Genomic DNA, 53,141 nt, shown 5'->3' with positions numbered 1-53,141 from the left:
CTATAAAGACTAAAAATAGTTTTATGGAATAGCTCTATTTTTGACACTCTAAAGGTTCAGGAACACACAGCTGTACAAGTATAATTTTTCAATAGAATATATTGTCAGTTTTACATGTTCATGGAATCACAGAATGGCTTGGGTTGGAAGAGACCTCAAAGGTCATCTGCTTCCAGCCTCCTGCTATGGGCAAGTTTGTCAATCACTAAATCAGACACTAGATTGGGTTGGCCAGGGCTTCATCCATCCTGGTCTTGAGTATCTCCAGGGACAGGGCATCCACAAATTCTCTGTGCAGCCTGTGCCAGTGCCTCACCACCCTCTCAGTGAAAAATTTCCCTATTTCACTCTCTCAGTAAAAAATATTATCATCCAAATATAATTTGGTCCAGTACTGTGAGAAATTGTTGTTACATACGTTACAAATAATAGCCTTCTATGAAAAACAGTCCTTCTAGTGCTCAGTCTCATTGGCATCAAAAATTAGTGAATCAAGCACAGATAACAGTTTTCCTTGCATGTGGCCAGGGCAACAACTAGGCTCAGGTAGAGAAGACTGCAAGAGTTATGTCTCATTGTAGCAACATAAAATCTCAACAGTACAGGAGACCTCAAGGCCAAAACACTGAACACTTCACACAAAGGGCAAATGTATATTAAACACATATGTAACTACATTCTAATTGCTGTCTGCAGATCATAGAATGGTGAAATCATAGAATGGCTGAGGCTAGCAGGGACTTCTGGGTCCATCTGCTCCAACCCCTGCTCAAGCAAGGCCAGCCAGAACAGGGTGCCCATGAGCATGTCCAAACTGAATTATCTCCAAAAAGGGAATTTCCACAACCTCTCTGGGCACGCTAAGTCAGTGTTCAGTCACCACACTTTTATCATAGTTTGTAATGACAGGAGCTAGATATCATGCCTTGGAAGTCACCAGGATCTTCACCACTGACATCAAGAAGTCATCAAAGTCAAAGCTCATTCCTGACTCTTACATTTCATGTGCCAAGAAGACACTTATGTTCCTTTAAAACATAAGACGGTCAGCACTGAATTCTCAGATTCTGAGCTGATGTATAGGAATCAGGAGATTATGTATGCATACCCTGAAAATTTCACTGTGTTTATTTCTAACAGTATTCTTAAATTGATTTCTAGTTGACCACAATCTTTTGGTAGCTGTTCATCCACTAGATGTCATAATGACTCTATTAAAAAATGAAAGCAAGTTGGTTTCCTGATTCACTTATTCAGTGGTACCAAGAACAGGGAAGCGCAGAGCAGAAGTTAAAGGGCATTAAATCTCTAAGCGAAAGTTCTAATTCTGCAACAAATTTATTTTTTTGCTGTGTAGTTTAACCTTTGAGCATCCAAAGTTTTGTGAGCTTTTTATAGAGATATAAGAGATTTTTACACAGGGCACACTTTCTTTTCATTATCCCAGATTGCCTGGTGTAGTTTCTATGTATCCAAGACAATATGAAATATAAAAATGCCAATTTAGATACTTACTAAATTGTGTGTGTTGTAAAAGAATACCACAATTCTACAACTGTGATAACAGATAGACAGTTAATAATCTTTAGGAACAGGTCCTGGTACTGAATATGATCTAAATAGACAGTAATAAAATACAACATTAAATGTTTTACAGTTGTGGTGAGGTGAATAATCAATGCATGAACACTTGAAAATATAATAAATCAGAGAAAAGCTGTTTTGTTTCCCACTGACTTTTTAATGTCATGTTGAAAAAATATCTAGACATATTTCATATATGGTCTTCCTACTCCAATAGCCATCCATACGTCTGAAATTCCACACTCAATAAAAATCTACAATGTACAATAAAAGGATGTGGTAGCATTAGACATTCTGCAACTACTTTTCACTTTTCAGGTTCATCTCTATAGTTAACTGAAGCTTAAAACCAGGACTTCTCTGACTGTAAAAAAAAATTATCTGTATTTAAGAAGCTAAAAAGATAAAATTTCCCAAGGATATATGCATTAAAACATGCTTTGTTCATACATTCCTGCACTCAGACGACATTTCATTCTGACCTTTACATCTCAGGGTATTCTCTGTCACAACAAAGTATAACCAGGAATACGATCAAAGCAGGGAGAAAGAAGGGGGATACTGACAATTATAAAATTGCAGCAAGTCTCTATCAGTAGCTTAAATGAATGCTATCAATGTACAAAATAATAACAACAGTCGCAGCACGGTCTATCATGCTTGATAGATCTAAAATACTACTACTTATAAGAATTTAAATATATGTAGCAGCTTTCAAAACAAAATTACTTTCTAATAACTCTATAAAATAATTTCCTCTTTTGTGAGTTTCACTTTTATGTATAAATATATTACATATATACTGGTCTATCAGTATGTATACATTCTCCTTAACACTGCATTTCCAAAAAATGCTGTATTCACATTAGTCTCAAAAGAGCCTTTATGGAAGCATCCCTACTAAGGAAAGAATACATTTCATGTTATGAGTAATACTATTGAAACAAAAAGGAACACATGGTGGATAAAGTGAAGAAAACCACATTATACTTTCCAGCCAAATAGCACAGAAGGCATTTATGTTTGATCAACCGCATTAGAAAGATAAAGTAAATCTGCAGAATATTCAGCCATTCAGAATCAAAACATTGAGTAATACGTACAAGCATATATAGGAAGAGCATAGGTAGATTCTGTTTCCTATGACGTGCAAAATTCTGTACTCTGCCTGAAATGATTCATTTACAGAACTCTCAAACCTCAGCAAACTTCCCTCAGCCCCTAGACCTGCTCCATCCATTTACCTTATCATTACTCAACTGAGTGTCTGAAAGAAGTGGGGAAAAAATGCAGACAGATGTCCAGACCGCAAAGTAATGAACCTACTGATAGCAAAAAGAGAATCATACACTGATGGTTCAACTTGAAGTACCAGCATTTTCTTGGGCTGACCATTCACCCAGCATTAGCTGAGTCTGAGGACTTGAATGTCACAGGCATATGGTACCTCACGTGTTTCCAGAACTTAGAATTGGATGACTGTGGGTGCACAGTATGCTCCTCTTTCCATTTGACAGTACCTTGCTGCTTGATGATGTACCTAAGAGATTCCTGAAGATTCTCATAAGTCCCCATCTTCTCCATTTCCAGTAGGATCACCTTTGTATCATTTTGAATGAGGGCATTGTATAAAGCAATATGTTGATCGTATGCAAGTTCTTGACAATTAATCAGCTGCTGTGTGAGAAGGATGATCAGTCGTCTGCTCTTCTGTATCCTCTTCTCAACTGCATTCGCTTTATCTAGCAATGCACACACAAAAAAACAAGACTGAAATTTCCTTCATAGACTCTTTTGTATAGGTACTTCATTTCTTTTATTTTTTAATCAGAAATAACCTTTTTATCACTTCAGTCAGGTACAGTTTATTCATTTAAAAAAAAAAAAAAGCTTAAAATCTCATAGTAATCAAAGTTTCCTTTCAGGTGTTTTCTTTAGTTGAAGTCTTAATATTTGCACTTAAGAGTGCTCTTAAGAATTGTGCGGAACTTCTAATTCAACAGGTCAAGTTCAGTAGATCTGGCTTGCACCGTATTTGTGCTTGAACAATAATTTCCATTTAAGAAAGTATATTCTTTAAGTTTAGTGCCTTACAGATTGATCCTGCAATACTTACCCATGAAAACTAGTCTTTTGGAGACATTTAGGTGACTTACTTCTAAGAAGTTTATTTTCCTGTAGAGGGAGTGCTAATACCCCTAAGCTATAGCATGTTGATATATATGCAAGCTTTTGCACTGGGCTGGCATCCACTCAAGATTTGTACATCAGCATGACTAAAGACGTTTTTCTTTCCCTCTGCAATGTTAGGGGCAGCTGATCAACCACAATTAGAACCATGGTGCTGAGGTGTTGTTCTTAGAAACCTCAAGAGCTGGCATGCTGTGGGAGAAAGTTCTGGATAAGGAAGGGTAAGGAAGATAACCCCTTGAATGACTTCTCTGACCTATTTGTTGATGATAAGAGCATTCTCTGCAAACAATTTGCCCTTCTGTGAGATTCACTGTTTCTAATTCCTTTGATTTTCTTCTTTTTTCATTAGATTTCTCTAATATTAGATCCCTCATAATAGGTCATTTGGAAGATGGAAAAAACTCAGATCAGCAGCTATTTTTATATCTTTAGTTTCCATAACTGCAAGGCTTTAAAAAAATAATATTGTTTTTGAGGTGCAGTCTACTGAGCTCAAGACTGAAAGATGCAGGTACTAGGGGAGGTATTTAGTTCTGCATTTGGATTTCTGATGCCACACTTAGGGTAATGTTGAGCATGGGACTGCATGCTGCAAATACTTCAACTGTGGAAATCTTTTTTACCTATTTTGTGAATGTCAGAAGTTCATATGAATTCAGAAAGTGGCAAAAAGCAGCATGAAATTAAGAAAAGAAAAACAATTACAAATGTTTCTATTACAAATAGAAATTTCAGCATTTTATGTCCACAGACTGCTGGGAAAGTACTAGGCAAAGTATCATATAAACCTGCCCTGTTCTTAGGGTCTTTTCCAGTCATTTGCCAATGGTCATTGCTGATGATGAGACACTTGGCTGCACAAAACATTCATCCAGTAAAGTATGATCATTCTCATGTATTTTCTCATGTTTCTGTCTGTTAGCGATACAGCATCTCTGGCAGTGTTTAGTTAGATTCTGTAGCAAGGAAATTGGCTGACAAGACAATGAGACCATGAAAAAAAATGGAGATAATGTTGGTGAAACCTCTTGGTTTTCTGCAAACTTGTGTTTGTACTTCCCTGGTCAACTGTTGAGTTGTAGAAAATTCCCCTAATCTGTAAGACTAGGAAACAAAAATAAGGTAAATTAAGGAAAGCCAGTGGGAGTCCAACAGCTATACAGCACTTTTTATCACTTGAATCATTCAGTTGTATTGGTCTTTATTAGTGGAACAGCACAAAAGTAGAGCTTTCCTCTGGAACCAAGAGTCATAAACAATTCTTGAAACAATAATTCCATTTTATATCCTCACTGTATTTTTTTTCTGGAAAGACAAATAGTTTTACTGGGAAAAATATGATTTACTAAATGGTATGATACATTTTCAGGAAGGATCACAGTAACTCCAAGTGGCATTTGCTGTAAATACTCCTGATTTACTCTGTGATTAGCATATTTTAATTATAAGGTTTGTGATTTGGAAATCTGGTAACAAAAGGCTCAAGATCAGAAGGTAAGCAAGAGCGGGGAGTATCTGGTAACGTACACCTGTCTGAAATCAGAGAACTTTTAAGTGCTCTCCATGGCGGACTGATTCTGAACAGCTTTTCCACACAACTGGAAACATTTTGAGGGATGAAAGTGGACAAGAAAGGCATCTGCAGAAGGCAGAGAATGTCAGCATGAAAAGGATAATGAGCAGTGCCAGCCAGGGAGGGATGCTCATGTCTGCCGCCTTGATGGCTGTGAGTGAACTTGGTCTGGCAGTTGGCACCAGCAATGCTCTCCCTCATTAAGTCAAGAAGAGCAAGATCTGCCTTGGCCCAGAGCTTACATGTTGATAGCCAGAAGCACCAGGTCCCCTATCTGCCAGTACCTAGGATTGAAGAGAAGCAAGGGAGATCTCTGTGATGCCAGACATCAGCGCCCCTCGGGCTTGTGCTGGGATATCTATGCATTTGTACTTAATAATGTAAAAAAATAAAAATCATTCATCCTTTTCATTGTTGTCAAAATTAGGTTCATTGGTATATTTGAAACTAACTTTATGGTAGTTGTAATTCTGTAATTGTTAAGAAATTTTAAATTTCAAAATAAGTAGAACAAAGATTAAGGTGTAAATTAGAAAATGCAGGAGAATTGAATACTTTGTGTGACATGCAGCCTTTGAAAGGCTGAGAGACCTGGGAGTGTTCAGCCTGGAGAAAAGACTGAGGGGGGATCTTATCCATGACTGTAAGTACCTAAATGCAGGTGTCAAGAGAATGGGGCCAGGCTCTTGTTGGTAGTGCCCAGTGACAGAACAAGAGGTAACAGGCACAAACTGAAACAAAGAAAGTTCCATCTGAATATGAGAAGGAACTTCTTTACCATGAGGGTGACAGAGCACTGGAATAGGCTGCTCAGAGAGGTCTCCTTCTTTTAAGATTTTCAAACCCGCCTGGATACTTTCCTGTTCATCCAAATCTAGGGAACCTGCTTTAGCTGGGGGTTGAATTGGATGATTTCCAGTGGTCCCTTCCCACTCCTGTGATTCTGTGATTTTTAGAGTTCTGATAAAATCAAATGGGAAAAAAAAAAAAGTTACTTATTGTCCAAGGCTGGCTTGGTGAGTCTTCATTACGCTTGGGTTACAAGCATCCATTCATGCATTTGCAGAGTGAAAAATGTCTTGATTTTCAGCCAACATATTAGAGCCCCTGTTAGTCCCACAGTTTGTACTTCATTTGCATACAATGCTCTTTTTTCTCCAGAAAGGTTTGAGAGTAGTGTCCCATAAGAAAATATTGCCCTGTAATCACCTGAACAGATGGCATATTGTTTTGCCACTGACATCTTTGTGAGTTTCATTGTTCTGGATCAGGTGGGCTAGGTATAGTCTGCCTCAGCAGCTCTTGCAGCTGTCTGCATTCTTGTTGCAGTGGCTTTTCTCAAGGCCAGGCAGAGCTTTTGTCACTCTCCAGAAAAGAAAAACATCAGTGATCTTGGCTCTAGGCAGATGAGTCACACCTGGCCCAGTGCAGATGGTTTTGGATATGTGTAACTCAAAATGAGCTACCTTTGGCGTCATGCTTCTTTTCTGATAAAAAGAGAACATCTGGTCTATAGAACACCAGAGCATAAGACAGACAAGTCAGCTCTGGTGGAAAGTAGATAGTAACTAGATTACAGCTAATAAGAAAGATAGCATAGAGATGTCCGCATGAAAATTAACACTGATAAATTAACAAGATTCCATTTCAGAAAACAAGGAACTGGAAATAAAGAACACAGAATGTCTCTTGAATTAGCACTGGGAATTGTATGAAATGAAAGTAGGTCATCTTGGTATACAGAAACTGAACTTCCTGTAACTTCAGCACCATTGCCACAGGTTGAAAAACCATGAGTGATAATAGCAAGGTTAATTCCTCAACTTAATTTGTGGTTTTCTTTTCCTCAGTGTCTTGTAGACCTACTCATGCATGCTTTGTCCAGATAGTGGCAACTTGTGCCATCCAAAGAGCAGGTGTACATCTGAAAAAGTCACTCTCTGGGTCACATTTCCTGCATCACACAAGAATGTGATAAACAACTCATGCCCCACCCTATAGCTTGTTTTTCTTAGAACTTCAACAAGCACAAAGTGCCCTTGAGTCACCCTGCTTGACACATCAGATACACAGCTGCTGCTGAGATGAGCAGCCCACTCAGGAATGTAAAGGGACCTCCTGTCTCCCACCCAGAAAGGTGGAGAGAAACACAGTTTGCTCCAACACAATAAATAATGAAGTGGATTATCTAATTTGAAATTTACCTTCTCCAGGATATGTATCTCTGCCGTAAATGCATAATTTATAGCCACATTTATTTTCCAGAATATCTGGCATAATTTGGTAAACAAAATATTCTACAAAATTAGCTTCATTGGTGTGGCTTCTGGGGTAAATAACATATGCATCATATATCTTCCCATCTGCAAGGCAAAACAAGAGGAAAGTACATTAATTTAACATGAATTAAAGCTGTCTATTGCAAAAGCTAGAAAAGAAAGAAGAAGGAGGAGGAGGAGAAGGAGAAGAAGAACATCTTTGAAATAGATCTAAGTAGGTCTTCCTGCTAATCATAATGAGGTACATCATTGAATACATCTTTGGAAGTTAGAGACTGTACACATTTTTCCTTGCTCAACTGTTATGTCCTATGCACTCGCCACTTTGGAGAATCTGACCTTGTATTGTAAAAGATGTATCTCAAAGCATGTAGAGTAAGGATTCAATGAAGTAGAGATGAGTCTCATCATTCATTATTTCAGTGGTATAACAGGCTCCTAAATCAGATTTTTGTGTTTCATGGCAAACAGTTTTGTGTGTATTTGTTTGCTTTTGAAAGTGAAAACAATATTGAATTCCTTGTGTATGTAGTACATCACTACAGAACCGAGGCAAAAGGTGAATGCAAAGCACTACCAGAGCTGTTTTTCCCCTTATATAATGGTTGCAGAAGTCATGAAAAAGGAAAGGACTGGGCTCAATTGGCATGTGAGCTAGTAAATAGCTATCAGATTTATCTGTTTCCATATGATTTGTCTTCTTCTTTTATTTAAACTACCTTGTGCAATGCTTACTCACCATCCTTGACTGAATAGGCCCGAAACAAGTCCCGATACAACAGGACGATATCAACTCGGAAGGACTGATACAGTACAACAGAGACTGCTACTGACACTAGCAGAACTAGAAATCCAGCAATCATGAGGACGTTAGGACCTGCTGAAAAAAAAAACAACAGAGAAACGAAGTGTTAGCTGCAGCCTTAGCTTCTCTTATTTTCTGCTGTGGCTTTAAGGAGCTCACCCTGATAAAACTTCTTCCTTCCCCAGCTGGTGTATCCAGGACAGAGGCCTGTTGCAACTCTAAAGCATAAGCATACTATGCCATACATACTTAATATCCACGTGTGTTGAACCGAAGCGCAATAAATACCACAGCTGTCAGTGATGTTTGTATTTTTGTAACATGACCAGCAACAACATTGAAGCATTTTGCAAGGCAGCTGAGCCCAAGCCTGATAATAGGAAGTGTCCACACAGGGACAAGCAGAGGCTTGAGTGTAGTTGCACAAACAGGGTACAAAGAAACATGTGCAAATAATAAAATCTGCAAGATAAGATCAAAGTATGCAAAACAAGAAGGAAAATGGAACATATCTGGTCATAAAAATAAGATAAACTACACCAGAAGCAGAGGAAGCTCCTTTGAGGGTCCAGCAGCATAAAATATCAATGACAAGTAAGGAAAACTGGGAAGAACTGAGTCACCCACGGCGGTTCCAGCTTCCTTCATGGAAGAGCTCTTGAATCTGATCACCTCAGCCCCAGAGATGAAGACTATCAGGGACAGCCATCATCAGCTCTGTGCTATCATATGCTTACAGTTTAGGATAAGATTGTGATTATCACTCTTTGGGGAAGAGCTACATTTCTATAGCAGCCCAGAGAGCTATGTTCCTGTATTAGCCCATTTCTCCTCTTGTTCTGTGGTACACGTAGCAGAAGTCAACCTAGATATGCACAATCTCTAGGTACCATCTAGTTCTGCTGCAGCAAGAGATGATGGGAGGCAGAAGCAAGGTCATTTTGTACTCTCTCCAGCCTAGAAAATAGAAAGCTGTAATAATCCACTGCTTATTACAGCCACAGAGCTGAAGAAATTTTTGACAAATGTCTTGGACATATTGAAATCACCCAGATTCAGTATTGAAAACACTATGAATTCTAGATACCCAAGTTTGAAATCAGTACGTCAAAGAATTTATATAGCAGTTACACATACAAGATGCATTATTCCTTTGAATGGAAGATTAAAGTTAATTGCTTCACAGAAGAAATCTACCCCAAAGCAAATGAAAGATACCTAATTTGATTCCTCTTGATTTTAACATGTAAATTCAGAGCAGTTCCATGCACAGTTTTTCTCTGACAGATAAAGCAGGGAAGAGAATTCCATTTGTAGTCCGCCTTATTTATCTACTTATTCCTGTCCATCATGACAATTCATCATCTTATAGTTGCAGTAATGAAATTGCTCTGGGGACTTGTCTGTTATTCAGATTGGTGGATTGGTTTGGATTAAAAAAGTATGTGTCCTCAGAAGAGTCAGAGTGGGAGATGGAGTTTAATCCCAAAGAAAGGCACATGAAAAAGAACAGGTTGTGCATCACATCTGCATAAAGGGGCCCACCTGTATATTTATTTTAGTACAGTATAGCAAACATAGCAACTGCCTGATGCAGTACCCTGCTTCTGAGTATTACTAGAACCATGTATCCCTTAAGCATTACAGTGGAGTTTTAGACATGCTTCACAACAGCTCAGCCAATGGAGGTTGCTTACATGTACTGGTAGCCACTCAACCCAGGTCTTTGCCTCTCTCTGTCTGGAAAACACAAAAAAGCACACATGGCTACAGTAGCAGCAGTCCATTCACTGGCAGCTGAGGAGCTGCATGTCACAGAAGTCTCAAGAGCCAGTCTATTTCCTCTACAAAAAAGGCAGCAAGATGGACTGGAACTGTTGGCAGACCGTGTGCAGCCAGCAAGCTGCCAGGGGAAGGCACTGAGCACTACAACCAAGAAGCAGTTCTAGAGCTTCTCTTGGACTTTTCCTCAGTGAATGAAGTAAGATAAAATATTTGACAGTGAAGAGCCTCTTGCATTGATGTATACAGGTTCCTGAGTTTTGCAAGAGATCATAGAATCATCAAGGTTGGGAAAGGTCTCTACGATCATCTTGTCCAACCATCCACCTTACACCAATACTGTCCACTTAAGCATGTCCCTAAGTACCACATCTACTCGTTTCTTGAACATTTCCTGGGACAATGATGAATAAGACAGTGCATTGAGGAGGAGATAACCTTAAAGCAATAGACCCTGAGAAATGCCACTGAAAAGCTAGATAAATAAAAGTCTCACAAGAATATTTACCACTTTACCTGGTAGGAAATGAGATGACTCCAACAGTGTTTTCACACTCTTCTATTTCTGTCTTTCCCATTTAAAGGGAGAATGAAACATCCAGCCATGAGTCATCTATCTGATGAAGAACACTCTCATCAGAACTAAGAGATCAGGAAAAAAGACGTTCCAATAAGACCAAAGTAGGCAAGAAACCCAACCAGTTTCCTTCATAGCAAAGTTGGCTATTTTGCAATTGTGACTGCATCACGTGATGCCTACAAAGGAACACTGTCCATGTTCAAATTTATGACTTGATCCATAAAATCAGAAAACCCCTTTCATACCCAGTGAGAATTATCCAAGGGACAGAGATGGCCATTTTTTTCTTATTGTTTCAGCTGTTGACACTGTGGGCTTGCCACAGCCTTACAAATACTGTTCTAGTATGTCAAGTGTTTAGAAAGCAAACAGGTTCCAACAACAACTTCTGTAATAATGAACCTAAAAGGAGCTGTTTGCATTTGGCTTTGCACTGATTAGACCAATTCTGAAAAAAAAAAAAAAAAAAAAAAAAAAACCTGATAAATTTCCTGTGCTTATAAAACTTGTAAAGCTTCAGATCAGAACCCCCACAGGGGTCTTCCTGGAAGAGCAGGTTCAGTTCCCAGAACGGCTGACTCAGTCTCTCATTTTTGTGGAATATATCAGATAAATTCAGCACAATGGGGGCAATGGCCAGAAGCAACTTTTGGAGGCCTTGAACAAGGCTGACCAGATCGTTCTGTTCCGTTTAATTTCACTGCAATGCTTAATGGCAGAGAGTTCACGAGCTGACTGTCATTTAGTACTGTTTATTTAAATTCAAGTGCAATGAGAACACAGAACTACCAGCTCACAGGAAACAATATTTGAGAAGCTGGAGAAAACAACCCAGAAAACAACATTTGAAAGCTTCTCCTGAGAGACACGGGGAGAACTGCTCCTTTTTGTAAGTTCTTTGGCTTCTAAAGGGGACACACTTCCAGATAGTAAAGGTGTAGATCGGGGTCTGGAATTCCTGCCCACACCTGTCTACTGAAGATAAGCTATAACATACAGCAATAAATAACTTTGAGGAAGAAGAGATCTGGTGTGCTGGGCTGAACTGGATTAGAATAACTGGAATATGGGGCATTCTACAGAGCAGAGTGTTCACTCCAGAAGGATTTGTTGTCCCCCAGGCATTTTTCACTTTGTTGCAGATGAGAACTGAAATAAGACAATTCTTGTTGCTCAGACCTATGAAAGGCAATCACCAGCTATTTAACTAGCCCTGAGTGAAGATTAGGAACTAGAAGCCAGCGGTAGTTTAGATATTAATACAAAGAGTAGCACTTAGGAGACATTCTGACAGCCCCTGTATCACTGAGAAGTCAGATAAAGGTGATGTTGAAGGGAGGTTCCAGTTCCTGTCTGCTCTCCTGGTAGAAGGAGTTAACATTTCCAGTGTTTTTCCACTTGCCATAGCCTCACTATCAGAGTCTTTGCCTGTTGCCTGGTGTCCAGCAAGACTTGCTGCATCCTTGCCAGGAAAAGAGGAAGAAAAGGCTATGAAAAACCATCACAAATTCCTTATGCTGACTAGAGACTGACACCATGTAAGAAGTTATGCAGATGATCTCTGAGCTCATGAGATGATGTGTCTCGTGGCAGAGAGGAAATGTAAAATATGGGATGAGCACCATCTCTGGAATTAAATATGGGAGCATAGTACTGAAAGAGCTGGAGGAAATAAAACACTCTGTATCATAGGCTAATTCTTTAAGTTTGCCTCCAGAAGTATTATGAAACAAAAAGAATGCTTTTTTGAAAAAGCGTTGGCAAAGGAGTCAAAGGACACCAAGCAGCCTCAGGCAAAGAGGAGAGAGAAAAGATGGGAAATAGCATTGAAGGAAGGGCTTCATACTGACCAGGAATGGTCAAAGGCTATGCAGGGGCTGGATGAGAAAAAATAGAGAAAGCTCTTCCTCAGCGGGAGAAGCAGCAGCCTTTCAACATAGCAGCAGCAGCTGAAACACACAGGGTTGTCAGCACTACCTAACGGAAGCAAGGATGCAGTTGCATCAAAATGCATAGCCAAACTTTCACTAAAATTCTGTTCAAACAGACTTTATGCAATTTCTCTGTGTCCAAAAGATAGTGTCCATAGTCTGACTACCACCAAATCACACCAGGCAGAGCTGACTGCACTGCATTGCTCCTGATAACTGAGGTACTTGGGTCGTGCTGCTCATTTCCAAAGAATCATAGAAACACAGAAACATTAAGGTTGGAAAAGATAACCAAGATCGTCGAGAGCTTCTCTTAGCAGCATTCATCTCCTATTTAAAAACACAAGTGAAAAAAAATCCTTGGGACATACATTTTTTTCACCATATTGCATGTCTCTTCACACACATATGTGAACATAATATATAAGTGCATAGCATACATCCTGAACTGGAAAATACACATTTTTCCTTGTGCTTTGCCAATGACATTCTTTGCTGGCAATATTAAGGAATGTTTATGTTTGTTTATCATAGAGATAAAAGAAAACAGCTCTCACCACCCTTGGCTGTGACAGAAAATCTTCACTCCTCTCTGGCAATTTTTAATTCTTATGTGGATGACAATTGTTAGCAATGCAAACTGTCTAAATCAGATATAAAGATACTGCTAACAATGAGCTAGTACTTAAAGTACTTGATTGTGACTCAGAATATTAAATTCCTGACTTCCTTGGAAAATGTCTGTGTGAGCCAAATCATTCATTCAACACGTTTTTGACGACAGTAAGACTGAAGAGATTCAAATAGAGTAGCTCTGATACAGTTGCCTACAGCATCTTTGCTTCCTCCCTTAACCCATCATCTCTGCTGCTATTTAGCTAGTTCATAAAATGCCCCCCAAAATGATTACTTTCAGTAGTAACAACATCTCTTACTTCCTGTCACAGACTTGTGCTACAAAGAATAACAATGCAACCCATGCTAAATGCTTTGGGAAAAAAAAATCAGAATACAGAGGAGGAACATGTGTAAAAAGCACACTGATGGGATAGCAGCTAGGAGACATGAGTTACGCTATGAGAAAAACAAAACAAACAACCATAGACATATATTTTAAAAAAAAACTGTGGGTTTTTCTTTCATTAAAAACGAAACAAAAAAGAAGAATACACATTTTTATTACACATTTACAAGATGTGAGGCACAAGGAATCCCTGCAGCATTTTTATTTTACTCAGAGGCAGGCTATCAATGTTTTAGCACAAATATTGCTGATCTGTGAGAGGAGCAAATAAAGACAACTAAAGCAGAGCACTGCCATTTCTGGATTTAGCCTTGCTCACACCAACAGTGACGAGCAGCAGAAGCAGGCATCTTGACAGTAGCAGCAACAGGAAGAAGGGGATAGACATCCACACAACACAGGCAGCAACAAAGAGCTTTCCTGAACATTTACTGAGGACCTATGGATAAAAACAAAATAAGATTTGTCTAAAGTAGAAATCAGGTTTAATGAATCACTTCATGAACACAAAATATCAAATATATTCATTCCTTCATACAGAATTTCCCTCATCTAGTTTGCAATATGAGGTCAATAAATGGTTTACATTGCCCGCCCTACAGCTTCCTTCCCTTTCTTTGCAAGAACATTCTCACACATAATTCATCACAGTGCTGATGTGATCTCAGCTTCCTGAGAGGTGCTAAGCTCCCACTTACCTGGCAACATGCAACCAAAACATTCCCTCTCACACTCCTCTGGGGAATTCCGGGACGTCCTCCTCAGTGATGCCCTCTCCTCTGCTATAATCCACCTACATCCCTTCTAATGTCTGCTACAGCAAGAAAATATGTCTCTGCTTGAAGCCATAATCTTGTAGGCAGTTATGAACAGTGAAAAATACCGCAAGACGTGTAGCTATGCAAGTCCTGTGATCACAATAAACTTTATTTTACTCTTTCCACCATTCTCTCGTAGAAAACTCATCCCTCTTTAAAGGCTTTGTGATTTCCTCTCAAGACCTTCGGTGGCTCAGCACATTTAAAGGGATAACAGAGGAAACACCTGACCACTATTTCTGCCAGAATAATCAAATCCTGTGGTGCAGCAACAGTGCTTTCTGGGATCTGACCATCCCCACCAAATAATTCCTATAAAGGATGAAAACCATCTCGGACCCCACCTTTTACTAAACTTAATTTTCTTTCTCTGGCAGAAGTGACTAGAACAATGAATTTAAAAATGAAGCCAAGAGAAAGCCTTCAAAGAGTTACTCACACAGTGTGGGGTACAGTGGGCACAGTGATGCTCAAAGGGAATGAGTAGGAATGTCCTAGAATCAGAACGCTTGTCACAGTGCACCGTCCTGCTCTCCATATTTATTCTCTTGTTGAAAGTTGGCCCTCCCCCGGCAGGATGCCATGCTCAAGGCTGAATTTACCCCAAGGCATTTCACAGAGGAATGAAGCCACAAGAGTTTTGCCACTGACTTGAATATGTACTGAGAAAGCAGACTGTTTTTTTCCTTCTTTCTGGAAGAAACTTCCTTACTACCAGAAAATAATAAATCAAATGAAAGAAATAAAAGAAAAATAGAATGAAATAAAAGGAAAAAAAATAAAATCACCAAAATATTTCTAACAGTGTGAAGCATGCGAGAGACAAAATGAAAAAAATTTACTCTTACATTTTTCTTTGAGTCGTAATGTCACCGTGGTCCTTGTATTTCCCATTTCATTCAGCGCTACACATGAGAAACTTGACTGCAAATCCGTATGTTCTATGCTATTAATGTACAAAGTTGCCTCTCCATAGTATTCTTGGTGTTGTCCTTCAAAACTAACAGCAAGAGAAAGAGGTAGTACCGGTTGCTGTTAAGAATAATTTGCATAGAAAGAAAAGATTATTCCAGGTTATATGTACTTACTAATTAATTTCTTGACGAATTTTTCCTTCATCTGCATATTCTACTGGCTTCTTATTCACATCCCATGTGACAACACCTACAGGCTGTTTCTTAATCCCCAGCCGGGCCTGACATTTCAGAGAAAAAGCAGCACCTAACCAAGATTGATGAAAAACAAGAATAAATTTATTTTCCTCATAACATCTTTTTCTGCAAATCTTCATACCACTTTTGAGTTTTGCCTTAGCAATTTTGGTATTTTCTGAGTTAAAGCACAGAAAATGATTCACAGGAGTGTCTTGAAAAGAAATACTGAACGGATATTTTAACAAATTACCTAATACATTGAGAAAGACTACAAAAGAAATTATTTATATATAATGGTCTGAAGGGAAAGTAGACTTCACTTGTGATGCTCAACCCGTGTAATCAGCTATTGAGGAATACGGAAAAGAAATGTTGTCTTACATACAGACATATATGGAAATAGCATAATAAAATTTCAGTATGTAGTATTTATCATAAATTTTGTTTGCAGATTCTTATCATAGATTTTATTCAAGCTGGAAAAGCTAGAGAAAAACAGATCAAGTAAAATTAAAACAGGAAATGTCTTATGCATTTGTTATTGGAAAATACTTATTCCAGAAATAAGAGTTACTGTTGCACTGAAGTAAATGTAATTAAAACACTTTAAAGATTTCCACATTAATCTGCATCAAAACAGGGCTTAGATAAGGTTAAAAAAATCTTATGATTTACATCCTGAATTGGTATTAGGGAGCATGGAGAAATCCCTTCAGTTCTGCAAGCAGACAATAGATCTGCTACAGTGTTTCCTAAACATTAAGTAAATTTGCACCATGCATTTTGAGATTAATTACTGTCCCAGAGGCTAGGGCATTAAAGACTAGCTATCTTATTAAGGAGAGAGCCTCCTGGCATGCTAATTCTTAGTGATAAAGAAACCGGAAGAAAAAAAAAGAACAGGAATGTGTTTCCATGTGGAAAGTGTTTGGGCCCAGGGGTCTGGTGCTACAAGTTACAAGGAGTGAATCTGAACCATTGAGAACATCCACAGTCCTAAACAAAAGGAAGCTAGGTGTATGTTCAGGAACGCCAAGGGCCCTCTATTTGCTACTTCATTCCCTGTCCTTTCATTCCAACCAGTATCTTCCAACCAGAGCGATCCACCCTGTACTAGCCAGCACAGGCAGGACCAGCGACCAGTCCCTTGCTCTACTTCATGCATCAACAGAGATACAGCTGCTGTGTCCAGATGAGAATCACAAGCAAGAAGTATTTCTAGTTGCAAGAATAGTCCATCCTTCACTCTTAATGGTATCATCAGGCAGTTTCAAAGGATTTAGTTAAAGCCTTCTTTGAAGTGGATGGAAGCTGCTTAATTTCCAAATAACCTATTGTTTAGATATAGCGTCATATCGCTATGCCTGGAATGAATTAAATCTGGTAAAAACTGTAGTGGAAAAATGTAATTAACCTTCTCCCTGAAGCTGCTGATGTTTGTTAGGTCACCATAAAATGCTGCTTTAAAAACAATTTAAAGTCTACTTACCAAGCTCCACTTCTATTACGTCTTCATCTTTTGGAAATAAAATTTGAACAGGTAGAGATGAATGCTTTGCTTTAGAGATTAAGGAGAGAAAGGAAGCATGTATTAGAAAACTGTAAAAATGCATTTTATGAAGTAATGGAATTACATCTGTTTGCTATGACAATGAACATCCATTGTCATTAGCTTTCAGAAGGAGCTTTTCCTTCAATATATTCATATTTCATCTCTGGTAATTATTGGTAAAGAGAGGTCCAAGCTACACTGAAACACTTGGCTTGACGTAAGTATCTATTCCCCTTGTTGCATTTTGCTTCTTTCTTTGCCATTCAGACAATCTCTCATTTCCTGGTCGAAACACATTGCTTCCTATCCTTCCCATCAAGCTTTTCCTTCTCAAGGCACTTCTGTGAATCCCATAACCACGTTTCCCTATAAAATATGCAGGAACTTACTTAACTCCCTTTTCCTAGGCTGCTATAACACCCATTCTCTTTACCTCTCCTAACTGTCCAAGTTTTATAAGCTGGATCTTGGAGGGGGAAAAAAAAAAAGCGCCAGAGAAAGACAGTAATTTCCAGCTAGCTGACAGAGCTCTGATTTTAGCTGCCAGCATGCAGACACAGAATGTCCTCTGGATCAGTGTGGATTTGCAGACCAACAGGGACACACATAAGCCAATAATAACAATATGTAACAGTTTATTCATCCAGCAAACTTATTTTAAAGGCTAACAAAAACTCAAAGAAGTTGTTGCTAGGTATTCTGAGTGGCAACAACTGGAGCAGACTCAAGACAACCAGCTGAGATTTCACATGCTATGTTGCAATCCTTTCTTTCTGAAATGATTAAGAAATAATCAAATTAGCTTTGAAATGAAGTAGTCTGCCTGAATGCAACAAAGATTTCTGTAATTTTTGATAGCTGTGTGCCAAGTAAATAAGAGCTATTTCCATTATAACCCAGACAGAATAGAATTCTTGACTGGTCAGAAAAGTTTCAATGAAAGTACATTCAAAGAAAAGTGAAATGTGAAGCAGAGATTGCCATGTAGACCAACAGGGTATTTACTAGACAGAAACAGGGAAGGAAAGGCATGATACCTCCTAAGCTACTGTACTAGCTCTCCCCTCAAATCTCCCTTCTGACCAGCTCAGAATAATGAGAACATACTTTTCAACTGAGGATCAAGGCAAAAAACTGTAATTGAGGCTCCACAGAGCTGGGCACAGTTTCCCACAGCAAAATGTTCTGAAGTCAGTCTGTGAATTAACTACATTTATTTTTCAAAGAAAGCAAACAAATGAACAAACTGTTTTTCTATTGACCGGATTGCACAACTGCAGAACATTTTGAAGTCTGGTAAGTTGATACAATCCAGAACTGATGATTACTGGCACACTCTTGCCCTGACTGACATCAAAAGACAAGGCCTCCCTGAGGACACTGAATCCCAGAAACAGCCCCAAATCCACACATCTCAGCCATGTTGGCCACTTTCACATTAACAAGGGTTACAGTGATCAGTGAGCTCCATTCATTTACTGTCTGTGTTCATCACTCATTTTGTCTCAGTCAACAGAAATCTAAAAGTTTTTTAACCAAGATGGACCAGCAGGTGTTGAGGTGTATGCCATCTGCACATCAGCAATCCAGTGATTACCAGAAGACCCTATAGGCCCTCCTCTCACCAAAGCAATAGAAAATCAGTTCTTGTAGCATGCTGTGAAAGAGCCCCTTCACCTCAAAAATATGTGCTATCAGTCAGCCCTACCAAGCACAATATGGAACCAGGGTCATCAGAGACTATTACTGAAAGCCTGAGTGTGGTTGGGTCTGAACGTAGTGCTCTATTTGGATCCCCACCCACAACATTCACCTAAAATACGTTGATCTAAAGTTTCATTAAAATACAAATAGCTAACAGAAAATATTTTTCTCTTTAATGTACAAAAGAAGTTTCCTTTTCTTTAAGGAGGCATAAATCTTTGTTATCTTAGCAAGTCTCACCTTCACTTATAAAGATCCTTGTTGCTGATACATTGAAAACATTTCCTCTGTGAGTATATGTAAATTGACAAGTATAATAACCATCATCCTCCTTTTTCAGGTTTTCAATAAAAATATAAGGATCATGCATGAAATATCTCTCTCCCTGTAGAGGTCTGCAATCCTGGAAAATAAAGCACTCTTTGGTTGGTTGCAAATAGCTCCCACAGTAATCTGATCTTCAGCTGGCACCATCATTGTTTTATTTACCTTATACCACTGGATGATAGTAGCATTCTCATAATTCTTAAATGTAGGACAAGAAATTTTTCCTTTTCTGGTTTCATTTGCATAAAGTATCCGGCTTGGGAAACACCTTCCTTGCTTGTATGGATGCACTTGCACATTCATTTTGCGCTCTTTTTTGCTATTATCCGGACTTTAAAAAATCGAGTAAAGATGGTTCAATGACAGCATTATTATTCAGACTAAAATAAATACTTGTAGCAAACGTGAGTCTTGTTTTAAAAACATCTGGATGGTTACTACATTTCAGTTACGTGTTGTTTTAAAGGTCTGCTATAAAAATAGCAATGGCGGAATAAAAGTTAAACAAATTCATCTACACCACAAAAAATGACATCATTTGCACAGATAGCAATGAAAATGCATTTTTAAAACAAGTATGATTTTTTCTTCCAGCTCATAACTGTTTCACTTTTCAGTATTGCACTTACTAATTTATAACACAGGTGTAGTTTCCAGAATCCTCTAAAGAAGTTGGCAGAAACCAAAGAAATATTTCTTTTGAAAATATTCGTGAACCCTCTTCTTCTTCAGGAATTATTTTCCTTGTGTCTGTGTGATACCAGGTGACGTTTGCAGATAAATCATTTCGGGGACATTTTACAACTAAAGCCTCACCTTCGATTGCATCATCTGCAAATGACCAGAAGATAAAAATCTCAGGTGAATTAAGTCTTAGACTCAATGAAGAGAGAGAAGAATTTGGCATTTCTGGATCAGTAGGCCAGTCATGTGCCTCTAACTACCATCCTCAAGCTTTCAGAGATAATGTAAAGAAAATTGATTCCTGGTATATTTGGTTTTGTTTTGTTGTTGTTTTTTGTTTGTTTGTTGCTTTTTTTCCAAGCAGATTTTGCTCTGTTTTCAATGCAGAAAAAGGGAATATCAAGATTTTGTTTTTTAATGGAAGAAAAGAACTACTGGTAGGAGGAAGTGAGTAGATAAGACCATCATAAAAGAAATTCAGAAGAGCTTATCTCAACTGCTCATGAAAATGTGAGGGGGGGAAAAATCAGAGCAAAACAGAAGACTGAAAGGAAGGATCTGATGGAAAGTTGAAAAGACATCAGAAAGGAATGAGAGAAATAAGTGACTTAGAAAATCAAATCACACACACAAAAGGAAAGGAAAGGATAAAGTTGAGAGAAAGGATTTAAAATTTTATTTAAAAAATAAAAGTGAGTGTAATACTGAAACTGGTCTGGAGAAACTTGAAACAGGCAATTTTGACAGATATTTAAGTGTTGTGGTTCCTGAGCAGTAAATTGACAACTGAAAATAGAAACTCCAGTCTGAAAGTCAGATCCCAGTTTGGAGAAGAGAAAAAAAGAGAAAACTGATGAGGATGAAAACTGGACAGACAGGTCAGCACAGGAGTTACAAAAGATAAGGGAATAAGAAAATGATACCAGGTAACCAAATAACCAGCCAAAACAGAGAATCTCAATCAAAAGTGACATTTTGGGGGAGAATTGCCACCACCTGGCTTTAGACACGTGGCACGCAGATCAGGTGGTGAGTCTCTCTGCATGGCTAACACTTGTCTTCTGGTTCTTTCTGAAGATGTCCTCCTCCATGGACATTACATAGAGCCTTACAGACCCATCTAAGTTACCCGCATCAGGTACGAGTATGCATGAACTCATCGTTCTAGCAGCATTCCCACCCAGCAGTCCTGCATTGCCCCTCCAAAGGAGCAACAAAATGGAAATACAGTACTCTTCAGGAAAAAAAGAGGGGAGAAGAAGGAACAAAGAAGATGAGAGGCCTCATCTAAACTCAGCAGCGTCAATGAAAATTTGGTGAATTTTCCAGCAGAATTTAGCCTCTTAATAAATCTATTTTGTTCGTAAAAGTAACATTCATTCTGTAGAACTGAGAATACAGGGAAATATTTAGAGATAACACCTTTCTACATTTCTCAGACAACGCAGCTCATCTGGAGACTAACACTACATGAGCACTGTATAATGCAGTGTCACTGGTAGGAAATGATTGCAGGATCAGCAGAGCTGTTGTAACAAATTGCATATGCGAACCACACTGCTCAGTGCAATTTAAGTATGCTCTCTCCTGGGGATTTTGCCCAGCTGAAGCCAGGAACAGAAGCTACCCCCAAATCCTCTCAAAGAGGTTTTTCCTTCTGCTTGCAGAGATGCCAAGAGCAGCAATAGAACCTGGATTTAATGTCTGAGAAATTAACAGTACTCAGTGCATTTTAATACAAGGAGAAACAACACACAGAGCTAACTTCTAAGCTGTGATTTATGGCTTGAGATAAACTAGCTAATTTTAGTTAAGAAAAAATCAGGAATAACTTACTGAATAAAAAGAAGGCATACTTTAAATGTGACTTACATGATTCTGATATCACGGAAACCAGGAGGAAGATAGATAGGAAGATCAAGTGTATATATACCATCATATTTCTAAGCGAAAAACAAAACAGAAAAAAAAAAATATCAGAATACGCTACTGATGTATATCTACAAGTAGATAACAGCATCATGCAGTGATAAGCTGAGTCATGTGGGCTGCTCTGTACAGAACGTGCGTGTGGGTGCATGGCAGCCCTTCCACAACTCTGAGATGATGCTCTTTGTTCCATGGTCAATGCAATAACTGATGCACCATTAAAACTAATGCTATGACTTCATATGATTTAAGGGTGGGGAAATTTCTCGCCATGATGGGCCTCAAATAGAAGCCTCTTCTTTCTTGGTTGTTTCTGCTTGTTTTATTTTTAAGGAAGGTAAATGTATTACAGCATTCTCTTCGTTGTCAAGAGTGAAGAATTATACCTTGATCTAGCAAAAGTATTTCCTGGATTTGAAAATATATACCTTGGCTGTGAACTAAGCTTTTGTCCTATCTAGTGTGTGGGTGCATACCACATTCTTTCTTTTGGAAACTGGAAGTATCTTCAGTGATAGCTCCTCACAGGTAAGTGCTTAGAGGCAAAAATAGAACCAGATGAGCACCATCAACTGTGCAAATCCAAAGGGGATTGGAAAGGTAGGTAAAGGAAAATACATGGCCCTCATACAACAGTAGTAGGGCAGATCCTAGGCCCCACTGATGTTTCAATTTGTGTCTAATTGACGTGCACCTGCTGTACCTAGCACCTGGGAGTGTGGCTCCAGCAAACCCTGTATCAAAGAAACCAGCTATTGATTTGCAGACATTAGTTCGGATGTATTCTGTGAATATCTCAGGAGACAGTAGATGTGCAATCCAGATATATTAACGAGTCATAAACACTTTATTTACCATCAATAGAGCCTTCTCCAGAATATTGTCTTTACCTGCAGATTACGGAGCAGCACCTGTTGCTATCACAGGGGGAAGGAGTGGTCCCACAGTGCTACAGGTGGCAGATAAGTTGTCAAGAGAAAGCAAGTTAGAAGTGAATTGTTGTTTGTACTGCAGATAGGAAGCACAGGAGAAGTTGTGAAAAACAGGCAAAAAATGTACAGGCAGGATAAGTACTGCCGTCACACTTACTGCAAGGAATTTTTATTTCCATGCCAAAGATTTCCAGACTAAACAAACATGGACAGGCCTAATCTGTGCCAAGTCTGAAATTCAGAACAAACTCAGATTTGAGCTTTCAGAAACATCATTCGCTTTGTACTGATTTGGAAAGCTTCTTCTTTTAGAAGGTTTAATAAACATCCTGGGTTTTATTCTTAACTCTAATAAAACTTAGTGTTGGAAGAGAAACGCATGAGTGTTTCAGTGTTGGTGTTTGCAGGGTTCATGGAAAAAGACCTGAAAAATCCAGCATCCCAGGAAGGCTGTTGACATGGGAAGTGAGTGACCATCCAGGATCTCCAAGAAACAAACTGTGTGAGTATCTGCTCATTTCCATTAGAGCTAGAGAAAAGCTCCACATACAACCACGTGCAGGCTACTGACTTCTTTAATCTTAAGGAAATCTTAGGCCAGCATCATAAATACTTGGAATTACTTTTCAGCATAACAAACATCAGCAGCTTTGTCCTGGAAGGAATTAATGAGTTGGCCCAGAAGAGGGTTCAGTGTGAGCTGGGCCTTTGTATGACCCAGAATGCAGAGAAAATTAGCACACAGGAAAGCCCACACCAAGAGCACAGTAAAACATTTAGAGCAGAAGTTTTGTTTTCAGGAGGAGCTACCAAGGAGCAAACTAGACTGGCAAGTGGGAACAGGGAGCTGAGTTTCACGTATCCTGATTATTATAAGCCAGGATCAAGATTTATTAAGCAAATCAATATGTGCCAATAGTTCTATTGATCTTAAGTATAGCCCACTAGCCCCTAAAGACCCGCTTTTACAGGAGGATGAATAACCACCTTGTTGTGCTACAGAGGTAGCAGTCTATCAGGCTTAGCTTCTTGCTTCTCCAGAGAGAACTGTGCTAGAAGCGTGATTTTTTTTCTCAAGTGTTTTTGCCAACAAACTGCTTATAATGCTGTTCATGTAAGTCAATAGACATTACAGAAGTACTATGGCTTGCATACCAAGAAAAATTGAAAATGCTTTTGCAATTTCTTATTTAGAAAGTTTTACATGCTTTACAACACAAAAATACCATGAAATAGTGATTGTGTGAGATGATACATTCACAGAGACTTCCCTCATTCACTCTTTGAGAGATATTTAATCTCTCATCAAACCAGAGAACTCATTCTGACTGAAAATGAGCCATTAAAATAGTAACTCTGAAATTATTCCAGAACAGTCACAACAGTTGATGCTTACAATAATTACAGCTATGAGTGTAAAATTTAAGAAATTCAGTACTAAAATATGGCAATACTGGAATTCATATATACGTTACTTTTACAAAATATTTTGAAGGCAGAAAGTACATAAATATACTAAATCGCATAGCAACTATTTTCTGTTTTTGAATAACTAACAAAATTATCTGTCAGAAAATTGAAGAAAAACCCGTTTCTAAAAACACTTCATTATGGGTAAGTCTTTATGTTGGTCCCAAAATTATTTGCCTATCACATCAGCGTATCCCATATTTGAATCTAATAGTTTTTCTTTAGATAAAGAGGCACATAAGTGAACTGAAATAAAATTTCTTACAAAATTCTGAGTACAGTTTCCAGCAGCATCAGTTATTATTGAATGATAAAATGTTCGACCTACCCTCTGGAAATGCACACAGCAGAGAAGTCCTTTGCTCTGGGCTGGGTCCTTTGCTTGTACCAGATTACTGGGAATGCTTTTTAACTGGCTTCTGCAATGCATATCTGGAGGAGCAGAATTTATAGCAGCATTTGAGACACCTCCCACTGAACAGAACAGAGCATGCAAATGGCTGTAGCAGCCCTTAGTGCCTATCAGAGAGGGGGTCTCCTTGTTCCTATCAATCAGATGTCTTTTACCAAGGGCATGGGTTTTCCATTAATCACAAACAGTGCCATTTTATCATGATTGTACTGCAGTAAGCCTGCAGTAAGACTAATTCCTGGCTTTCTCACACGCCTGGGGAGAGCAAAGCAGGAGCCGTCAGCCAGCAGAGGGTGCTTTGAAACAGGTTTTGCCTGAAAATAAGTGGCAGCTTTGCTGGGGCAGGACTCCTGCAGAACAGCTGTATGCATCGCTGGGGCACCGGGAATGGTTTTCAGTGATGGACACTGCTTCCCTGAAGCTAAACTGATAAAAGAAGGCCACTGAGAAACCGGATGTCTGCACCAACAGATAAATTAGGTCTTTGAGGGAAAGAAGGCTCAAAGAGCAGAGACGTTTCACTGGAAATCCAGGAGCAGCTCTGGAAAAGGAAGTGGGAATGGGAGAAGCCTCTGCAGGGATGACAGCGGCCCAGCGCACTGTGCTTGCCATGAGCAGGTGTACAGGGGCTGTATGGACCACCAAATATCAGAGACATTTTAAGAGCACAGCGAAGGACTGCTTAGCAGCCTTGCAAGCACCAGCACCAAACCTGTGCCAATCACAGAATCACAGAATTGCAGGGGTTGGAAGGCACCTCTGGAGATCATTGAGTCCAGCTACCAAAGGTCTCCAGTAGTGCCTTCTGTGTGAGGCAATCTGTCCACAGGGGCTATCTCTGTGCTGAAAAAGCAAAATTCCTGAGGGTGAATCAGCTTCGTACCTCTTAGAATTATTCCTAAAAACACTCTGAGAATCAGTGCTTCGTCCTTCCTTAACAGAGTTGCTGATACTCTTAGTTCCTTTCAGTGTTTCTGGGAACCCACTATGAGTTGAAGTCACAGCAGTCAGCATGCAGCAAACTCTCAGCAATTTGTGAAGATGTAGTAATTACATGCCAGCAGGCAAAAATCTTGTCCCTGTTATACCCATGCTTTCCCCAGCTCTTGGTACATCCCTTCCTTCGAAGTGGTCTGGGGGACTGTACTTTCCCTATAGCGCATAAAATCCAGTGTCATATGGACACCTTGCCACAATGAAATATCACATTGCTTTGGTGAACCACTCAGCTAAATTATAGCTTACAAAGCTGGTGACGACTCCCTGCTAAGGTTCATAAAGTTTCATCAGCATTAAGGGCTTCCTCATTTCCTGAAGCTTTTCTCTAGAGATAGGCAAGAAGTGTGGAGTACACCATCTACATTCAGTTGCAGATTCAAGGACTTTTCAGCTCCTCGTGCTGCCCTGCCAGTAAGGAACACTGAACCACAGAACCATTGAGACCACTAAGATCATCAAGTTCAACAGTCAGCCCATCCCCACCATGCCCACTGACCATGTCCCTCACTGCCGCATCCACATGGTAATTGAACACCTCCAGGGATGGTGACTCCACCACCTCCCTGGGCAGCCTGTGCTGGTGCCTCACCGCTCCTTCTGAGAAGAAATGTTTCCTCGTATCCAACCCGAACCTTCCCTGGCACAACTTGAGGCCATTACCACTCGTTCTATCACTGTTACATGGGAGAAGAGGCTGACTCCCACCTCACCACAACCTCCTTTCAGGTTGTTGTAGAGAGCAATAAGGTGTCCCCTGAGCCTCCTCCAGACCGAACAATCCCAGTTCCCTCCACCACTCCTCATAAGACTTGTGCTCCAGATCTTTCACCAGCTTCATTGCTAGGACAGCTGACACAAATGGGGCAAAGGGGGCAGTTGGCAACATGGGAGATGGCTGTTGCTGATCAGGGACTGGTCAGAAATCGTTCAGCTTGTGGTAAGCAACTGTGTTGTGCATCACTTGTTTTGTTTTGCCTTCCTTCTTACTAAACTATGTTTATCTCAACGATCCTGATGGGCTTCTTCCAACTCACGGTATTCTATGATTCTACGCTGGGTAGTCCTGTGTGGAGTCAGGAGGTGAACTTGATGATCCTTATGACTCAATGATTCTATGATCTCAACCCACGATTTTTGACTTTTTAATTATTATTATTTTTGTAATTCTCTCCCCCATCCTACTGATGCCAGTGGGGTGTGAGCAAGAAGCTGTGTGGTGCTGAGATGCCTGCCAGGTCAAACTACAACACCCAACCTCTGAAAAATTCCTATTTGATGAGCATACAAAAAAGTGTACTTACAGAATAATGGCAAGAAATTTCCTTGATGAGTTAGCTGCATCGTTCTCCCTTAGTAGGCTGTAATGCATAGCAGTCCAATGAATAAGAGAGTAATCTGCCTTCCAAGAAAACAAATCAAGAAGTAATGGGCTTAAATGGAAGCAGGAAATAGTTAGGCAAGACAGCAGGAAAGAAAATAACAAGAAAGGTAGTAAAGCCCTGCTTGCTGGGAGCCCAGTGGAGACGACACTAGTGGAAGTCCTTCCATAAAGAAAAGTCTGGACTAGTAACAAAATGCTGTATACGGTCCACAGATCTCTACCAGCTCTAGTAGTCAGTGGCCCAGAGACTCAGATGCCCATGATCCAATGGCTGGTTTTGTGCTGCATGAATTTAACTCAGTAGTGCAGCAAAATTACTCCTGAGCTGTGAGATGTTCACAAGCTAAAGCCACATTAGATAAGAAAAGTGAAAATACAGCTGAAGTTATGTTTTTGAGACGAGTAGGAACAGTTAGGAGCAAGAGTTCAAAAGGAAAAAAACGCTGACACAAGAAAGATCAAATACTGAGATAAAAAGCAGAGATAGGTAAACAGCAACTCAGCAACATCAACATTTGCCCTGTGCCAAGAAAGAGTGCTTAGCCAAGCAGCTTCTTAGTCTTATACCTGTCCCTATTTGCCTGGAAATAATAACTATTCACCTTTTTTTTTTTTTTTTTTTTAAACACCTTGCTAGCTAGCAGACTGTCATTGCACACTGTAGAGAATACCTGGACAAAAGTGACCCTGGCAGAGAAAGTTATACTACACACAGTTCTTGAGGCCAGCCCAGGAAGCCCTAAGTGCAGTCAACAAATGTCTGAACAGCAGGGGAAAACAGTGATAGGTTTGACCATGCCCACAGTGTATCTAATGTTTCATAGCTTGTGGGAATACACCTTACAGAGGGTGCAGCGTCCTTGCTGTGCCTGTGTGCTCGGGCTAGCATGTGCACATGGTGGTTTCACCCTGCTGGGCAGCTGGACTCTCCCACATTGCTTTCTCACTCCCTCTTCTCAAGAGAACGGAAGGGCGGGGGGGCGAGGGAGGGGAGGAGGGAGAAATAAAATGAAAAAAGGATCATGGGTTGAGTTAAGGACAGGAGGACTGCTCACCAATTACTGTCACAGGTAAAACAGTCTTTATAGGGAGATTAATGTAATTTATTGCCTATTACTAACAGACTAGAGCAGAGAAAAACTAAAATCAAACTAAAAAACACCTTCTGCTCATCCATCCTCCTTTACATCCTTCCCCTGAACAGCACAGGAGAATGAGGAACGGGATCTGTGATCAGACCATAACGGTTCGCCTCTGCTGCTCCTCCATTACCACCTTCTGTCCCTGCTCCACATGGTTCCCTCCCACAGTGCTGTCCTTCCTGAACTGATCCCCATGGGTTTCCCACAGGCTGCAGCTCTCCCAGCACCACCCCAACACAGCTCCATGCAGTGGGGCCCACCCTTCAGGCACTGCTCCACATGGGTCCACATGGGTCCCCATGGGCAGCAGGTCTCCCAGCCCTCCTGCCCCACCACAGGCTTCTTTCTCCTGGGGCCTAGATTGTGTATTAAAATTCAAAGGATACAAAATGCAGGTGAGAGAATCTTGAAGGAGGTAATTGTCCAAGAATTAAATGTGCCCTTTGTAACGTTGACATGTATTTGCTGTTGTAAGTTATTTGGAAAGTCCTTTTCTCACCTAGAGCTTCTAGAAGATCTTGACTATGGTAGTTACACTTGTCAGGCCAAGGATGATACAATTCAAACAAAAATCTAACAAAAAACACTAACACCAAAGTCTCAGCACCTTAAAAACAGATTCCTTTTCCAACAAAGTTCCCCATTTTTCCTGCTCCATGCCTTGCCCTAAAAGGAAAGCAGTTCAGCTGCTATCCTAAGGAGGCTGAATACAGCAAAGACAGAATGAAAATAGCAGCAGATGTTCTGAATGTGACCAGGCCACCAGCAGGATTCCCATAGAGAGACCACAAAGGCAACTGGAGAGTGGGCTGTTCCAGTACATCTGTTGCTTTTATGGAAATAAAAATACTTCACTGAGCCCCTAGGATCTTCCATTCCCACTGGTGGTCCCATCAAGCTGCCTTGGATGCCAGACAGGACAGAGATAAAAGGGAGACTGAGCAGACAAATATCTTTGGGCAAGAAACTTTTCCAAAGCTTATCTACAAAAGAAAAGCGGAATAAATCCACCATCCTGCATCCAAATAATTTTAGGAAACATCTTCAAAGCAAAGACAACATCTACTCAAGTGAAATCTTCCAGTTTTAAGTTAAAGACCATAAGATGCAAGAGGTATAACATATACTTGGTATAACAGCAACAGCTAGCCTCCTGTGCAGCGCTCATTCTATTTCCCATCATTGAAATCAAATATTATTCATATATTGTTGTTCACGTCTGACTACTTCCCTGAGAACAAAGAGTTTTTCTACTATTTCTTAGGAATAAACTTATCTCAATACCTAACATTCTTGAAATCATAACTTGGATGGGAAAAACAAATATCTTGCTAATTTACAGGACTAAGACAACATGAGATTCTCTGAAAAGTTATTCAAGGTAATTTGCTGACAAAGGGTATAGTTTATAATGACTTCATACTAACCAGCCTTGTTTGTTCCTCAGTGTGTATCAATTACCGGAAGTGAATGAATCGCTGATAAAAGAGGGTCATGACACACTGACAGCATACAAAAGCAGAGGTTTGCTCTTAATAATTATTTATAGCTTTTATAACATCACTATTAAATAAAGTGTTTTGTATATGGGTTATGAACTGAGTTTTCAGAAGAACGTTTTTCATGAGAATTTGCTCACTGGGCTTACTATCAGATCTGGCAGCAACCTGGAGTTTGCAGTCTCTAAAATTTCTAAGTATTTTTGGAAAGAAATTCAAGTTTTTTTTAAACCACAACTCCTGAACATTTCTTGTGAAAAGGAAATGTCACAACACGTCTTTTTTTCTGGAATTAAAAACGTTTCTTTGTTATTATTATTATTCTTTATTTTATTTTTTCCAGTGAAGCAGCCAGCTGTTCACCCTAGGCTCTGGACATCCTCTGCTACAGTTCAGAAATTCAGCTCTACTTCTTAGGCTACCTATCAACATAGAAAGGGCTCCAAGTTGTAAAATCTTCTCTGGCCCCCAACAGCTACTTACATGGAAATTAGCATAGAATATGTCGGTAATTTGGCTGGTTATCGTAGAAGTGGATGTACCTTGTTTGGTCAGTTGCAAGATATTTGGGAAATTTCTTTCACTATGAAAATAGGTGTTCCCTGGCTCTATTGTGCTTGATGTTGTTGGCCGTTGATGTACACAAAGCACTATTCTTGAAGAAACACACAGAAACTCATCAGCTTTCAGTAACTGGGAAGGATATCTTGGTGTAATTTTGGATTTATTCTGAGAACAGCATGATGTTCAGCAGCTGTCAAAAGAGCAGATTGTGACAAGTTATTAGAAAAAGAATAGAGAACAAAACAGGAAATGTTATTATACTGATGCAACATATCCTTATCTCGTGTACTGGATGTAATTTTAGTCACCAGTGACTGAAAGGATATAACAGCAAAAAAGTTCCCAAAAAGAGCAATAAGGATATCAGAGGTGCAAAGCACTTCTGCTGCAAGAGAGTAAAACAAATTGACTGGCACCCTCCCGCTATGAAGAGGGAGGACTTTTAGTATGAGGCAAAATTCCATGGGGAATGATCTTTCAGGACATCACATGATAAAAGAAATAGGGAGAAGATCAGGCACATCGCGAAAGCAGTGAACACTCTAACATAAATAAAAAATGAAACTAGTTGCTAGATGAAGTTATCTAAAATGATGATGGAATGCGTTGAGAAGGTATGACATGAATTTAGGAAGGAAAGACGCGCTGATCAGTACTTAAGATGCTGTTGAAGCAGTTACTTTAAACTGAGGATGTCCGTCCCACCTGACTGACACTGGTACAGACCACCAGGATGCATCATCCTCTCCTTGGCCTGTTTTTGACAGATTGCAGTTTTGGATTGCAGCAGGATAAATCCCTAGGTATATTTTGTCGGTGTGAGCTGGTATGACAGTTCTTATTTTCTTATATTAATAGGGAAACAGAAGAAACACAAAATGGAGGCAGTTCAAATCCCCAGCAATTTTCCTTCCCTGAGACCTGGAGATCCTACAGAGCCTCGAGGCCTTTTCTTGTAAGATCTCAAGCTGTTCTTTTTGAAAGAGCTCATTTCTTTTTTCTTTGTTCTTGTCTTGAAACAGAAAACCTGCCTGAGTAAAGATCTATTTTGAGGATTAAGAATAAATGCAAGGTAGCAAGTTCTTGCCTTTCTAAGGAAAAGAAACTTTTTTTTTCTAAGCCAACAGACTGTTTTCTCTTCCAAATCTCAGTTTCCCTGAAGTGTCAAAGCCTTTTCAGGAAATGGAATTTCCAGCACAGACATCTTTGGTGTTTCCTGCTATCCCATTAAGTAGCACAGACTGAGTTATGTTGAAGCCTTACATATGCTAGATATAGAACTGTAGAATCAATAAGGTTGGAAAAGACCACTAAGATCATCTAGTCCAACCGCCAAACCCATAGGTACTGGGGCCTGCGGGTCTCCTGCTCAACATCAGGTAAGCTACCCCTCTGGTGCCATGCTCATCCATTACAGGCATTGCCTTGTTGACCATCATGACCATCATTCCATTTTTTCTTTCTCTTTTTTTATAAACTGATCCCTCAGCATTACGTGAGTGCAATAGGAAATCAAACCCGCCTTGTGTTCAAGTTGCTGTTGAGATGTGGAAAAAAATGTTCTGCAGAGGAAACATCTGGATTGTAGACACATTACACAGCTTGTCAGCTGCAGACTGCATTTGCTTTAAAGCAGAGCATTTGGGGAAAAAAAGATGCATGCAAAATCAGCTGCTTTGGGTACTTCTGGACCTTTCTGTCTTTGAGGAAATGACCCCTTGGTGTCAAACAAACAATATTCCAACATCCTTATCCTTACAGGTGGGCAATTGAAACAAGTTGGCCTAAAACCGGGAAAATTCAAGTATGCTTTTTTTAAGTTCCTACTGTCCACATGTTGGTATTTGTTAGGGTATATGAACATCCCTAATGCAGAGTCATAAGGAACAAAAATGATTAAAAAATGATTAAAAATTCACACAGTTGTTCAGCAAATATCTGTGCTGCAAAGGATGACAAACCACTGCATGTAAGCCCTCATCTACTCTTCACTTCCACTGTCTCAGTGCGTAACACATACTGTACTCCCTAGCAACCATCAGCCACCCTGCATGGTTCCTTCCGATAATTGTACATGGGCGATAGCTACAGTTTGTCTCTGTTTTAATAACTAGCTCAGAAGTGATCCTAAGGCTCTTGTGGCTTTGACAAATTGTCTGATATCCTCAAGTGATATGACATGTATGCAGTACATAACACATTGATCAGAGATTAGGACACTGAGCTGAGGGTGCTCCCTGGCCAACTCATTGCTTCAGAAGCCTTGGTGCAGATGTTCCTGCACCACTATGGATGTGACGGGACAGATGGGATGTATGGAGATAGCTGGGTCAGACACCAGACAACCAGATATTAGTGAGACTTGTTTTCTTATTTTAAACAAGTTGCAAATGAGTAGGAGACATTTTTTCCTGATATTCATTTCCATTAGCCATTAAAGGTCTTCCTTTTATTACTATTCTTTCATAGAATAATTAAGGTTGGAAGAGACCACTAAGATCATCTAGTCTAACCAGAACCCCTCCCCTACCATGCCCACTGACCACGTCTGTCAGTGCCACATCCACACGGTCCTTGAACACCTCTGGGGATGGTGATTCCACCACCTCCCTGTGCCTCACCACTCTTTCTGAGAAGAAATGTTTCCTCATATTCAACTGTTTTGGTGCATTGTGAAGGATTGAGTCAGTCTGATGTCTCCAAATTCCAAGTCCTGACAATATACACATGGCCACAACTTCTCTATCATTCAGACTCCAGCTGTCACATATTTCTAGGTGAATAGTGCCTGAATTGAGATTTAGAAATTCAGTCTGACCTATACCTCAGGAAAAAAATCCTGTACATCTAATGTACAGCAATACCCAAGCTCATTCAAGGTCAATTCTGTGCTTAAGACAGGCACCCTACGCTCTCAGAATCCCATCCCGTGGACTGGACAGTGATTTCTCTCCAACATAAAATCATTTACAACTCAGACTGAGAACAATCCTCAATGCTCAGACAAATCTTTCATTCAAAATACTTATCTAGAAACTAGATCAAAACTTTCAACTTCTGTAGAGGCTTCTAACTCACTGGAGGACTGCAGCACCTTACCCACTGAAATAGGGGTGCTACATACTGTGAATTATAAATCATGTGGAAAAAAAGACAGCAGCCAAGAGCGAAATTTATTCAAGCCTAATTCACATAGGGTGGATATGAAGTGTGTCCTCCGAGGTTCTGACTCATCTTAAGTGGACTAGCATTTCCCCATTTGCTTTCAACAAGAAAAACTTCACAACCAGGAAGAAAATGGCTCATCTACCTTCAGAGAAGCAGAAAGCATCCCAAGAGCATTTGAGAGAGCCCATTCTCCTCCAAGGAGAAAGAGGTCAGTTTTTTTTTTTTATTTGTTTGTTTTTTAAAACTGAGTACTCTAACTGCATCACTAGTATGGGAATGAAGAATTGACTAAGGGTGCACTGCCAGCATCTGTTCTCAGAAAATATAAAAATATATAGACAACTTATATAATGACCAGAAATGGAAACAGGCATTTCCTATCACGAGGGCTACTCCAAAAGTAATGCCTCCTATGTTATTACGTTGGCCCAAAATGCCAGAGACAGAGGTTGGTGGTATAGCGGGAGAGGCTGAACTTTCCCACCAATATTCCATTACATGTTGTTGCCATGCACAGATGGCAGCAGAAGGGTGGTCTGACACAATGGTGTCTGACATGGAAGTGAGGATGAAGCAAAGGTTTTGAATTCCTCCTTGCATAAAAGATGACACCCATTGACATTCATCAACACTTGCTGAATATTTATGGAAACTAAACAGTGGATGTGAGCATAGTGAGGGGTGGGTAGTGCATTTCAGCAGTAGTCACAGTGACAGTGGTTCACCTCCACTGGTGCAGGTTTTAACAGGCACAGCATGAAGGCTGTTCATCACTGGTGAAAATGCATAGCTAATGGTGTATGTTGAAAAATAGCTGGTTTTAGCTGACAATTTGCTTTATCAAATGGTGTTTATGCATTCTTTGTAACTGTTGTACTTTCCATGGAAAAAAAAATAGGAGGTATTATTTTCAGAGCATCTTACATATTTCTCTATTCAGTCAGCAGTGGTCCTTTTAGGAAGAAGAGCTCCCTTTGAGGGTCTTAGGAGTCTTCACCTTCTGCTGACCAGATACACATATTAAACCATCCCTTTCCCTTTGGTGTCTGAAAATTCAAGCAAAGATGTTGGCCATAGGCACTCATATTTCTAACTCATATCAGAGAAGTAGTTCTACATTCATGCAAATTAATTTATCTTAATTAGTTCAGAAAACCCAAAGTCTTCTCTGATGAGCTCTCTCCACAGCCTATCCTCCTACTACCATCACAAAGCTTATCTACACAGAAACTTTATGCTGACTTTAATATCAGATTGGTTTTCTGCCCCAGCAAAACCTCAGTGCCAGATCTGACTTCCGGATAGCCACATAGTACGAACTTTTAACAGTTCAGCAGAAATGGCATTTTATCATTCAAGATGTAACCAAGAGATCTGTTTTATCTATCTTACATCATCAGCAAAGTAGTCTTTTTTCCTATAAATGTATATGCTAAAGGATGGAAAGACACAGCTTTAAAGTAGCCATAAATAGCACAGTCATATAGTCATAAATAGAACTATTCTGTGGTTGATATATCAATGAAGGCCCATGCAAACATCACAGAATTCAACATGGCCAACAGCAAGGTCCTGCACGTGGCTTGCAACCTGCAGGAAGGATGGGACAATCCTTTATCAGGAATTGATATAACAGGACAAGGGGAAATGATTTAAAACTAAAAGGGGGTAAATTTAGATTAGATATTAGGAAGAAATTATTTACTTAGAGGGCAGTGAGGCGCTGGCACAGGCTGCCCAGAGAAGCTGTGGGTGCCCCATCCCTGGAGGGGCTGAAGGCCAGGTTGGATGGGGCCCTGGGCAGCCTGAGAAAATCTGAAAATCAATTCCGACATTATATATTCTTTGAAAGAATAGCTCAGAGGTACTGAAGTACCTGAGCAATCATTCTCGTTAAAAATATTCTGTTCCATTTGTGGTGTCTTTCTGGAGAATATATTTAAGAGTCAGAAAATACTCAATTACTCTACAGGATGATGAGAATCACACTGCAAGTCTGATGAGAAAATCTAAATCAAAAGAAAATGAATCTATTTTATAAATACTTAATCTAGATGGAAACTACATACACTTAGCAACAGAAATAGTACATAAGAAGGACATGACAACAGACAGTTAACACATCAAACCAGCATAGAAGATACTCCGTACACTAATCAAACCTAAACTTTGACCTCAAATACACTTTCAAGAAACAGTCATAAGGAAAGCAGGGTCATATCTTTGATCTTCAGATTTCAAGAAGAAACTTCCAAATGCATTACTGTTTAATAAATGTTCTTATTCTTTCATAGCAAGCATGAAGAGGAATGAAAGTATGAATTAAAAAAACCTGAGACTGCACACTTCAGAGTGGCCATATCTTTCAGTTATGTTTCCTTTCAATCAGTCAGTTAATCAGCAACCCCTCTTATTTTCCATTAACTTCATCTCTAATTTCTTATCGGAAATTCCATTTGCCAGCAAAGAGAAATAACTAATTCTGATTATCTCTTTTTTTTTTTTTTTATTTCCTCTTTTTTTGTAGAGGAGGTGGGAGGGTGAGAAGGAGGAGGGAAGGGCCTTCTTGAGTTGGAGAAGAGAAAGCCTAGAATGGAAATCCTACCATTAAACAACATCAGCATATTTTGTTATAGTCAATTTCACCTACCCTCATAGCTAGAAAAGTGGAATGTAAGGTTAAAAGGTTAAATTCGTCATAACTTTTCAGAGAAGTTTAATTCCAAATACTGTGTTATAATTTCATTTCTATCTAGCCCATGCATCTCCCTGCAACATGCCAGCAGAAAAGTCTATGAGGTCCCAAATCCTTTCTTTCCCCCTTTCTTTATATATGTCAGAACTAACTGAACTCATTGTAGGTCAGTGTGCTTACTTGAATTCAAATGTTACTGTCTCTTATTTTTCTATTTCAATCATTTGAGACAAAAAAAAATGTCTGGAAAGAGCCAAAATCTTGTAACTGAAATCAAGGAAAATTAATGGGAAGAAGCACCTAGAAGATTCGGTCAGAACATAATACCTAATGGAAAGCAGGAAGAGCATCACCTGCAAAACGAGGAAACAAATATTTATATTCCAAAGATTAAGACAATAGAACAGTGGTGACAAAAGCACCCACTCTAGCCAAATATCTCAGGGTGGTTTTCACCAACAGATTTCTGTTTGATGGTTCATTATAGGTTGAAAAGAAAAAAAATACTGCTACTACCACTGGAAAACTCACATCTTGAACCAACAATAGCTAGTTCGGGTGAAAGAAATCAAGGCAAAAGGACAAATTCCTAGGAGGATTTAAAGCAACTGTGGAGTCTGTTGATGCAGTGTAATTGTCAATGACAACAAACTTTGCTGACAGAATGAAAAGAGACAGAAAAATTTTGGAGAGCCTACTACTCATACAAAATGATTCCTTCCAAGAACTGTCATTTATGGAATTAAATCACTAATAAATTACATTTTTAAAAGGACATGAAAGAATGCTCATTGACAGTGGCGTTCATAAATTCAAATGGAATGACCAAGCAGGTTTCATCATTGTCCTGTTTTTATATTTTCATTCATAGGAGTATGAGAACAGCTATACTGGTTCACAGCATCTAGCTCAATATTTTTCCGCAGTGATGACTATTAGGAAAAATGAAGAGTAAGATAAGGGCCAGCATATACCATAACTCCTCCACAGATCTCTCCTAGCCTACAGTTGCTCTCAGCACCAGAGATTTCCTGAATCCATTAATTTTCTTCTGTTTATTTACCTTTGGCTGGATTTCTCTTCTGGCCTCCCAAGGGACTTGTACAAACTTCCTACTGCTACAGCATACTCTGGTAATGAGTGCAATGGGGCTGTTATCTTTCTCATGAAATCCAACTTCTATTTCTCTTTAATAGACTGGTTGACCAACACTGCTATCCTAACCAACCACTCTTGCTTTCCTTGCATTTCAGTACCATAAATAAACAAACAGGATAAATAGATAAATGGATGAATGAATGGATAGGTAGTTTTCAGAAAACAGATCTGCCTAAGAAATAACTGGCCAAGAGGAACAGAAAAAACATACTTTTTCCCCCCCCAACAGGTTTGATTCTTGGGACAGCTTCTCCACTGTGCTGGTACAACAGAAAGGGCAGCCTTGGAGTAAGTATGGGCAGACAGAGGGAGCAGGACAGGGCAAACCAGTAAGGCCAGGACATAAACACCTATTGGACCATGCTAGAACAGGGAAAAAGCATTATACCCCTCCTGATACTCAATTGCATTGGATGACTACGCTAACAGGATGCCTGCAGACATTTCCCTGGTGACTTCCTATTCATAGAATCATAGAAAGGTTTGGGTTGGAAGACCTCGAAGCCCACCCAGCCCCAATCCCTTGCTATGAGTAGGACTTCCCCGGGCCCCATCCAACCCGGCCTTGAACACCTCCAGGAATGAGGCACCCACAGCTTCTCTGTGCAGCCTGTGTCAGCACCTCACCACTCTGAGTAAAGAATTTCTTCCTAATGTCTAATCTAAACCTACCCTCGTATAGTTTTAAATCATTCCCCCTTGTCCTGTCATTATCAGACCATGTAAAAAGTCTGTCTCCCACCTAATTATAAACTTATGTATTGGAAGGCCACAATGAGGTCTCCCCAGAGCTTTCTCTTCTCCAGACTGAACAAGCCTAGATCCTTCAGCCTGTCTTTGTTGGAGAATGATGCACAAGTGTTTGTTAACCAAGAACCTACAGAGTGCTAAGTGCTTCCTTCAAGAAAAAAAAAAATATGACTGTTTTAATACTTCCAGTACATCCCAAGGTCCAAAGTCACCTTAACAGTGAAAGACAGCTCCATCTCCTTTCTGGGTGAGGATGTAGTTCACTGTGTAATAACAGCAGACCAACTCAGCATTATTATATCTGAATGGAAATAAGCTCTGCTGCATGTAGATTTCAAGGCTCAAAGAACAGTTCTGGGTTCTGGTACTTCTTTCTTTTAGGTTCTGGGAATTTCTTTCCCATTAGCGGCAAGAGACTTTGTAGCAAACAGAAAACCTCTTTTTCACTCTTAAGAAAGTCAGCAGGATGCTCAAGTCTAAACCCTTGCTGAGTAAGCATGAGTAAAGCATCTCACTATAAATGCACAACTTCATTACTACCTATTGTTACAGGCAGTGGCAAAAAGCCATGAAATAATGAAGTAATGCAGGCCAAATAAGCTGCACAAATCCTGGTGAGTATCGTGGAGGTTTTCTTTCTTGCTACAAAGAAGAAGCAAAATATTAACCAAACTTCAGGGTTTAGACAACAGAACATTGTTTTGAGTCCAGGAATTTGATGGAGCTGGAGATAAAATCCTTGTAATCTGAATTAACCATAGTGCATCAGCTACAAACATGCACACTCTATGCTGATGTTGTTGATGAGACAGAAAATCAAAGTACCATGAGAGCCCAGAACGCCTTTCCTTTCTTCCACTCAACAGTCAGAGAGACAGCCCAGAGGCCTGGTGAAGGGCTGCTGTAGAGATAACAGATTTTCAGCAGTTCTTCTTTCTACTGTTGAAGAGAAAGTGAGATGCTTACTCAACTGTTGGCCTGACTCTGCAGAGCATTACTCATGCTCTTCTCCAGCACTTGTTTTCTGTCTTTTCTTCCCAGCAAGGGAAGTCTGCCCTTGTCCTGAAAAACATCAGCTGGAGCTATTGCAGCAAGCTCCCTTCAGCTGCTACAATGCCCCGTCCCAAGGAGCACGTAGGCTTGCACTATCTGTAACCAAACTTCATTGCATGTCAAAAGCCTTTTCCCCCCCCCCCTCTCCAAGCCATTCGGGATTATCTGTCGATGGATACATCCCACACTGTTACAGAGCTGAAGTTTATCGGTGTAGGTCACAATTAACAGCTTCCACAGCTAGACTGCACAGGTTCATAAAACCCCTGCTCCCCTTCTCCTCCTTATCACAAGTACTCTGTTCTCACTGTTTGAATAGGCTTTGTCATTGGCAAACCCACACCATTTAGGGGAAGCAAGAATCTACTCTGCATCTAAGTAAAGGGAATTTCCACAATGCTGGGTCTTGTGAGAAGAACTCTGTGAGGTGGGAGGTGGCCTTGCTTGGTAAATCAGAAGATCACCAGACTGATTGGAGTAATATTTGAATAGAAAAACTAAGATCAGTGAAACACACCCATTTTAAGTACATCTGTGTTAGAGAGGTGCATACAAAGATAAAACTGCACTTAGCTGTTTTACATGTCCTGTAGGCAGCTCAAATGGTACATGTGATCCTAATCAGTAATTAAACAAGATGCTACTGGTTTTATTATTCCTCTCCTCTTCTCCCTCAATAGCAGCCAGGTCACAAAGATCTTATAAGGTCCAGGTCAAATTGGATAAACACTTCCACAATCTTACAAGGGTGTGGCTTCTTTCAATTCGCCTTTTGCTCAGTTGATATGTTATTTAGCTGCCTTATGGTTATTTTCAAAAAGGGCATGTTTTCTTTGCAAAATAATCATTTTCATTTAAAATCCCCTTTCCCATTACACTACTGCCAAGCATTTTCATTTCATTTTCTATGAAAGACCATCTAACACTGCACACCACTTCTTATTAAGTGGAAACAGCCATTACCCTATATCATTCACATCCTTGAGATAAATATACGTAGTCCCTTCTCAAGGGTCCTAGCTCACTTCCAGCTAGGATCTGTTGTAACTCACAGTGCAGAGGAATGAATAAGTTTGGGTTTTGGTTTCTTTGTTCTTTTTTTAATGCAAAGAAATATTTATATATATAATTTCTATTCCACCTTTAATTTAATTAAAATTTTACAGGGGACGAAAGCNAAGAGGAGCAGCTGCATGCCACTGAGTCTAAGAGTGGAACCACACAGTTGAATCCAGAGACGAATCCACAGATGGAGCAGAAAGTTTCAGCTTTGGCAGTGCTGTATGTTTAGAGCTACACAAAGCATGCCTAGAGCTCTTCCACCCTTCACTCACCAAAGAGACTTCAGGCATCCTAACGCATACACTGCTGTAACAGTTTAAGAATTGCCATCTGAGTGCTCGCAACAAAATCCATCTATTACTGAGAGCTCCTTGAATAGAAAATAGCATTACCAATTGCTCTGTCCCACATCCCTGTGTTATTTGCTTTAATCACTTTCTCCTAAGGTTCATCTTTGCCTGTAGGTCTGGAACTCAGTCTGCATTTTGCCTCAGACAAAGCAGGATCTTTTGATTGAGCTGGATTAACCCAAGTACAACAGCCTACTCCACTGAGATTTTTGCAAAGATTCCTAGACAGAGTTTGAAACTCCCAGTTACTGTCATTTTGCAATCTGTCTTTAGCTTACAAACTGAAAGTCAGTCCTGAAGCAATCCCTCTTTGAGGACTCTAGGATTGCTGAATTTTGCTTACCACCCATCTGCAGAACAGGGCTCTTAAAAACTCTTCAGAATCCCAGACATCAAGACTCTCTCACTGTGTTCATTGGATCCATTTGGGACTAGCTCAGTGATCTAAGCATTTAACTAGGCACAAATTCTCTATAGTGCAACTTATCAAGTGCTCTGTGGGGCTATGGATTGCCTAGGGAGCACATGGTTGGTAACAGACTTCCAGCCACCACGTGTGGTTAATTTGTTGGAATGCCTCTCTGAAATAAAATGCAATACATTTGTGGTCTTGGCCTCGAATAATCAATAGGGATAGAATAATTGCTCAACATTAAGCAGTCAGTCTCAATTTGTCTATGCTGGATACTGATAAAGAAAAACAACTCTACAGAGGATAATTCTTCCCAGATAATTTGGAGGTACACAATTAACAGACGCACAGACACAAAGGCCAAAAACGTCATTTTCCACTATGTTCTCTGCTAGTTCCTACAAAGGATGGGGAAAGTACTAAAAATAGTAATTACAGTGTAATTCAGAACAGCAGTCATCAGAATATCTTGTTGTTTTTTTTAAAAAAACTCTTCCTTGATGTTACTTCCAATGTGCTGGCATGCCACTGTTAGTGACAGCATTTCATTATAATCTGATGTAAAAAGGCTTTGGCAAGCTGTAAGAGATGCACTCCTGCCTACCCCCCCTACATCACTAGGTGGGAGCATTGCACAGCACAAAGCTGCTGCTCGCTTCCCTGGTATGTGGGGAGGAGGGAACTTTCCCACTGATTCTTACAGTGGTTTTTACAGGGCAGGGTGTTACTGCTCACCAGCCCTCACCCTGGCGCTCCCTGATCCTCTCCCATCCTCTGTTGTTAGCATCTTGGACGTGACTCTATTATAAAAAATAAGTTAGTTCATCTCCTATTAGAGGTGCCCAACTAACTATATGCCTCAACACTCCAAAAATGCCAAACACATCAACACTAGGAGGTTTTTTTTTTGTTTGTTTTGTGTTTTTTTTTTTGTTTGTTTTTTAAAGTAACAGCAGACAGCACTGGCACATCCTTGGCTCATTTTAAAATATACGTATATCAAGCCATTCAGATTTAGGCTGAGATGATGCATTTTTATGGAAAGCTTGGCTTTTCTTGCAGTAGTCAGCATGTGTTCTATTCTCTTCAGTCTCTGGGGAGAATAAAGTCTCATTTTCTCTAAAAATGTTGAAATCAGAGCCAGATATCAAGCAGAACCAGATGTCATGACCCAGAAGAGAGAGTACACAGATGGTATGGGGACATACAGCACACAAGTTCTTTTCCACTGTGAATGTCCCTGTCAAGACAACTTCTTAGCTTTTTCACTGTTTGTTCCTGTATGCAATATGTAGGGGAGTTGATTGCCAATTTTTTTTCCATTTTAAAGGGACAGATAAATCTTATTTCTTGTAAACCCCAGGTATCCTGGCTTACTCACCATTTCAGAAATGGGGAAGTCTCCAGCATCCTTTGCCTATCTGTAAGTTCTTTACTTTTGCAAAGATGCATTTGCTCTGTTACTTTCTCCTATGCTCCATTTATAATGCGATTGTGACATACCTTACCTCAAAAGTAAAGACCTCACCGACACAGTGTGGGCATGCTTCCATATGAGTGAGAGATATAATAAGTGAAGACAGGCTAAATTACTTACTAAATCACCCACTTCCATGGCAAAGAAGAGAGTTAGGTATAGCTGAAAAAAACGGTGGAGGAAAAAAAAAAAACACACACACACAGAACACAAGAAGCATGGATATTAGGAACAGCGTGCTCAAAGAGAAAAAAAATATGTATTCTTACGGACTTGAATGTGGCCCTTCCCATCCTTCACATGTATAATTGTATATACTCACAGTACAGAAAATGAGCAAGAAGAAAAGATCAAAGAACAGCACTAGGAAGTGGAAGACAGCTGAGGCAGCACTGGGATGTTGCCATGGATAATGCACAACAAGGAAGCACTCCTCTGACACATCACTGGTTAGATAAGGGAAAGAGAAAATATGGATTTTAATAACTGCAAACAAATAATACTCATCAGGGAAACCTCCTAATGAAAAATAAATAATGGAATGAGACAGTTTTTGAAATAACCCCTTCAACTACAGTCACTTTTTTGTTCAACAATATTTAGGGCAAGATCATGAGTTGGCTGAGGGCAAAAACAAACCAAAAGAACCTACATATCTAAGTAACCCAATCTGGACCAGCAACTGAACACCAAATTTTCTGGAGTAAAAAATTCACCTAAACAATTCGGTGAGCTTTCTACCTTTCTTCAGAGTGAAACGCTGACTCCAGATAGTCATGGTCCTTGCCAAGCAGAGCTCTAACATGAGCTGTAACAACACAGTGATCCAGGTCCTCCCTCAAAGAAGTCACACATTGTTCGCAGTGCTACCTGATACCCAGGGGACAACAGGCTTCCTTGCCCAATCTATGTCAACATGGGATGCAATCACAGAAGTAGCTGAAGACATAAGTGAACTGCGCTACCACTCTCTAGCTCACTTCTAGGGACTAACGTTCAGTTTGTCTCAACAACTGCATCAAGTCCTTGTTATTATCATCGCACCTTAAAAGAGAACAAGCATACACATTAACTGGCATATTTTGTCTTTTCTTTCCTGCTGTGTACAGTGGCAGCAGAGGAATAATGAGCACAGGGGAGACAGAAAATGTTACTGTTCTTGTCTTTTGTGTGTTGTAGCACACATCTCAAAGACCTGGGGGTACTTCAGGATAAAGCTTCTAACTTAATTCTACTTACATGCCTTCTTGAAGCTATGCAATACGTACCCACAAGTATTTTCAGGGGAACAAAACCTCTACTGAGCCCAGGTTTTTATAAACATTAACTGTATTCTGCCTGTTTTACACTTCAAGCTAACGGCAGCTTCAAAGGAGGTAACATCATAAACCACCACAGTCTCTGAACAAAAGGGAAAATGGGTAGAAACAGGGGATGTGTGAAATTACCTTTGTATTTTTCTTCCTTTTAGGATGCAATACAAAGGTAAATTTAAAAGAAAGAATATAAAGAGTCAGTCAAGTCTTGTCTGGGGTCCACTGCATACATTCCATCAGGTTGTAACAACTCATTCTGGGTTTGGGCTCAACGCACATCCTCCTCCTCATCACATAAGCCACTATCCATGAAGTAACACAGTCATAGATGCTGTAAGGGTAGATGGCAGCAGATATAGCTACTTTAAGACTTCCATCTTCCCTGACCAGATGACTCCGGAAAAATTTCACTGACAGTCTGGGCCCTTGAACCTTTTGTGGGTTGATAGCCCACTCTTTTCCTTGTAGGTATTTCAACAGTGAACCTACTGCTTTTTCAAGCATTTCCAAAGAGGCAGAAGTCAGCATTAAGTCATCAGTATAATGATTGAATTTGACATTATCTGGTTTATCCAACCCTGTCAAGTCACAGGCAATCAAATTACGGCAGTAAGTTGGTGGAAGTAGGTACCCTTGTGGTAGGACCTGAAAGATCCACTGCCTACCCTCCCATTGGAATGTGGTCTCGTGATTCTTCAGCAATGGGGATACTAAAGAATGCATTAGCTAAGTCTAGGACACAACAGTAGATTTCTAACTCCCTACTTAATGTCTCCAGGAAGGTGGCAAGACTTGGTGGGGTGACCTTGTTTAATTCTCTATGATCGACTGTCATCTGCCAGGTCCCATCTGGTTTCCAGACCAAACGTATAGGAGAAATATAGGGGCTGTGAATTGGTCTTATGATCCCCACCTTTTCCAATTCTCGTACTGTTCGAGTGATTTCTTCCTGGCCTCCTGGGAGCCTATACTGTCTCATATTAGTGATCCAGTGCAGCTGGGGCACCTAAATGGGCTCATGTTTTGCATAGGCCACACAATCGACTGTGCCCCCGGGACACTAACACTCCTAATTTATAATCTGAACTCTCCGATATTAGCTTGGAGAGTAAGTCCCCACAGTATATCTATGCCCAATATATATTCCTGTATTGATGCAATAGATGTTTTGTTCTCCCAAGAAGATAGGTGTAGCATTAAGTCTCTCATCATTGGTGAATTTGACCAAGTCAGGACTCTCAAAAGTATCTTCATAGATGGCTTCTCCCATAGCTAGCTCCTGGATGTAATTCTGGAGCTCTTCCATAGAACTCCATAAACCACTATGGGTGGATACATCCAGTTTATCAGGCCATGTCGGTCAGCAGGCTGCCATAATGCCATTGAATTAAGACATTATTTTCCTTTTTAGGTATGACAGTCCCATATAATTGCTGTCTTAAGGCTGGTTGTATTGTAATAGAGACTAGCTTAGATATTTTGGGGCCATTTACTACAACACTTTCAGCTCCCATATCCTGTAGCCTCAACAGCCAGGCTAGGATGCTTTCCCTTGGCCTTCACCAGAATTTCTGGACTACGTCCATCAATTCAGTGGCTGCACACAGGCACACAGTAACATGAATCGTAGTTTGGGGAGGAAGCCACTCTTCAGGTGGCACCCCCATAGGTCTTTCTTGGATTTTCTTGATTTTTTTTTATTTATTTATTTTGAGTCACTATTGGCTGGATTTCTAGAGGGTCCAGTTCCACTGGAGCCTCTAGTTCAGATTTTTTTTTTTTAAGAGTTTTCCTGTCCAACATTGTCATAGGCCATAGGGGTCTGAATGCTCAGGGTCCTTTTTGTTTGTGAGAGACAAGGCCCTGACTTGTTCTATTACATTAATTTGAATAGGTTTACCTGTTAATACAGCAGTCTTACATTCTAGCTGTTTAACTTGATCACATAATAGTTGATTTTAATCTTCAAGATGTTTTTCCGAGGTATTCAATTGATTTAAGGCCATTAACAGAGACCAAGCTACACTAGATGCCACAAGCTGTCTTTCTCTGTTTATCAAACCGTCCTTTCTCAGACCCTCAAACTATGCCATCATTCAGGCTGGGGAACTGGCAATGCTCTCCCCATCCCTTTAACAGGTCCCATCTCTCCACTATGGACATCAGCCTGTGCCTGAGGATTCTAGGAATCCCAGGGCGTGCCTGGGTAACTCCTTTTCCAGGGAAATGGATTTCCTCCATCCAAACCAACTTGCAACATCCTTTAATAAAGCTATCTCAGAATTTATACTGCCTTTTGTAGGTGCTCCTGGCTGGCACGCCAAACGTATGGATAGGTAGCAGCAGATATAGCTGCTTTAAACTGGTCTCAGATCACACAAGAAAGGAAACGGTCACAATCCAACAATAAAAAAAAGAATCACTTACCCCTTTCTGAGGAGGTGATTTCTAAGTAGAGATGCTTCCCTTGTGGCTGCCAGCCTTTACATGAAGTTAGGGAGGGTGGAGGTCACACAGCTGAATTGCTTCCACCTGTACTCCCAGGGCTGGCTATGCCCCTTCACCAGGTGCTCAATCACTGGTTCAGGCCTTGACCTAACGGTTCCCATACAGAAGCATTCAATAAAATGTAAAGCATGTAAAGCATGACATATCCACAGCGCTAGCTTACAAAGGCAAGAAAGGCAGGAAAATCACAAAAGGACGAAAGTATCCCAGAAAGCAAGCAAAGAAAGCACAAACCAGCAGAAGAAATATTGTATAGTTATGGCTTAAAATAAAAAAATAAGGAAGAGAATACGTTCAATGTATCTTCCATCACATACCATTCAGATTATTTACTCCATCAGCATAGACAGTCTACTGAAGCATGTCAACCACATTATAGAGAACAAATACCTCACAGATTATATCATATTTGTTTTTTTTCTTCCGAAGCTACCAAGTTTCCAGAATCAAACCTTTAGCCAACTAATCTTTTTTTGTTATATGTTTTTTTAATAAAGAACAATCAGTACTATCTCTCTCCTCCTGAGTTCTTTTATTGTACTGCGAAAAAAAGAAAAATAGTCTATTTTCCTATGTGACTTGCAAGAAAATGTTTCCAGGGTGCGAAAACATACAAAATTCATCTTCAGAATAAACTCCCATGCTAAAAGGGTAAGCCACTCTGTGTCATGCTGCATTCTAGTAGTTAGTTAATAGTTACGCACAATAACCAAATCTATTCTCCCACACTCTTTTTCACACACGCACAAACCTAAAATACTCATACGAAATGTGGTTGTTTAAAAGAGCAGAAGAAACAGAAAACATCAGCGCAACCCCATGCAAATCAGTATACTTATCTGTAGTACTGCAAACCCTACATTGGGGCTTTCTTCGATTTCATTTCAAAGCACATGAAAATAGACGGTTGAAAAAACCACATTTTTTCACCATCTTTTCTTTGTTATTTGCCTTATTACATCCCAAGGAAATAAGATGATTCTGTTTCTAAACACAAGCAAAAAGAAATCCTGGAAGCAAACTGTAGTTTTCAATGCTTTTCTGAGCAAGCCTAAGCCTAAACAATGTAAAAATTGACATTAACGATTATCTAAATTCTCCAGGTTCCTAAATTTACCTTTTAAAAGCTCCAGTCAAGAGATGATGCATTTCTAAAGAAGACCAACTCAAAATCTACTACAGCAATGGCACCTCATCTGACCTATTCTGAACTCAGTTTTCGTGGCAACATCATAGAAAAAACCTCTAGCCAATGGAGGTTTGGAAAATTACACCACTGTGAACCCCACAGTCAGGAGAGCAGGATACTGCACGTAAGGAGCATCATTGACATTTCACAAATAGCTACCATGAAATTCTATTGCAAATATTTCCCTTAATACATGTTACACTCCTGGGCCATCTCTTCTCTCTCATCATTATAAATAAAGCCCAACCATGTGCATATTCCACAGCATGCACACTTCTGAGAACCAGCTGAAAGCATTCTGTGACAGATGCTATCCTGGCAATAAAGAGCAATTTAAGAACCTGCTCAATTTTAGATAAGAGCACATAAAGCAAACAGAATTCATGTCTGCATTCAGATGATGCTCTTCAAGGATAGTGAGTGAAAACAGTTGCAATTTCAGACCACCTTGACTGATCCTCTTTTAGCAGCAATACACACAGAACAATGGGTTGGTGTCCAAAAATACAGAGCTACTTCCAAGCAAATAGATACAGCCGCACGCCTCTTACTTTTTTTCTTTCACAAGTACACAAGATATTATCCCTTGCCATCAACTCCTGATCAGGTTTCAGAAGTGGCCACTTCCCACTCCCTAGGATGCCCTGTTCAAGCACAGTCCATTGATAGATTCTGAGTGAAATTTCTAGGTTTGCACTTAGTACAGGTAAGAGACAGAATGAGAACACGTTTTCCTGAGTAGCAAACAAGTCTAGAAAGCTTCCAGTTTGAAAGAAGTCAGAAATGGTTTCCTGCCCATTTCGAGAGGCAAAGTTTAGAAACACCCCTTGCACCAGGTGTTACAGAATTATTCAGTAACTGTGTAAGAAGTCATGGATTCGACTCCATTGGTTTAGCACATCTGGTAATCACCCGTTCAGCTGAAATGCATGCACTATTGTGAGGAGTTTCAAATATACCCAGTATTTCCCTATCCCCTTCAAGAAGCAAGGATAAGGCTTGTTACTCAAGAGAGGACTCCAAAGCCTGCACAGTGCAGATTTTTATGGCAGTGAGGATGTCAGATAATCATGGAGGAAAATGCAGACTACATAAACATTTTTTAATTTATCAACAGCAGTTTCAACTAGAAAACAGACAGACTTCACAGATGATTCTTCAGTGGACATTACACTCATGTGGATCAGCACTCCTGAACAGTCTGTCAACATCCACAATGCTTAATTCAGGCATACGCCTGAATAAATTGTGTCATTATCTGTAGCCCAAACACAAATACAGTTGCACAGTTTTCCTTTTATGGTGTCATTTCGGGAAGGGATGAGCAGCTTTTACTCCTTGACACCAAAAAAAATAAAAAAAAATAAAACCAAAACGTTCATAGTACAAAGAATTTGTGTAGAAAACATATTCCCAAATTATCTTCTCAGTACTATTTTACTAAGTAGATCTTAATTTCCCGTTGCTGCAGAATTGTTCAAAGTTTGAGGTGATAAATAAACTTCAGAATAAGATACTTTTTTCTTGGCTGGCATTTGATAGCGCACATTTTTCCAGAATCTTGTATTTGCTGAACAAGATTTCTCTGAGAAGTCTCCTTTCCATTGGATAGCTCCATGTTTTTGCTTAATATATCTAATTGATTCTGGCATGCTTGTGTAGTCCTGCATTTCATCCATTTCTATAAGTATCACTTGAGTCTCATCACGGATAAGAGCACTGTACATAGCTAATTGTTGTTCACAGGCATCTTCCAACTGGACGCAACTAAATGTTTCAGATCCCAAAATAATCATCAGTCTTCTGCTTTGCTTAAAGGTTTCATCAGCAACGCTGACCACAGCTGTAAGTAATGAAGGGACAATCAAAGTTTGAATAGAAACATTATTATTAGCACAAAGTATTGCATAATCCTTAAATTGCATATATATAGAAGAGTGACTAGCTCAAAGGACTGGTAGGTCTAAGATCTCCCGACTGCTATAATCCATTGCATAAAATTACTGACAAAAAACGCTTCCTGCACTCCCCAGGGAGAGTTAACATCCAAAAGGCCTCAACAATGTTATTAATTCTACAGAACACTGATTTGTTTACCTTAGAAAGAAAGAGCAGACTCTACCATTATAAGACATCAGAGCAGAAATTTGAATAAGGAACAACAATTGGCCAATGGATAAGAGGTCTAATTTTCCATTAAAAACAAACAAAAAAGAACCCTCATAGTTTTAAATTTGGTGTATAATAATAAATGTTTTCTCAGTTGTAAATACAATCTTCTAACCCTAGAACAATGTGTAAAAAAGCAATGTATTAACTCTGCTAATTAAACCATACCTTCTCCTGGTAGATCATCCCTTCCTAATATGAAGAGATTATATCCACATTGTTGTTCTAAAACACTGGGGAGTATTCTAAGAACAAAGGTTTCCAGACGATAGAAGTTGCTGCCTCCACTGCCTTTTGTGTACAGGACACACGCATCATAGATTTTCCCATCTAAAACAAGCAGAAAACTTTCTGTTAGAAAGTGAAAACCAGCAGCATGCCTATATTGCAAAGTTTCATTTTTGGATTGCTGAAGAATAGTTATAAGGGGCTGATTCACAGCTGTCTGACAGAGCAACAGCAAAGCACTAAAATGCTCTACAGATCAAAAGGAAGATGATGAGCCACAGAACCCGATCTCTTTTCCCATCATGGGGTGGAATGTGCCAGCAAGTGAGCTGGATGCAGGACCCTGGGGGCTGCAGAAAGGAGCAGAACTCAGAGGTGCCAACACATTAGTAACTTAAGTTTAGGACAAGCTACAAAACATCGTTTCTTGTCAAGATGTTTGTCATCGTTTCTTGACAAGAAAACTTGTCTTTTGTTAAAAGTTGAAATTACTTTTATGTGAAAATATTTCAAACAGCCATGAGTAAATATTAACTACCTTAACGCACATAATCCATTTACTTTTGAGCTCTTGGGAACTTGAGACAGTCTAAATCTGAGGGCTGCCCAAGCACAGTACATATTATGTTGCACATATTCCCATTATTCACACCTACCCAATGTATTTGTCTACACTACAGCACTAGAAACACATTAAAAGTATCACGGAATAGAAAACTAGTAGCATGTAACCATCATAACTTGCTGGATTTATAAGTAAAGTTATGTGAAAAAGAGAAAAGTTGCAAGGAAAAAAAAACTCAGAAAATGAGTTTCATTTTGAATATAAATATTTAATGTGCATTTTTAAACAGCTAGTGTACAGCGTGTAGCTCTGCTGACACCTATTGACCACCATGAGAGTGACCATAAATCCACATGCAAAGAAACAACTTTCTTTGAAAGAAATAGGGAGTTCTTTTCGACCTATCTCACCTCAACTGCTTTAAATACTATGCAATGTTTATTACCTCAATTATGATTGCATATTTCACCTATGTGACTGAAAATTCTCAAGGAACTTCCAAATACATTCTATTAAATAATCATATAATTGTTTGGAAGAAATAGCAAATGGTAAAAAAAAAAATATATAAAAAGCAATAGGCTAATTACAGTGACATACACTGATCACATTCACATACCTTCCTTACTTACAAAGGCACATCCAGAGTTACGATACCAAAGCACCAAGTCAATCTTGAAAATCTTATAGATGATTAGAATAATAAATGTTAAAAGTAACAAAGAGACAAGCCCTCCAGTCAGCGATCTTTGTATATCAGGAACTGCAAAAAATATGATAAGGGTAGAAAGAAAATGTTGGATTTGTCCAAATCTGATCTTTCACACAAATGTAATAGAAATTTGAGTATCACATTTTTCACTTCCAGCTACCTATTATTTTAATAGATAAATACACTACTACAGTGACTCTTCCCCTCCACACATCTACATGCTTAAATATATACATACATAATGTGATACATGAGCATTTGGAATAAATACCACTTCTATAAAAGCTGAGCCAACCACAAGCCAGAAAAAATAGCAGCATTCCTTACCTCTGTGTTTTAATATAATATAGGATGCAACTTGCCCAAAGGCATTTGAAGCTTGACAGACAAATGGTTGTTCATAATCTTCACTATGCACTTCAGAAATTATGAGCTGCACAGAATACATAGGGCGTCCATCATAAGCAGTTTCCTCTCTATCCAAAAAGTGACAAACAGAACCATAAAACCACTCCTTTCAATAAAGGTTTCATCACTAACAGCCGCAACATGACAATGGTCATTTCCAACGGCAAATATCAACCACACTTCAGAACAGATGAATAATTGCATTACGTAAGGGAAACCCAAACAACAGTTGGGCCCCTTCCTGACATTTAGTGTAGATATCAGAAAACATCATCAGCAAATCCTATTAAGAGCTGCTTCCCCAGTGAAATATAAGGTCTCTATAGGCTACAGTACAAAAAATGCATCTCGCAAAGACATGCAAACCCATGTTGCAGGAGGTTCTCAGCATCTGTAAAAGTAGGTGGAGCATCCCAGTGCTTGGTGGAAGAGAAGTTCCACAATCTGAAATGCCTAAAAACAAAGCCCCAGTACAAGGACGTCACCTCACAGTGAGGAACTCTGGGACAGCACAGACAGTGAAGGTGGCAACCAAAGCATATAACACCAACTCTGAGTGCAATTCTAGATGTAGGGAATGGAGTCTGAACTGCTGCTTCACATCGGGGATCAGAACAGATTTGGAACAGATATAGTGTCAGGCTGCACTGTTAAGATACACATTATTCACTCTATGTTTTACAAGGGCACAAAAATGCTAATTATGCTGCTCATTCACTGAGTAATCCGCACTGTCTCATGACTGATGTGCAAACTAAATAGCTTTTTAACCAGCAGCAAAACGAGGGATATTACTACCTCATTAACAGTAGAGCTCACATGCAAAACTAACTAACTAGTCTACTTAGCCAAAAGCTGTTCTGCTCTGAAAAAAGTACTCCAATTACCATTAAAAATGCAAAATAAAAGTTTGAAATAAAGCATAAAGAGCACATACAGGACCACACAAAATCAGCATGTGAGCAATAGGTCATAGTAGTTTGAACACTGGAATAAGGAGTAAATGAATCAATACTGTGAATACAAATGACTAGATCCAGAAATTTTTATGGCTGCATATACAATAAGACAAAATTTAAGTGCTAGGAAATACAAAAAAATAACATCACTTTTATGATAGCAAGTCAGTGACTGCATGCCTCTGCATTATAGCCGTTTTTTACGACATTACAATATATGACTTTTGTATAGGGTTTTCTCCTCGTGAGCACTGAGAATTCAGCAATTTATTTCCCCTTTTGTTTTATGATGAGGACCTATTTATTTCTAAGAACCATAATCTTACTTTGAAGATACCATTCTCATTTCTTCAACACTTTCTCCCTCATAGATGGTGCCCAAAAACTTATAAAAGTGCTCACATTTTTCCTTCTTAGAACCACCAGGAGATGAGGGCTGACAAAAACCCTATAGTTTTCAGTTCCTTGGTTCCCAACCTATGATATCTAAGACACCTTTTCAGATTGTCTTCTGCCCCAATTTTAATTGTCTTTTCCAAGTCAAGTCTAATTTCTTTCTCTCCTAGCTCTGCTTAAACTACCTTTCATCCTCATGTTATCTCCCAGTTGCTTTATGCAGTCCATGTCCTAGTCTTCTTCCTAAA

The 53,141-nt window shown here is 39.6% G+C and overlaps 2 protein-coding genes and 1 long non-coding RNA gene across 6 annotated transcripts in view; all 3 read right to left on the bottom strand.

Moving 5' to 3' along the window:
- IL1RL1 (interleukin 1 receptor like 1) lies at window positions 1,719–27,131 on the bottom strand. 4 transcript variants are annotated; one of them, XR_002443591.1, is made up of 13 exons: window positions 27,034–27,131; window positions 24,650–24,753; window positions 21,863–21,933; window positions 19,936–20,137; window positions 19,469–19,637; window positions 19,220–19,382; window positions 17,213–17,281; window positions 15,658–15,790; window positions 15,418–15,569; window positions 8,369–8,509; window positions 7,555–7,713; window positions 6,129–6,310; window positions 3,204–3,326 (listed from the first exon to the last, which is right to left on the bottom strand). XR_002443591.1 is itself a non-coding variant. In XM_021413797.1 (12 exons), exons 3-12 carry the CDS (start codon window positions 21,927–21,929, stop codon window positions 2,980–2,982), a joined length of 1,602 nt encoding a protein of 533 aa, XP_021269472.1. In that variant the 5' UTR covers window positions 21,930–21,933; window positions 24,650–24,753; window positions 27,034–27,131; the 3' UTR covers window positions 1,719–2,979. The 4 variants fall into 4 exon arrangements, 3 of the variants coding, with proteins under 3 accessions (XP_021269472.1, XP_021269477.1, XP_021269492.1); XM_021413797.1 differs by lacking the exon at window positions 6,129–6,310 and having other exon boundaries at window positions 1,719–3,326; XM_021413802.1 differs by lacking the exon at window positions 6,129–6,310 and having other exon boundaries at window positions 1,719–3,326; window positions 8,369–8,506.
- LOC110406837 lies at window positions 42,464–46,267 on the bottom strand. Its single transcript, XR_002443598.1, has 3 exons — window positions 46,187–46,267; window positions 42,766–42,889; window positions 42,464–42,605 (listed from the first exon to the last, which is right to left on the bottom strand). It is a non-coding gene; the product is annotated as an uncharacterized LOC110406837 (long non-coding RNA).
- Window positions 48,538–53,141, bottom strand: part of LOC110406795 (interleukin-1 receptor type 1-like) — a gene marked incomplete at its 5' end in the record, with an annotated part of 15,137 nt that continues 10,533 nt past the window's right edge. Inside the window, 4 exons of the mRNA XM_021413707.1 lie at window positions 48,538–49,299; window positions 49,794–49,955; window positions 51,038–51,181; window positions 51,458–51,606. Coding sequence (XP_021269382.1) covers window positions 48,908–49,299; window positions 49,794–49,955; window positions 51,038–51,181; window positions 51,458–51,606 — 847 coding nt within the window. The remainder of the gene's footprint in view (window positions 49,300–49,793; window positions 49,956–51,037; window positions 51,182–51,457; window positions 51,607–53,141) is intronic.

The sequence above is a fragment of the Numida meleagris genome, chromosome 1 (genome assembly GCF_002078875.1).
Source record: "Numida meleagris isolate 19003 breed g44 Domestic line chromosome 1, NumMel1.0, whole genome shotgun sequence".
Lineage (NCBI taxonomy): Eukaryota > Metazoa > Chordata > Aves > Galliformes > Numididae > Numida > Numida meleagris.
This window is presented reverse-complemented; position numbering and strand designations above follow the sequence as displayed.

Bases quoted from the DNA above. Each gene is read 5' to 3' on its own strand.
- IL1RL1 (XM_021413797.1), bottom strand. From the start codon at position 21,929: ATGATGGTATATATACACTTGATCTTCCTATCTATCTTCCTCCTGGTT. The intron at 20,138-21,862 runs GTAAGTCACATT...GGTCATTTGCAG, and splicing joins TTCCGTGATATCAGAATCAT to ATGATGCAATCGAAGGTGAG. The intron at 19,383-19,468 runs GTAAATAAAACA...TTTATTTTCCAG, and splicing joins CTATCATCCAGTGGTATAAG to GATTGCAGACCTCTACAGGG.